The following is a 72,089-nucleotide window of genomic DNA, read 5'->3' on the forward strand; positions in this document are numbered from 1 at the left end:
ACTTTAAAATAAAATCTATGTAGATAATAATATTTTAAATGAGTCAACGGATTTATATTTTAAAAAAATAAAATATATAAATTTATTTTATGTAGATAATAATCTCAAGTCATGAAATTTATCAATAAATGTGTCATTTTATAATAATAATTATAATATACCACTGATATTTTATTTACATGAGTTTTTTCGAAGTTTAAAAGATATTTAAAATGGTTTGATATTTTTTATTTTTTAATTAGATAGACTTACTTAAAATACTTAAGGGGAAAAGACTAATTTGTGTGAGTGTGCAAGTTAAGTTATTAAGTGTGTGTTTATAAACATAACTCAAGCTGATAATTTATAAGATAAATAAAATCTTATAAACTAGAAACTAATTAAGATTTGGTAAAAAGAAAACTAATTGAGTACTAAAAGCTTCATAAACCAACTAATTGAATTGAAAAGATTTCGTGAGATTAATTAATAAGTTAGTTAATAAACATAAAAGAACATATATGGTTATTCGATATATATATATATATATTAATATTAATATTTGAAATTATTCCAATAATTTTTCATCTTTAAAATATACGCAAATTATTTTATTGGATAAACATTAGCCATGCAGTTTCCTAATGCAAATTTGCTTATAGACAATGAAAGATGAGAAAAAAAATCAAAACGGATATGTGAAAATTATGATTATTTATTTATTCATAAAAATAAAAAATAATATCATTCAGTTTACAATAATTTGGACACTCTGCCCAAGGGTCAGCGAATTTGATTCTTCTGCGCATTGGTAATTGGCAATAAGCATTAAGCTATAGTCAATATTCTCATGCTTATTTGTCCCATTGTGGGCTTATCCCCTTCTCTTCGGCACAGTGAATTTTCTTGTGCCCTTTCCGTCCATCATCATTCCTCTTCAAAATCATTTTGAGGTGCCTTTTGTTTTTTGTATGGTGTACATGAGGCACATAGCCCTTGCAAAATAAAATAAAAAAGACCCTTCTATTCATATCCCAAATTTTCGCACCATTCATTCACCACCAAATTGCAAATTATAATCCTTGCAAAATCCTAATGAAAAATCTCTCTGTCTCTATTTTTTCTTTCTCTTTCTTTTCCCTTCATATCATCGTGTATTTAGAATATGAAGAAATTTTGGCTTCTAGTTAACCTCGTAGGGACGCTGCTCCGTTTGCTTTGCTTTGGACACTTTCTCGTCCACCCTTGGTTTCTTTGGTCATTACGCTGAGATTCTTGATGATTTTGGGTCCATCTTAGGTATTGTACATCATCACTATAAGTATAGAAAATATGCTCGGGATACAATAGAGAAGCTAGGCTGGGGTTCATGTGATTTGTGCACAAATTTTAAAATAAACCACCGTAGTTTTCTTTTAACAATGAACACTTGCACCTAATTAATACTTGTGGTATTTAGCTAGTGAAATTTCATATAAAAACTAAGCAAGCACTATTTCCAACATAGATTAGCTCATCGTTTAATATGCCAAATTTGTTATGAAAATACGCTAAAAAAATGTTTATATAAATTCAAGTATCCTCACTTTTCCACCCATATATTCCTTGAGTTGTTTACCCTTTTTTGAAACCAAGAGACTTACTTTATTAATTTCTTTCATAATCTGTTTGATTTTGTTTATTTATACATTGTAAACATCACGAAATTTGCAAAATGAAATTCCTTTCTCTGCCTCACAGCTAGCTGACTAGCTCGCATGTCTTTTCTTTCCTTTGTTTTCAAAACACGTGACACGTCACATCCTTCATTATTTGTAATGTAAAGTAAATACCTCTTATTTAATATATCTGATTTATTTTGTAAAACTAATACTGCATAAACAAAAATTAAAACGATTAGCCCTTGAATTTAGCTTTGTCACAAAATATGGAAGAAAGAGCTTGTCCCATCCTTTTCACTGTATGCTAACACCAAAAATGGAACAGAGTCACATACGTGGTTGGAGTCTTAGAATTAGTTAATTTGTTTAATAATGAGCTGTAAACCCCTATCCCAACATGAAAGGCCATTGTATTTCACACAATTCCACTAAAAATTGCCTAAATTGCCTAAACATTACTATGTGACTGCTACAGGTATGTCAAACTATAAAGGTAAGTCAATCGCCCTACTACCTAATAGGTCTGCTTGTACCCCCAAATTTCAATACATCCTTTTATGCATTTAGAGGTAAATGGAAACAAAGATCCATGCAGATTCTCAAATTCTCCTTTTACATCTTTCTCTATATTTATACTTCCCTACTTTTTGTTCTATTATGATAGGTAATTTGGTTAGAGAAGAATTTGCATAAAAAATGGAAACTATTTTTATTTATAGTAAGTTTGAGTTTATATACACATTCATAAATGTATTGTGCTAATCATGATTAACTAACTGGTTAATATAAAACCTAATTGTAATGAGGTTAACTTACCTAAAAGATTTTTTTGTTTACAAAAACTTACCTAGATAGAGTGCAAAAATATGGTTAAAATATATCAAATGAGCTCAAACAATGAGTCAGAGAGTCATCAAGTTTCACACTGGACAAATAAAGACAAACACACTTCATTTTTATAAAACAAAAAAGGAAACATGCGTATATCTAATGCAAAATTAAACATACGCTTCATTTCTGTAAAAATAAAAATAAAAAAACACACCCTTCATTTCATGACAACTTTTATTAAATAATTATTTATTGATAAATCAAATAAATGATAGTTAGGAGTAAGTTGGTGGCTAATTGACCTAATGGGATTTCCTTTACAAACAATTTTTTAAAATGGGTTTGTTCTGAAACAATTGTCGGGGAGGGTCTCTTTTTTAACGCGTTTCGCCATGCATGTTGGCGACACAGCAGACATGGAGCATATTTCGCCATTGGCACTGACGAAACATGTGAAGTAGGCGTTTTGCCATTGGCGCTGGTGAGATGGAGGCTGACGTGGCGCGCATGCAGGGATAAATTAGGGATGATTGATTTTAACGGAAAAAAATTAAACGGAAAAAATTAAATATGATTGTAGTTAAATTAGAGATGGTTGATTTTAACAGAAAAAAATTAAATACGATTGTAATTGATTGTAGTTAAATTAGGGATGGTTGATTTTAACGGAAAAAATTAAATACGATTGTAATTGATTGTAGTTAAATTAGGAATGATAGATTTTAACAGAAAAAAATTAGACATGGTTGATTTTAATGGAAAAAAATTATACGGAAAAAATTAAATACAATTGTAATTGATTGTAGTTAAATTAGGGATGATTATTTTAACAAAATAGGGGTAAGTAAACAATTAGATTTCACGTAATTAAATATTATTTCCCGTTATAACAAATCATATCAATTAAAAAAAAAACAATCAAAATAAAGTTAAAAATATATTATATCAATAATCAATTACAATTATATTTAATTTGTTTTCGTTAAAATCAATCATCCCTAATTTAACTATAATTTTTTCTGTTTAATTTTTTTCCGTTAAAATCAATCATGCCTAATTTTTTCTCGTCAAAATCAATCATCCCTAATTTAACTACAATAAATTACAATCATATTTAACTTTTTCCGTCTAATTTTTTTCCGTTAAAATCAACCATCCATAATTTAACTACAATCAATTAAAATCTTATTTAATTTTTTTCGTTAAAATCAATAATCCCTAATCTACCCTGCAATGCGCGCCACGCGTTAACCATCCCTAATTTACCAACATGCATGACGTAACGCATTTAAAAAGAGACCCTCCCCAGTCATTATTTCAGAACAGACCCGTTTTAAGAAATTGTTTGTAAAGAAAACCTCATTAGGTCAATTAGCCTAAATTGGTCTACATTAAAGGCCTAAGGTTAGTGCATTTAAAGTTTGACTTAACTTGACTCCTTTAATAAATCCATTAGATTGACTAAAGCTTTTCTAAAAGTCTTTATAGTTAAACATGTAAGGTCATTAGTCTTAGAAAAGCCTATTAAATCTAACAACATGACCTATTTAACAACAATATATTTTAATAAAACATTATTATTAATATCACATAATATTATAATGTTTTCATGAAAATATAAAATTATTTTAGTGATTTGGCAATTTTAATAGTTTTAATATTTGGAGTAAATTAATTCCCATAAACATAAATGATAAACATGATTATAAACTCTTTTTTTTGGGAGGCTTAAAAAATTTGATAATCTATCATAAGTAATGTTTATAAGTAAATTTTGATCACATATAATAGTTTTAAATTGTCTTATTATATTTAATGAAAATCTTTAACTTAGTTAAAGAAAAAAAACCTAACAAAAATGCAACATATTTAATTTTAGGCAACATATGAATAATTTTATTATTATACAATATATTTTATACAAATTTTAAAAAGACTAACAGACTAAATTAAACTTATATATAGGTCAAATCTAAGCCTAAAATTAAACTATTGATGAATAATTAGTACAAGCTTAAATAAAAAATATAAAGTAGCTCATCAAACTAGACTTAAATAAGACACCAGCTTACCCAACCCATTTCCACACCGACATGGGAGGAAAAACTTTAAAAAAAAAATAAAACGTTCAGTCTCTCGTATCTTCTATTACATATACTGATACTGATTAGGTTACACATGAAGTTGTTTTGATCAATAATTCCTTTCTCATCATTCTTTTACGCTGTTTCCGAGATTATCATTATTTTGTTCAAATGAGATAATTATTAGTCTATGTTTGTTTGAGTATATTTTACTTCAAACATTTAAAACTTTGAGGGTTTACTATTTTCTTAACAACTATTTTTTTAATTTAGTGATATTTATATATTCACTTAAATTAATATAATATGCATAAAATATATAGGTTATATTAAATAACTTACATAGATAATATCACCCCAGCAACACAAAACAAAATACAAATAAAATTTAAATATATTTTTAATTCTTATAAGTATATATTTTTTTATTTCTTAAAAAATTTTTTTTTTTTCGATCTTTAAATTTTTAATTTTTTGAGACAATTCTTATTATCACTTAGCGATGATCGATATGAGATACATTTAATTATGTCATATTAATATTATATTATTCCAAATGTGATATAACATGAACAACTCAATATATAATATATTATATATGATTAAGTGATGAAAAAGTATATATTCAAAATTTAGTATTTATAAAATAAAATTACTATATTTTAAAGTATTAAAATTACACTAAATTATATTCGTAGGAATAAAAATATATTTTATTCTGAAAATAAAATAACATAAATATTTTATAGATTGGATTCATTTCTTGAGAACCTTTGTGGATATGAATCTTTTTTTTTTTCTCGTTCCCCACAAAATTATTTTACCCTACAGTTAGGTGAAATAACAAATATCAAAAGTAACAAAGGAACCACGTAAAGACGCGCGTACGCGTGTCTCCAACTGGAGCTCCATCTTTCTATGCCTTTTACCTGTTTGTTTATTTGTCACACACAAAATGAAAGATAGAGCAGTGACCAAACCAACCATCTACAATACCATTTTCATTGCCACCTGTTGCTTGGTATACACATGGCTCTTTTTTTATTAATCAGAAGGCTTAGTAAAAATTTCCAATCCATCATGAGAACCTATCCTACGTGACCACATAACCTAAGGTTGGATATTCTATGATATTAGTTGTTTAAAAGATTCATAATTAGTGATAATATTGAATGATCAAAGGATATAAAAATAAAAGTATTCACAACCGCTCAAGAAAGTTAAGTGTCTCAATTCGCAAAAGATACTTTATGCATTAATATAATGAAAAAGCTTGGGACAATGACTGGGATGTCAGCCAACCAGAGTCACACATGACCAAAAAAAATAAATTGCACTAGGGTCTGTTACCGAAAAAAAAAACCAAAGTACTGGGGACAGGAAAAGAATAAAACCCTGAACCATAGTTAAAACTAGATAGACGTACATTTTTATTTTGATTATCTTGAATTTGATATTTTTTTTAAGAATAAAGAAGTGTGTTTCTTCTTATGGGTTCGATTCTATATATAACAAAAAGTTATTCATCAACAGAGGAAATGTATTTTACTTTTTTTCTTCTTATTGTTATCCTATGCTTTGAATTCTTCAGTCCCAGGATAGGTCCATAGGTGCATCATGCACGTACATGATTACAGGCAGAAGAAAGCACACAATATAACAAATATAGTAAACATGGTTTTTTTTTTTTTTGAAAAAATGTAAATTATATTAAACCCAAAATGATACAACAATAAATGAGACATACCCGCAGTTAGAGGAAATTAAAAGCTTCTCTAATATAAGAAGACCTATATCAAGATGCTAAAAGAAATGCAATAGGTGCGCTTGTCTATACATAAGAAACTTAATCTTGCTAATAATCTCTATTACAGAAAATTGATAATATTCAAAAATCAGCTTGTTTCTAGACAGTCAGATGTAGTAGACTCTAATTGTTATAGCCAGACAACGTAATTTTCCTTGAACACCGGATATGGATCTGCTCCTAATTAAAGAGTCAGTAATGCGCTGTAAAAAAGTGAAACGTCTGTAGAAAGGAGCCAAATCACGAATGTGAGCCCAAACTTGGAGAGATTTCCTGTAAGAAAAGAACAAATGAGCATTTGACTCGGCTTCATCTGAACATAAAGGGCAAAGGAAACCCTTGTTTAAAAAAACAACTTTGTCAAGAGTAAGCAGGCGGTTCCTCTTAGCAAGCCACAGAATAAAAAAACATCTTGGGGGGATTGCTGGGTTCCATATAACAGAACACCAACTAACAGTAGGTTTGACATCTTTAATGTATTCATAGACTTTGCCAACAAGCAATTGCTCATTGGTGCTCCAAGATTGAATCCTATTTTTGGTCTCTTCCGTACTTAGCTCTTTTGAGATAATAAAGTCCCTTATTTGAATGATTTTTTTTATCAAAACTGAATCTGATGAAGAAGTATTGTAATTCCACACATTGCTCCCTCCGAAATAGTAATGGTGAATCCACCGAATCCATAGTACTAAGAATAGTTATTACCGTGAGGATTAAAATAAGTACATGGGAGTATGTTCTTAAAAAAAAAAAAAGTTGAGATACCGAGACAGTTGTGATTCCGAAATCGAGAGAGAATGGTAATTTTTTTAACACAGAAAGACCATGACACTGTCAAGTACCGACTGTTAGGATAACGATATAGGCATCAAAACATTCTCATGTAAATATTAGGGTAAGTTTCTAGATATGATATTAGAAGTGCTTTCAAAATCTCCTGTTGAAATTCTAGAAATATATATTCTTGAAATAAATAAAGATAAACGAGGAGATGAGGAGAGAAATTCTGGGGGACCTCGGCGCAAACTGAAAGCGACATACACTTTAAGGTACGAAAAATAATCTTAAGATGTTCAACTCACTTTACTTTTTAAAAATAAATCTTAAGATGTTAATATATATTAACATTGGTAAAGATTAAGAAACCATACATAAACAAGTCTTTTTTAAGATTCCCCCTTCCTATATACTTTTCAATATCACTTGTAATTAATTTTGTATATCCTGATTATGTTGGGACTTTAAAGTTTGAAAAAAAAATATTTTGAATATACTCATAGTTGTTTTAGAAATTTATAAAAAATATTTTATTATTGAAGTTTCAAAGTTAATAGTAAAATTTAAATCTATTATTAATAATACTGACAGTAACTAGAAACAAAAAAATATCCCTAAAAGGTCCATTTAAGTTAAAATAAGTTAAAGTTTGACATATATTAATTACTCACTAAAAAGGATTAAAATTTTCTTTTTGACGTAAGTATTCAAATATGTAGAATAAGACAGAATTGTAACCTTAACTTACACTTTTATCGTATTTATAAGATTTAAATTTAAAATAATGTTTATTTTTTTTTATAAAATTCAATCTATGATATTTTTTATATTAATTATTTTTAAACTAAAAATATTCCTTATTAAAAAAAGTAAAAATATATATTAACAAATCATTAAGAGGAAACATACTGGTTTAAATTAACTATAAGTTAAAGTTTGACATATATTAATCACTCACGAAAAAGGATTGAAATTTTCTTTTTTGATATAAGGATTAGAATTTGTAGAATAAGACAAAATTGTAACCTTAATATATATTTTCTTTGTTTGTATTTATAAGACTTAAATTTAAAATAATATTTTTTTAAATATTTCTTACATTAATTATTTTTAAATTATAAATACTCCTTATTAAAAAAGGTAAGAGAATGTATCAACAAATCATTAAAAGAGAAAAGACTCATTTAATTTAAATTAAAGTTTGATATATATTAATTACTCATGAAAAAGGATTATAATTTTCTTTTTGATGTAAGGATTAGAGTTTGTAGAATAAGATATATAGAATTGTAGCCTTTAACATATACTTTCTTTCTTTGTATTCATAATATTTAAATTTAAAATGATGTTTATATTTTATAAGATTCAATCTATAATGTTTGTTGTATTAATTATTTTTAAATTATAAATATTTTTTATTAAAAAATAAGAAAATATATTAACAAATCATTAGAAGAGAAGTAATATTAATAACAAAAATAATTTTTAAAAAAATTATAAATTTAAGATAAATTTATTATTATAAATTAAATTAATCATTTTTTTAAAATTTTAATAAATTAAGTAATTGAGTATTGCTCTATTGAGTTGAGTAAGGGTCGGTGTTTGCAAAAATGTGGAGCCGACGGGGTCAAGTACCAGTAGTGAGAATGGCAATGGGGGAGCTGGACACTGCTGAACCGGAAGAGATTATATACTGTAACAGATAATTAAGTATTAGTCTCATCTGGATATTTCTGATATAGTGAACTTAATTTATCTTTACATACAAGCTGTCACCTTTTGAACTATTAATTGCAGGCAACATAGGTGGGAAATTCTGGCTGCTTGTCGAGTTTGGTTCTTTTCTAGATTCAGGTCACACTGTTGTCCAATTCAAATCCCATCAAATTGGCCTTTCTTTCCAATATGATTGGTGAAAAAATGTTCAAATAATATTATTTACTAGTTTACCTACGACTAATAATGTGTTTATAACAGTTTAGTTTGAAGAATTTTTTCTAGTAAAAAAAAAGTTTGAAGAATTTTTAATTATATTTAAAAAGTATCCTAGCTATAAGACGTTTTGGCTGGAGCATAAATAATACCAACACAGGGTTTGTTTTTTGCTTTCATTTTTCTTTTGTGTTTTAGGAGTGGTCCTTGATTGTTACGCTTCATGATGATGATGGTGGTCTTCATCTATCTATACAACTCAGGCCAACTTAACTTTCAAGTTGACCCAAGAGACATCTGTAATTAGACAAGTTTTATTCTTCCCCCTTTCAGCTAAAATGTGAGCATCCAAAGGATGTGGACTTAATTGTTTTTGTTTGAAATAAAATGTACACACATCAGTGTCAAGCCGGCTACCTTTTCATTATTTTAATTTCTCTTTAATTTTTGAAATTATCATGTCAATTAAATTTCAATCATAAAGTTCTTTTTGCTAGGTTAGTTGATTAGTACAACCAGATGAAACATTAATTACCACATATCGATTATGACTTCAGTAAAAAGGGAATGCAGAGTCAAGGAAAAAAAATCAAATATTCACGATAGTGATTTTGATGAATACTAACATTCAGTTTATAAAATATTCAATATAAACAGATAATATTAAAATAATTCTACATGCAATGCAAGTGATTCCACGAGATGGATTTCAAAATGAAATTAATACTTCGAATTAAATTAAAATAATTTCATGTTAATTGGATCAATAAAAAATTAGTTTAGTTGCTAAAAAAAGAACTCATATTAAAAAAATGTTAATTTTATTAGTGTAAGAATCTTATTAGTAGATAATTTAGAAGTATGGAAGCGCTCATTCAGTTTTGAAATTTTCCTTAACCATGACAAATTCTTAGAATCAAACTCACCCACATTTTTAGTTATAAAAAAATCTGTAGAAAAATGTTAAAATATTCTACCTTTTTTGAGTTGAAGATTAAATTTAAGAAGAAAAGAAATCTTAGTCTAAGACAAATGGCATCTTAATCCAAAATAAAAAAATTTCAGACTCAAAAAATGTTTATGAAAATACATATATTTATCTTAAGAGATAATGAGATGAGGTATTGAGGGATTTAAGATTAGCCCAACATTAGTTTGTTCGGTTGGGGCAGCGCGAGGAGCTCTTTTTCACATCTCAATCATCAATCATGTCCAATGAGTATTCAAGTTCTCCACAAACAGTGTACTCCTCCCAAAAAACTCAACGAAACCAAACCATATAGTACCCATGGTTGTAAATTGTAATGTACTGTAACGTAATTTCACAAAATGTTATTGACGTAACCATGATGTCAACCCGCACTAGTCCATGAATCATGTCCACTACTCTCTCCCCAAGTCCCAACCCTACACTGCCACAGTTTCACACCCTCTTTCGCTCTCTGACTCAGCAAACAAAACAACACACATTTCTCTATCTCTCTCTCTAGACTCTATCTGTATCTGACTCCCGACACTGTTTCAGAACCCGACAAAAGCAAAGCAACCTGCTCCCTTCTTCTCAGTTCTCAGTTCTCACTCTCAACCCAGTGGCTCTACCCGTAATATAACCCAAAAGTTTTCCTCTTTCTGAAAGCACACCACACAATACATCCACCACTTCCATTTATTTTTCTCACAAATGGAAAGCCTCAAGAGAGAATGATATCACAGTTCCGCAGGTTCACTTCAGCTTGAACACGACCTCACCTTAAGCCCACCTATTTCCTTTTTCCTTCAAGCGATTCCAAACACACCCCACTATCACTCTCTCTCAAATGGAGAAGATGATGGTTCTCTACAAGCTCGAAGCTCGTGGCATAATCTAGACACTTTTCTCTCTCTCTTTTTTTTTATCTCTAGAGTACTTTCCCTTTTTCTTTCTTTCTTTCTCTCTTTACAACTTCCTCTGCCGGAGGAGGATGGCATGCCGGAAATTTGTCACCGGGAACTTGGATCCGCAGAGAAAGAGAAGTGGGGGGTTGAGAACGAAACAGGCGGGGAGAGGATCGTGCCGTGGTAGTCAAGACTCGGAATTCAAACTCGCCGGAAAATGCTTCTTCTCCGGCTGTGAAACATACCCTTTTGTGTTTTTCTGTTAGTGCATGCTCTTGTTCTTCCATTGGGTCGTAGAAAAGGAAAAAAAAGTGAGAAAATTCTCGCGTGGTTTTGAGATGGGGTTTCTGTTGAAAGAAGCTTTGAGGACTCTCTGCGGTCGGAATCAGTGGTCTTATGCTGTGTTCTGGAAGATCGGTTGCCACAATTCCAAGTAAATTGGCTTTTTTTTTTTTTTTTTTATATAAAAAAAAACAGTTTTTACTTTCTGCATGCACCAAACTTTGGTTTTGGTTCTAGGAATTTCCGAGAAAGGTGAATACTATGTTTTTGTTTGTTACATCTTGTTTGTGTTGTGTTTTGCTGTTTTTTTGTGTGTGTACCATGTGTGTTTTATCTTCGTGGTTACATGAGCTTGATCGAAAAGCAAGTAACGTGGGATGGAGTGAAAAATGTGTATAAAAAATTATGTTTTTTCGAGTTTCCGAATCAACTTTGGTTAAGTATTTGTTGTTATATGTTTGCTTTTCGTGTTTGTACAGATGTACTTTCTCAGGACCACGTATGCGGGGATCTCATATGAAATTCATGTTCATATTAGATTCTGTTTCTGGGGTTGATTTGCTTCCAAGATATGATGGACATGCTGGGGTCTTAATTATGGGTCACTGCTTCCTTTTATTTGATTCGTATTCGTGTTCTGCAATATACTCTTTTCTACTTTGGAACTTTGTGCCTGGATTGCTTCTGTTTTGTCTTCAAGAATCTTAGTTTTTATATATAAAATATTTATTTATAAAAGAAGTTTGTTTGCCATTGGATTGCCAGGCGCACTATCTATTGGATTTATGGTCTGTGATTCTCTAAACGAATCTGCTAATTCTGAATTTGTCTTTGTTTTCATTCTGTTTGGCCTTACTTATTTTTCCCCTGATAAGAAAAAAAGATTTTTATTTTTTATTAGCTAATGAGCGGTTTATCTGCCGATCAATCTTTGTCATGCAAACAACTTATGAGTTAGATTAAAAGAATCCACTCTATTTCTTTGTTTTGGTCTTCTCAGCCTTTTCTTTTCTTTTTAGACTAAATATTGTAAAGGATCTTTGTTGCTTGCTCATTAATCTCAGCTGCCAAAGTGGAGTTTGAATTATTAAGCTTTTGACTTTATGATGATTAAATGTCTTTGTTTGAGTTAGTTGAGTGTGGTTTGATTTGGCAGGCTATTAATCTGGGAAGAATGCTATTATGAACCTTTGCCGTGGCCTCCACACATGTTTGGGATGCCTGATTTGCCTTACCAGAATGGGGAAGGATGCTGGTTTTCTTCAGAGTCTCTGTCATCTCAGCTTGGGATTCAAGAGGAGGTCCGAGTCTCTTCTTTGATTAAAAAAATGACTGTAAACAATTCAGTTATTATTGCAGGTGAAGGGTGGGTGTTTTCTGTTTTCATCGATCTGCATGTTTAATTCAGGTTTCTTACAAAAATTTAAAGTGATTTTTTTGTTGCTCCCGACTCAATTGCTGTTTTTTCTGTTATTCAGCATAATTGGACGGGCTGCATTTACAGGCAGCCATCAGTGGATTCTTTTGAACAATTTCACTGAAGATGCATATCCTCCACAGGTATGAAGTTGATTATCAGCTTCTAGTCGTAGCTTAAATATGCAGATTTTTCCTAGAAAAGTTTAGAGACTCGTATATATGCTTGTGAACTTCATTTTGATTTCTTTGTTCTCTCTTTTTAGGTATATGCTGAAGTGCATCACCAATTTTCAGCTGGAATACAGGTTTGGGATTTTCATTATGCTGTGTTTTGTTATAAAAAAAACTTTTTATTGATGTTTCATGATACCATATCATATTGTTTTTGCAGACAGTAGCTGTTATTCCTGTGCTTCCTCATGGGGTTGTTCAACTTGGTTCTTTCTTGCCTGTAAGTCATTTTCTTTTGTCTGCAATTCTGAAGAGATATAATGTACATAAGATCTCCAATGATTTCATCATGCTAGAGCACAGAATTATGGTGAGAGGTCAGAATATCTCACATTGTACTCAAGAGTGAAGTTCCTGGTTAACTTAAGAACTAAAAAGTTGCATAGCACTGAAGGATCACAAGAATATATCCATTGCATAAATTTAGGATATCTAGCCTTGAAAGTTGACACGTTGGCAAGTGAGTTCTTTCAATCACGTAAATCCCCGTTGTCATAGAATTCACTCTCTTGATCTGAGAGTTCTACATGGCCTGAGTGATATCATTCCATGATTCCTTGATCTGAGAGTTCTGTTTCCTCATTGAGTTTTACAGACGAAGCATTGCTAGTTTAGTGATTGTGTTGTGTATTGTAGTGATTGTGTTGTGCCATTATTTGAGAAGCTTTCCTGTCTGCTGTTCCAATGTCCCTCAACTAATGCACCAATACTTGATGATACAGATAATTGAGAATATGGGATTTGTGAATGATGTGAAGAGCTTGATCTTTCAATTGGGATGTGTTCCTGGCGCCCTTCTATCTGAAGACTATTCACCTCCCATTGCTGGTGTGCCTGTGTCTGTTGATCCACCAGTCATTGCCTCAAACTGCCCTCCATCCGTAACTAGTGGCTCCAATCAGCAAAATAATTCATCGCATGCTTCAATGTCCTTTAGTGTTCAAACACCATGTCCTCTAAAGGCAGAGACAAATACTTGCCAGGGTTCTGCATTGACACCCCAAACCCATAAGCTGAACCAGATATCCAATAACCCTTGCCAACCAAAGGTTATTCCAACGAGTAAAACAAACTTTGCTAGCCAACGAGAGAATAGAGCTGTGGAAGCTGAAGTAATACCCTCAGATCTAGATTCATGCCTGCAGCAGCATTCTGTTTCATGCAATGCAAGATCTGCTTTCAATAACTTGATTGGTTCTGGGTCTTTTGGTCAATCTGGTATAAGTGCTGATAATCTTACATTAATGGAGCAGCAAATCATATCAGCCATTGGGAATCGAGATAATGTTAATCCTTGTGTAAATGCCTCGAGTTCGTTGAACAAGTCTCAACTAAGAACAGATGGAGGCCATCTACTTGGCCACAATATGAGTTCTGGCAGTACTTCAATACTAGGAGGAATCCCAATACATGGTGGGATGAGTACTCTTTTGAGGTCAAATCTGATTACCAGTTCTGGTTCAAAATCTTCCCAAGCATCCACAGTTGATTTTTCTGGAGTAGGAGTTGGAATTGGACCTCAAAATTGTGATTCTTCAACTAAAGCTTTGGCAAATTTGACTAGTCAATCAGTAACCTTTCCCATACATGTAGAAGGTTCTAATCAGAAGATTCTTGTTTTAGATTTAAAGTGTGCTTCATCAAATCAAAAGATAGACTATGATTTGCTTCAGGCCCCTAACCCCCCCACTTTTCATGTTGAGGAACAAGTGCCCTTTAGTGGTCAAATCCCTGGTTTTACCCACGATTGCCTTCATAAAGATGGTAGTAGTCAATCTATGATGACAAAGGATCCTAAAGACAAACTAGATTATGCTAAACCTCCATCAGGTGATGACCTGTTTGATGTTTTAGGGGTGGATTTGAAAAACCAATTGCTGAATGGAAACTGGGATAATCTCTTTACTTATGAATCAGATGCTAATGCAGAAAATATGGAAAAAAAGATAGCACCTATGAACAAGGAGGGTGTAACAATAAATCCTGATATTTATTCAGTTAAAGAAACAATATCAGACAGTGACATTTTTTCTGGGATGGGAACAGACAACCTCTTGGATGCCGTGGTCTCAAAAGCCAAATCTATTGTGAAACTGGATTCTGATGACATGTCTTGCAGGACAACATTGACAAGGAATAGTACTGCCTCTGTTCCTTCTCCTGCCTGCAGGCCGGTAATGTCGGGTCATTTCCAGGGGGGATTGTTTGATTTTCCTAAGAATTGGGGTAAAACAGGTGCCATAGAAACTAGTTTGCTTAGGTCCGGATGTAACAAGGATGATGCTGGAAACTGTTCTCAAACTAGTTCTGTTTATGGCTCTCAACTTAGTTCATGGGTTGAGAATAGTGGGAGTGTGAAACATGAGAATATTGTTTCAACTGGATACTCAAAGCAGGCAGATGAGAGTTGCAAACCAAATCGTAAGAGGCTTAAACCAGGAGAGAATCCCCGGCCTCGACCGAAAGATCGTCAAATGATTCAAGATCGAGTGAAAGAGTTACGAGAAATTGTGCCAAACGGAGCAAAAGTATTTCCTTGCTTATTATTTCATCCCTTATTTTTTGGTAATTTAAATATCTTGTTCAGTCACTGAGTTGTTTTTTTTTCTTTGATCTCTTTTTATGACTTAATAGTGTAGCATAGATGCACTTTTGGAACGGACCATTAAGCACATGCTTTTCTTACAAAGTGTGACAAAGCATGCTGACAAGCTGAAACAAACAGGGGAGTCTAAGGTATGGGACAGTATTCACTCCCACGGCTTCTACCTTAGGCAGTTGATCTTGTATATATGGTAATATTTTATTTTCGTGGGGAACAATAAATAGAGAAAACATATATTTGTTAACATTGAAAAGTTTTCTTGCCTATTTATTTGGTAGCTCAAATCAAATATCAACTAAACCCTTTTTACAATAAAAAATTGTTCTTCATCATTTATACTATGAGGGACTATAAAGAAGAAATTGTAGTAGATAATTTTTTTATTTGAGGAATTATTTATAATGAAAAAAAATGATCCCTTCATTAAATATGCAGATTATTAATAAGGAAGGTGGGCTGCTTTTGAAAGACAACTTTGAGGGTGGGGCTACGTGGGCATATGAAGTTGGCTCACTATCAATGGTTTGCCCCATTGTAGTCGAGGATCTGATTCCACCTCGTCAGATGCTAGTGGAGGTAGTGGATGGTTTTTAAAGTTCTTTTGGTCCTCATATATTGCTTTATCTGCTTTATCACCTGTATAATCTGTTTGTTTGGTTATTCTGACAGATGCTTTGTGAGGAACGAGGTTGCTTTTTGGAAATAGCCGACTTAATCAGAGGATTAGGCTTAACCATCTTAAAGGGGGTAATGGAAGCTCACAATGACAAAATCTGGGCACGCTTTGCTGTTGAGGTAGTAATACTCCAGACAGGGACATATCTTATCATAACTTAATACATAGGGAATGAATTACTCAAGTTATAAGTCTCAGTATCTGACTTATGTTGCCTTCAACACCTAAGCATTTTCTTGGCACAGAGAGAAATTGTGACTATAGCCTATAAAGTCCTGTACCTGAAGTTGTCTCTGCATTGGGTAGATATAGTGATGTGTGTCCTGCAGGCAAATTAGTGTGTAGGAATTTTTTTTCACTGGTATAGGAATGTAGGATAACTGAAGTCATAGGTCTCCACATTCTCGGTATACATATTCAGTGTTTGTTTGGTTCAGTTTACTTCGAGGAAATGATCATTTATTTTTGGCAGCTTCTTAAGAGAGCTATTGAAAGTAAGATTATTTCTTTTGGAGAAATAAGATATTCCAAAAGCAAGCATTTAAGATTCTGTTTTCAGTACTTAAAACAAGTTTTATTTTATTTTTTATAAATGCTGACCAAGAATGTATCAAATATTAGAGACAAATCATTGTGACAAACCAAACATCGTTGCCCCAAAGTATCAATACTATGTAGTGACTGAGTTCATGAAACGAAGCCGAGAAGGTCTCCATATTAAAAAAGAACTACTACTGCAGGTTGCCTTGCCGATGTTTATGCTATTTGAGACTTGGCTTAAAAAAAAGCCTTACTTAAAGGATAATAATATTTGGCTCTTCATCTTCATCCTGTTAACCGTTTTAAAATTAAATTACAGCATGAGACATTTCATGCTTTCTTTTCTGTTTTTTGATTTTGATGTTATCTGCATTTTAAAAGCAAAAGTTTGATGCATGATGTTAAGGAATCCAATGTAGTTATTAATTTAATATGCAGGCAAACAGGGATATAACAAGGATGGAAATATTTATGTCACTTGTTTGTCTTTTGGAGCAAACGGTGAAGGGCAACACATCTTCATCCAATGCAATTGATAACATGGTGTATCACTCTTTCCCACAGGCTACGCAGACAACAGAAAGGTCTAGTAGTTTGCAGTGAACCCACCTGTTACATGTTTTCTTATTAGGATGTGTTGAGAGCAAGTCCGGTATGCGCTTGCGATGACTGACATCAAATCCAATCTAAGATTTCAGGTGGTCTTGACTTTGTCTAACTGTTTTACATCTCATATCTGAACTCATTTTGAAAGAGTGTGTAAGAGGTACTAGGTAGTGGAAATCATGTCAAGATAAATATGGATTCCTGCGTTGTAATTTTGAATGTTTCCTTCTGTGCCGGTCAACATAATGTATACTGTGTTGGCATTTTCTACTGATATCATATTACTGAACTCTTAGATGACTTGCTTCCATTTTTTATAATTGTGAGTTATTACCAAAGCAGTTGGTCTTGTGATTCAGATCAGATGTATAGATATTGTAGGATATGGAAAGAATGGTCTCATGTGCTCATTAGCTTGCTACACACTTTCTTCTGTGCCCTTTTACTCCAGGCTTTAGAAAGTTTGTACCAAATATGTTTATATATTATGTGAACTTGAAAGTTTTGTACCATGTTATGTAAGTTCTACTCAACACAACAAATATTATATTATATTTATCTGAAAAACCGATAAAATAATCAATAACTGTTATTCAAATTCCTCTTATTTGGTTCAACCTAAGTAACTTACTATTTAATGGTAAAAACCTCCCAACATTCTGCTCCAGTGTCAACTTTGTGTTTACTGATAATATAATTCATAACCTTCCAACACTTAACTCCATTCAATTAGCGAGATAATAAATATTATTCTCAGAAGGAAATGATAAATTGATAAGAACTAGAAACTATTGCGGCTGTCCTTTTAAATTATTAAACTTAACTCTTAAGCACATATATCCGTTGCTTTATTGTTAATGTGCTTCCATTAGTTTTTGTCCACCAACAATTAAGCACATCAAACTTGGTAGTTGTTTCTGTCTAAGGAAAAGGGAGATGTCTTGGAGGTGCGCGATGACTAAATAGAAAAGAATAAAAGTAGAAACTCTAGTTCTTTCAAATCCTAAATTACTAAGGCCTAAAAATTCGATGGCTTCTTATTCATTGATGTTGATGGTTGGGTTTGGTTGCAAGGTGGTGAGTGGTGGTGGTTTAGCCTAGTGAACTTGGGTTGTTGATGGGGAACTCAGTGATTTTTGCACTGGAACCAATGTAGAATAACGTTTTTCTACATCGTAATAATAACCTATCTAAAAAAGTTAAAAATCATTAGCATCACATAGGCTCAAATTAGGTTTGGATTATCCTGAGTCTAGCTCCAAAAAAAAAAATAATATATTTCAATTTTAAGAAAATAAAAAATATACCCAAAAATTTTACAGACAAATATTGTATATTTTAATATTTTTAAAAACAAAAAAAAAATTTTAGTATGATAGTAATATGTCCCGTGAGTTTTAAAGTACAACTAAGTCAAATTAGCAAAAGAATAAATTAATAAACAAATAAAAATAAGGTGTGTCTTAATCAAATCTATCTATCAAACTTATAGATTTTGTAGTTGTTTGGCATAAGTGGGAGGTGGCATATTAGTGCATGTCCTGATCATCAAAGTTTATACAACAAAATCAGTGCTTTGGTCAAACACAAAGCATCACCGCTTATTATTTTTGTTTAGATATGCTGATGGTGGCTATGAGAGGACCTAGATGACAGCCTAGTTAGTGATTCTGAAGAGACTGCAAATGTTGATGTTGGTAATTAATTGTAACAAATCCAGGTGCTAAAGAATTAGCAGATAGACCTTCCTTTTTACTACATTGAAACGTCGTAATAATCTTCCTTCCGAACATGGAATTCTCCATTCTTTAGTAGTATAAAGTATAATACATATCTCTTGAGTTGTTGAAAATGCGGTGTCCTCCATTATTCATCCAGCAACCTTTTTTTTCCCTATCTCTTTAGCTCATGAAACATGCGTGGCTCCTTATTTTGTAACAATAAGCTAGTTTGTTACCATGAAACATGCGTGGCTCCTTTGCACGTAGGCGGCAATACTCTATATATATGAACCCATGCAGAATTACAATTACCTTGTCAAGCGTTGATTCTTTGTGCATTTCAACTCATTTACTTAATCCCCTCAAATTGAGGGATAAAAAAAATGTGCTTTGCCAACAGGTGCCGAACACGCCACCACACCCATACATGGAAAATACTATTCCATTCCATAAATCACAAGCTAAGTTACTCCTTTAAGGTGGGAGTGACACTAGTTTTGATCTCTATTTTGTAATATTTTCTCCTTCCTTTTAAGTTTTTGGTGACAATATAACGTGGGGGTTCTCACGATCTTCTTGACTTAGAATTTTTTGTGGGTGAGTAATCATATCATTAATATTGTACACGTATGTTGACAAAGCTATATATAGATGTTGATTTACTAATTATGTTCTTGTAACATTTTTCAGGTGCAACGCTAGGAAAAGGTCTAAACAGGGTGTTGCCAATGGGGTTAGGCTTTCGGTGTTGCAATCCGTGTAATAGCTCTAGTCTTTTTCACAGGTAATTAGTAATTTATTAATTAACAATTCATAAATTAACAACCTATTAATTAATGTACCAAAAGGAATGTTGTTAATTCATTGAATTCTATAATATGCAGCACTGGAACATTGACATTTAGGAGATTTTTACCACGACTGAAGGCGACATACGATTATCTTTGTGTCTCTTAATAACCTCTCGTGCAACTTCTAATAGTTCTCCGAAAGAGACACAAAGATGATCATATCTCGTCACCTTTAGCCGAAAATCTCATAAATGTCACTTTTCCAGCTGCATATTATAGAATTCAATGAATTAACAACATTCTTTTTGGTACATTAATTAAGAGTAGGTTGTTAATTTATGAATTGTTAATTAATACATTACTAATTACATGTGAAAAAGACAGATATTGAGAAGAAAATCAGTAGTCTTTCTTTATCCTAAAAAAACCAACTATTATACGGACTGCAACATGGCGCCGGCTAACCCACCCTGTTTAGACCTTTTCCGAGTGTTTCCTTAAGAATGCAGGTCTAGCGGTGCAATGTTAGGAAGAAGATGCAGCTGGATCACAATGTTAGGAGGGAGAAAAATATTGCGCAGCTGGATCACAATTTATCACTCACCAGTTTTTAAAAAAACTGGAGTTGGAGGGAACGCCAATTGACACACACAAAGGACTATGAGACTACGTACATAAAGGAGTAAAAGACATGGTGTCTATCCCGGACCACTTCTTGCTGCTGGGACTACACACGGTCTAGTGGTGCAATGTTAGGAAGAAGATGCAGCTGGAAGAAGATTAGCAGTGGGGCACCATTGGAAGAAGATGCATGCACTACCATACACTGCCATAGAATCAGTGAGTTAGTTACAACCATATTAGGGTTGTTAGAAGCTGTTGTAAAGTTAGTTACTGATTTTTTTTAAAAGCTGTTATAAAGGTAATATATATATAGGATATTGAATGCATGAATAAAAGCAAAGAAACATTTCGAGTCAAACCTTAGCTTAGTTCAGGAGTGACCTTGCCATCGAACCAAGGCAGTTATCTTCTTCCTCTCGCTCATAACATGCAATCAGCTTTAGATTCTGGCTGCAAGATGGTTGTAATTATAGATATTGATGTTCATTATGGAAATGGCACAGCAGAGGGATTTTATAGATCAGATAAGGTTCGGGTCCATCTCATCCGCAAAGTGGATCGGTTGATGAGCTAGGTGAAGGAGAAGGTTATGGCTTTAACTTGAACATATCTTGGAAATACATCGACCAAAATAGAAACTTCAACCTCTTTCTTAATCTGCTTCCAAGAGTCCAAAGCAAGCATCAAAGCTTAACTATCAAGCGAAATCAACAACAAGACCATTTGGCAGAAGTTCAAACCATTAATCCATGAAACTATCAAAACTTAACAATCAAGCAAAAACTATACCTTAAAGTTTAACCTATGATAATCCCCAGAGAATATATCATATTTCAGTAAGTGGTCAATAACTTTTTAGGTTCTCTTTGTTTTAAAAAAGGATTACATTTGGGTTTCTTCATGATTTATTTAACAAATCATAGCTCTATATTATGTGAGGGTGATCCGACTGATTATATGAAAAAGACGAGTACTGGTGTTTAGCTTTTTTCTTTAACAGTTTTGAACATTTTGACCAGGGTAAGCTTTTTTCTTTAACAGTTTTGAACATTTTGACCAGGGTATCCTCACTCTCATTGCGCTGTGAGACTAATCCCTTGGATCCATATTTTTACCTGCCACTGCCGACTATAATGTAATGTTTACAAATTCATCAACAGTCTAATTTTCATGATCCACATTCTTTGCTGCATTGGATTAATCACCTCTCTTATTTAGTGTATCAAGGTTACTCTATTAAAAAAAACTGATTTTTCCTTTACTTATATTGTATCCTCATGTGCCTCAGTTTGATCCCAATGGAAGGCAATGCCTAACAATGGAGGGCTATAGAGAAATTGGGTCTTGCGAAAAGGCACAGTGAAGGACGCCTTCTAATTGTCCAGGAAGGTAGCTATCATGTCACATATTCTGCATATTGTTTACATGCAACACTTGAGGAGATTCTCAACCTACCAATGCCTCTAGTACCAGATCCTATCGCTTATTACCTAGAGGACGAGACATTTTCTATCAAAGTTATAGAAGCCATTAAGAATTATCAAAAAGATAAAGTGCCCTTGTGGAGAAACTCATGAGACACTTCGTCCAACATCTTTATGCCATGTTTGTCTGTGTGAAGCAAATCTAGATTATATAAGATTTGCTGATTTAGATTAAAAAGAATGTTTGAGATAAGAAGGGTTAATATTTATCATTCTATTGAGGGATTTTCAAGGTTGTTTTAGATAAAGTTTACACTCTTACATTATATAATCTATAATTAAATAATAATATAAAAAACATTTCATTTATGATTATATTCTTAAGATTCACACCCATTCTTTTTCACTAGATACAATTTAAATTTAGCACTTCTCTTATTATTGTTTTGGTATTAAAAAAATGTTTCATTGGCATCATTCTTTCTTTTCTTTTTTACACCTTATCTTTTGTTACTTCTATCTAGTTTAAAAGATCACATCATTAATGGATATTGGACTAATTTGTTTAAAACTTATTTATTAGAAAAATACTTATTTTAATAAAATAAACAATTTTTTTTAATGTTTATCTAAATACTTTTGCTTAAAAAATATTTTTTTTTATTTTAATAAATAAATCCTATCCGTTTATTGAATAAGTATTTTTTTTAAATCACATTTAAAAATTATTTATTTTAAATTTAAACAAACTCATCGATAGGATGTAATTATAAAGATGTAATGGGATAGTTTTGCGCCACGGCATTAATTGAGTCTATAGCCTAGACACCATTATGCAGATTGATTTGGCGGGACCGTATAAAAGGTCTAGAAAACAATTGAATTCCTTGATTGCACGCCAATCTGGTATGAATGCGAATTGTGGAATGAGTACAGTTTGCGTTGACATGCCGTGAATAATTTTGCTTTAACAAAACATGATTGCATCAATTAAGATGGTCTTAAAGCAGAAACATAGGCATTACAGGTTTTGAATGACTAACAAAAAAGGTTTCTCTTTACCTGCCAAGACTATGAACAGCAATCAACTAACTGGGTTCACTGATGTTGTAACTAATTGGCGCCGCCAGCAGTGGAATTAAAATTGGAATGGACTTTATTGAGTAATTTTACTTGAAAAAAATAAGATTATCTACGGACCGACATTAGTGGAGAACTTTCCTAAATTGACCCGCCACGCCTTCTAACGAACTTTCCTTAACAGAGGGACCTACCGTTTGTTTTCGCCTCCGGTCTTGCATGCGGACCACAGTGCACAGTTGCAGCAACATTATCACTGGGCCAATTCCTCAGAATATTGGAACTCTTACTTCCTTGCAGGAACTCAATCTCAATAGTTATCAACTTGTTGGCTTGATTCCAGTGTCCCTAGCACATATGGAACTTGAGATCCTAGTGTTAAATAATAACATGCTAATGTGTCCAATACCAGAATTTAAGGCTGCCAATGTTTCTTATGATAACAACTTATTTTGTCCACCTGAACCTGGGCTTCAATGTTCCCCTCAAGTTGCTGTACTACTTGATTTTCTGGACAAACTGAATTACCCTTCGTTTCTCATATCTGATTGGGTTGGTGATGAACCATGCACACGCAGCACAGGGTTATGGTTTGGATTGAGCTGCAATTCCAACTCAGAGGTATCTATTATCAATCTATCTAGACACAAGCTAAACGGTACTCTTGAGTCCTTCACTTGCCAAGTTAGATTCACTCCTTGAAATTAGGCTTGTAGGAAACAATATAACCGGTTCAGTTCCCAATAATTTTACCGACTTAAAATCTTTGAGGTTGTTGGACTTAAGTGATAAGAACCTTGAGCCTCCATTACCAAAATTTCATAATGATCTGAAGTTTGTTACTGTGGATAACCTTCTTCTTCCTTATCAAATCAGAGGCAGTCCTAGTCTTATGCCTATTAACAGTTCACCTTCACCACAGAATCCATCACATCCTCCATCTTCTCATGAGTCTCCTGTTCCAGATCAGAGTTCAAGATCAAATCAATCCAAACCAAATGACTTGAAAATATTCAAAACAGTAGGAATAGTGGCTGGAGTTGCTGTATTTGCAGTTGTAGCTCTTTTGGTTGTTTATCCCTTCCTATGTTGGAGGAAGAACAAAAAAGCCTCCTTGGATGCTCCAAGTTCCATCATGGTTCACCCCCGCGATCCATCTTTTTCAGATAACATGGTTAAAATTGCGGTTTCAAATGCCACTGTAAGTTTGTCAACAAAGACTGGAACAAGTTCTCTGAGTAACATTAGTGGTGAAACTCAAAGCTCTCACATAATTGAGGATGGAAACCTTGTCATTTCTATATAAGTACCACGCAAGGTTACCAATGATTTTGCTTCAGAAAATGAACAAGGCTATGGAGGGTTTGGAACTGTTTACAAGGGAGAACTAGGAGATGGGACAAAAATAGTAGTCAAGAGAATGGAGCATGGGGCTATTAACAGTAAGGCATTGGAGGAGTTTCAAGCTGAAATAGCTGTTCTTTCCAAGGTCCGGCACCGACATCTGGTAGCCCTGTTGGGGTATTCCATTGAAGGCAATGAAAGACTTTTGGTTTATGAATATATGTCTCTTGGAGCTCTAAGCCAACATCTTTTTCATTGGAAAAGCTTGAAGTTGGAGCCTTTGTCTTGGTCACAGAGGCTTGCAATAGCACTAGATGTTGCTAGAGGGATAGAGTACCTTCACAGTCTTGCCCGTCAGACCTTTATTCATCGATCTTAAATCTTCTAATATCTTGTTGGGTGTTGATTTTCGGGCTAAAGTTTCAGACTTTGGTTTGGTGAAGCATGCCCCAGATAGTGAGAAGTCTGTAGCAACCAAGCTGCTGGGACATTTGGATACCTTACCCCTGAATATGCAGGTATGATTTACTTAAAATCACCTCTTCTGACCATGATGTAATTGTAGAAATTGAGCATTCTCTGCATAATGCAATCATTGTACTCTCTTTATATACCAGCATGTAGTTTCTGTTGATTTATATTTAGGTATATTGTTTTTACAATGAAAACACCTTAGTAGTGTGCAAAAGGTTTCTCTTTCTGTGTGCATTTTAAAAACCAAAAGTTAACAAGAAAATGATATCTAATTACATGTCATAATGTTTCAAAATTCGTAAGCAATACGATCCTTGTATCCCTTATCTAATAGTTGAGTTCAGACCATTGCAAATATATGATATCTTATCATCTCAATATTCTCAGTTTGATGCGCTTAGATTTGCATACTAAATTAAGTTTCCGTGTGTTTCAGTGATGGGGAAAATCACCACAAAAGTTGTGTTCAGCTACGGAGTGGTGTTGATGGAACTTCTGACCGGACTTGTGAGAGTCGGCCAGAGGAAAGCCGGTGCTTGACCAAATGGTTTTGGCGAATTAAATTGAGCAAGGAGAAGCTGATGGCTGCTATTGATCCAATTCTGGAAGCATCTGAAGAAACTTTTTGAGAGGATAGGCATTGTAGCTGAACTTGCTGGACACTGCACTGCAAGGGAAGCACATCATAGGCCAGATATGGGTCACGCAGTCAATGTCTTGGCAGCATTGGTGGAAAAATGGAAACCAGTTGATGATGAATTAGATTGCTACTCTGGCATTGACTACACAAGACCACTTCCTCAAATGTTGAAGATTTGGAAGGAAGCAGAAAGTGAAGAGTTTAGCTATGCTTATAGTCTTGCAAACAGCAGAAGCAGTATTGCAGCCAGGTCTTCTGGGTTTGCAGACTCTTTTACTTCTGCTGATGCAAGATGACTTAGTGCAATGTTGTGGGTCATGTTGCTGTGTCCTTTTTAAATTTACTTGGATTCACCATGTCTGTGTCTGCAGCCAAGAGGCAAAAATTTTATGTCTTTGGTCTTTGTACTGATTTTGGACACTAAAATACTTCAAAATACCATACAAAGATGTAGATAACATAATTTCTTTTTCTTTTTATATGGCCCTGTAATGAGTCTGCGTGACAAGTTATATTCATCTATGTTATCCTATCCATGCTGTCATAGGAGGTTTGATTATTTTGTTAAAGCTTAGCAAAATATTTTTTTTATCTATCCGAAGAGTTGCCTGTTATTTTCTACCTGGATGGATAAATTAAATATGGTGTCTCAATACGTTTTTAGGTACTTCAAGTCTTAGAAGCATCTCAAGTGTTTTTTGTTCTAATTGAATCCTCCTGAGAACTACTGGAATATCATGCTACTTGATTGTTGGGTAAAATTTATATTACCCCAAACTTCCATGATCTTATTTTACGATACTTTCCCATCTTCAACAAAACTTTGATGGCATTTCAAGGGAAGAGATTGGAACTAAGATTATTGATCATGTGGGGATCTACATGGAATTTGCATTGTACGCAGATACTTCAGAAATAAATCTGTCATGTTTAAGCATATTCTCATTATCTCATAGTAGTAAAAAAAGTTATTCTCACTGTCTCATACGCTACGTTTGCACTGCTTTCTTTTAATTAGTAGAATGGAATGAAAAATTTGGAAATAGGGTTAAAAGGCCCGGGAAGAAATGGAAGAAAATTATCTTACTCCTTATTCGGATTTTGGAGTATTGAATGAAGACAATGAAACAGGACTTTATTATTTTATTTTGAATATTAAATTATTAACGATAACATTTATAGTTTTGTTTCCTAACAGTATACTCTAATTTTAAAAAATAAAAAATGTTTATTATTTCACATTTACACCGTGTATAATTAATCTCAGATTATTTCTTAAGCATCCATGTTCTAGCTGAAGTATTGCTGATATAAGAATTATTCAAAAAATAATACAAATGAAAACATTCCTTTCTAGAATCGCTATTCATGATAACAAAAATATAGAAGCGTAATCCAAGAGAGGGGATTTTTTATTTGCGAGAAGAATGATCCTTCCTGCGTGCAATGCTACACCAACTCAGCTTCCTCACCCTCCAAAATCACCTTCATCAAATTCACTTCCAAATCAAACTCATTCCACTTTTTCTAATACTAACACCAACACCAACCAAGGCCTCTCCCTGAGACACACCACAAAATATAACGACCCCATTGTATCATGGACAACGTCCATAGCTGACTATTGCAAAAGTGGTCACTTGGTAAAAGCTGCTTCCAAATTCGTGCAAATGAGAGAAGCTGCTATTGAACCCAATCACATCACTTTCATCACGTTACTCTCTGCTTGTGCTCACTATCCCTCACGTAGTAGTATCTCCTTCGGAACTGCCATACATGCACATGTTCGCAAACTGGGCTTGGACATCAACGATGTCATGGTGGGCACTGCACTGATTGACATGTACGCTAAATGCGGTCGTGTGGAGTCCGCTAGGTTGGCATTCGACCAAATGGGTGTCAGAAATTTGGTGTCTTGGAACACGATGATTGATGGGTACATGAGGAATGGGAAATTCGAAGATGCCCTCCAAGTGTTCGATGGATTGCCCGTGAAGAATGCTATTTCTTGGACTGCGCTAATTGGTGGGTTTGTGAAGAAAGATTACCACGAGGAAGCTCTAGAGTGCTTTCGAGAAATGCAGCTTTCTGGTGTGGCACCTGATTATGTGACTGTTATTGCCGTCATTGCTGCGTGTGCCAACTTGGGCACACTCGGTCTTGGCTTGTGGGTGCACCGACTTGTGATGACACAAGATTTCAGGAACAATGTTAAAGTTTCCAACTCTTTGATAGACATGTATTCTCGTTGTGGATGCATAGACCTTGCTCGTCAAGTGTTTGATAGAATGCCCCAGAGAACCTTAGTGTCATGGAACTCGATCATTGTGGGTTTTGCTGTTAATGGGCTTGCGGATGAGGCTCTGAGTTACTTCAATTCGATGCAGGAAGAAGGGTTCAAACCAGATGGGGTCAGCTACACAGGTGCTCTAATGGCGTGTAGTCATGCTGGACTAATTGGTGAGGGACTTAGAATCTTTGAACACATGAAGAGAGTTCGTAGAATTTTGCCTAGAATCGAGCATTATGGTTGCCTAGTGGATCTCTATAGTAGAGCAGGTAGGTTAGAGGAGGCATTGAATGTGTTGAAGAATATGCCCATGAAGCCAAATGAAGTGATTTTGGGGTCATTGCTCGCAGCTTGTAGGACTCAGGGGAACATTGGTTTGGCTGAAAACGTGATGAATTATCTTATTGAATTGGACTCTGGGGGAGATTCCAATTATGTGCTTCTTTCTAACATATATGCTGCGGTTGGAAAGTGGGATGGTGCAAACAAGGTTAGGAGGAGAATGAAGGAGCGTGGTATACAAAAGAAACCAGGCTTTAGTTCCATTGAGATTGACTCCAGCATTCACAAATTTGTTTCCGGTGATAAATCTCATGAGGAAAAAGACCATATTTACGCAGCATTGGAGTTTCTGTCCTTCGAGCTGCAATTATGTGGCTATATTCCAGATTTCTCTGGAAAAGAATCTTATGAGGATGGTTAAATTTTGTAATTGAGTTGCACACTCACAGTTAGGTAACAGACCTATTAATTCAGTTCAAAAAAGTAATTGATTATACAAATGCACTCTTTTTACAAGCACACCAATCTACAAACTAGTACTATTTTTTATAACCATATGTACCAGTCTAAATTGCTTATCATTAACTGGGAAATAAATTTGAAAGATTCGATCAAAACTGGTTATATAATAATGAATACAAAGTTAAAACTATGGCCAAGCAAGATACATGTGCATGCTTAATTATCCTTAAGTTGTACGCTTTCTCTCATCAGCAAATACCACGTACAATAAAGTCAAACAATAAAGTCAAACCGACGATGCAAAACTCAATTCCCTTCCATAAACCCTCTCTTCTACTCTCTCAGTCACCTCAAGCTTCCCATGAGTTTTACATGCTCCTAACAAGGCACCCCACAAAGCTTCATCGGGCTTAACCTCCATTCTCAAAATTAACTTCTCTGCTTCCTCCACCTGTCCAACCCTCCCCAACATATCCACCATGCACGTATAATGATGCAATCCAGGTTTAACCCCAAACCTCACCTCCATCATCTTAAGATATTCCCTCCCCTTATCTATAAACCCCCCATGACTGCATGCACTCAAAACTGCAGTAAAAGTCACACCATCTGGCCTCTCCCCCGCCTCCACCATTTTATCAAACAGCTCAAACACCTCCCCACACTTCCCATGCATTCCATAACCCGCCATCATAGTTGAAAACGTAATCTCATTCCTTTGCCACATTCTATCAAACAGCTTGCGTGCATATACCAAATGTCCGCACTTACTATACATGTTTATCAAAGCATTCGAATTTGCCAAATCTAAGCCAAACCCATTAACCAAAACTGCTCCATGGACTTGTTGCCCGAGCCGCAGAGCCGATAAGCCGGCACAAGATTTGAGCACCACGGGTAAGGTGTGACGATCAAAGGGTTTCCGAGCAAGCACCATTTGGCGAAAGATGCAGAGGGATTGGGAGAACAAGTTGAGAGAGGAATAAGCTCTGATGAGAGAGTTAAAGAGGAAAGTGGGTTGGCGAATGGTGAAAGAAAAGAGGATATTGGCTTCGTGCAATTGGGCACAGCAAGCGTAGGAAGACACAAGCTTGCTTCGAATGAAGTCATTGCGTGAAATGCCTAAGGTAATGGTTAGCGCGTGGATTCGTTTTAGATTTTTCAAGTGCTTCGAGGAAGAACAAGCGTCGAGAAGTGTAGCGTAGAAAGGCACGAGTTTGTGAGGCTTAGCCATCATCATATGCACAACAGTGACTCTTTTCGACTTTATGAAAGAGAGATATAAAAAAAAATGATCCTGTAAACAAATATTGTATGAGTAATAGTATTTTTTATTAATATGGGCAGAGAATATTTTACCAGATTTGGTTACGGGTTTCGGGGTACTTTTTGCTCCCATCATTGGGTTTGTTCAATTTGTTATATTGCGTTGGATATTTGGGTACTTTTTTGAAAGTGAAAATGATTCGCTAGCGTCACCTTCGTGACATTGCTGTCATATCTGGCTGGCCCGCGTCAGCAGGGGCATAGATAACAGATATAAGTATATGAATAGAAGCTCTAGGTTAGTTATTGCAGAGAAGGATATCTGCAGATGCATATTTTTGTAGTATTCGGGTGAAAGGAGCAGAACAGATCATGTCACTGTTGTTTCCTGTCCAATCAATGAATCAGCTGTGCGGATAATATTTTAGCACATAAAAAATGCCATCACAATTGTCAAATAGCACTTGCTTCTTCCTTTTCTCTCCTTTACCATATTTCGCTGGTTTTAGTTAACTTAAATTTAAATTTGCATTTGCATAACGACATTGATTCCAGCCTTAAAAAAGTGCATGCGTTAAATACTGCTTAATTAACGTAAAATGAGTACAGGAATTAACTAGATGATGACATCTATTCTACTACAATTCAAGACTAAAGCACTAATTAAGTTCAACACTCATAATAAACATACACCTGAAAAAGGGGTGGAAATACAAAGAAAAGAGGAAAATAGGTAAAACAAGAGATGAGAAGGAAGATGAGTGCATGTTTATATTTTTCAATAAACTTATGCCAAAAGCTTGTAGATGTTCACACACTGATAACTAACACTAGGCCAAGAGCAAAAAGCAGGTTCCATAGGTGAGCTTAAGGGGTTTGAGGATTTTTGGGGTTCACACCGTTATGATGCAGCGGATCTGGACCTGAAGGAACCTTCCTTAACTCCCAATTCAGTGGCTTTTCACCATACTTGTTGCTTGATGATCCTCGCAGACTAGCCTTCAGAGCACTAGTTTTCTTATCCTTCAAAACAGGCAGCACCTGCATACACCAGAAGATAAAGTTATAGAAATGTACCCCAGAAACTATGCACCAAAGAAAGATCTTTCTCACGTTATGATCATACAAAAATCACGTGATGAGAAAATAAAAAAGAGAAAACCCCTTTGAAGTTTGAATCACATATATATAGAGTGACAGACCTTCCTGTTTGGAATGTCCGTAAGACCAGCTGCATTAGCACCAAAGCATTCATATGCAGAACCACAACCTGCAAGTGAACAACAATTATAAGAATGCTATAACACACTCTTATTCCAATATTTGTCACTCAAATCACTATGGTAATTAATAGCAAGAAAAAAGAACATTGACAAACCAGAAGGGTCCCTCATAAGAAGCAAGCACAAAAGCATAACTAAAACCACCGTGGTAAAGATAAACTTTGATGCCATTGGAAAAAGGTCTTAGAGAATCAAACTAGGTAGGGGTGGAAGTTGCAAGGATAGCCAGGTGGTGAACAAGTGCTGTGTTGTGAAGAAGAGTATGGGGTTATGCACGTATTTATAGTGGGGTGATTCAAGGATTTGAATGATGGCTCATGCAGCCATTTTTAAATGAAATGATTAAAGAAAAAAATTCGGAAGATTTTTATTATTGCAAAACACATTTGATGCCACTGCTCCCTCTGTGACAGCGCCGTCTTGTGTGGTTGTCGAGCCACCTGAAAATCACCTGGCAGCTGGTGCCAACGCAAATGTCCATCTTATGTATATATGATGATGCCAAAATAATCTGAAAAGAGAATCTTCTTTGTATTTTGATTCAGGAAAAAATTAGAATTTTGAAGTGAACGTAGAAAATTTTGATTGCTTTTTTAACTGTATATCTCTTTATGTTTGAAATGGTGTAAGAAATTGTTATGTTTATATGTAGAGAATTATTTATGGGTTCACTTTACAAATAAAATTAATCTTTAATATAATAGAATGAGAGTCATTCATTATCCCTTTTCCGGAAAAAAAAAAAACTGTATCTTTTATGTTTGAGATTAATTTATCTTCTTTTACTAAATAATAATATTGCTGATGAATTAAAAAGTAATAGGAGAGCACTCCTAATACTGCACAGGTTTGCTACCCATTTATAAGCGTCATGAGATCAACTTCATCTTTAAAATAAGCCATTAGAATAAATCATCAATTTTATATTTAAAGTATTTCTTTCTCTTTCAACTAGTGTTTTAAGTAAAATGAAAAGAAACTTCGTCAAAAAAAAGTAAAATAAAACTACTCAAATAGTCTTAATATTAAAAATCATGTAAAACAATCTTTCAAATATTAAAAAACTCTTCAAACTAAGCCTGCTCATGAACTTTGTTAAAATACATAAACCAATTAAAATAATAAATATTCATCAATACTTAAAAAATTACTTAAATAATTTAATTTTGTAACAACTAGTTAGAGATAAAATTGTTGATTTATTCAATAATTATATTATTTTGAATATAGGCCGCGACATCATGTTTCCCTTATGATTGATTCTCTTCAACTCTTTTTCCAGATGTGGATTGGGGCTATCCCGTATCTGATTTTTCCTGCTGTATATTTTTTGAACAAAATGTCTAGCACACTTATTTATTTATATATGTTGGAAAAACAATTCAATTCCTAATTTCTTTAAATCGGTCTTATGATATTGGTCAGATAGAGATAAGATATCATTTCTTATGATCATTTAATTAAATTTATGATTATATGAGTTTAGTTTTAAAGATTAATGTGTAAGCTGTATAAAATAGGTCTTTGTGAAGAGAAGATACGTCAAGTGAGAGAGGAGTCATTTAATGGGGGTATGGGGGTGTGTGTGTCCAATATCGATATCCTTTGATCATTATTGTTATGCATGAAGGGATTTTTTTTTTCAACATTGGTATGTGAAGCATTGGTATGTGAAGCTGATGATAAACTTATGTAAGATCCTTGTCGAAAGTTTTATTTGCGTTCATGAGTGGTAGCAACCTTATCATTTAGAGTGTGTTTGGATGAAGAAATTTTAAATTTTAAGAATTTTAAATATTCAATTGAAATTTTTTTATTTTCAAAATTTTGTGTTTGGATAAAAAAAAATTAAATTAAAATTTTTTTAATACTTTAAGAATTTTGGGAACTTTCAAGTAGAAGAGAGAATGAAGTTAGTAAGGAAATACGCCAATATTTCATAAGATACTTTTGTATAAAGAGAATTTCAATTTCTCACTTCTTAGAAAAAAAATTAAAATTTCACATTTTTAGTTGTTTAAAATTCTGTTTTAAAATTCTAAAAATTTAAATTTTTTAAAAAAATATCCAAATAATAAATTTTAGATTACATAAATTTAAATTATCTTGATAAATTATTTTCTTTAGTTAAAATTTTCTATCCAAATACACTCTTAAATTTATAATGTTATTAGTTTGATATTAAATATTAGGATGCAATGTGTATAAATGGGGTCACTTTGAAAGAGAGAGGATATATCTCAAGTGAACTGAGAGATGGGGTCATCTAATGAGGAGAATTTTCTTGAGTTGTCTATTAAAAATGTAATATTATTTGAGATAATAGATAAAAAATACTTAAAATTAATAAAATTAATTTATATCAACTTATTTTTTTAATTAGTGTAAAATTAATTATTTTTCTTTTATATAAGTTCAAAGAGCGAGTATGTGTTTGTCTCATATATTTTTATCTTCATTAATGTGTGTGTAAAGAGATTTATTTTGCCTAACACTATAGTATTACGTGTTTAAATTAATTTATTGAGTATTTTAATTATTTTTGTTAAAAATATTTATATTTTGAATTATATAAAATAATTACGAAGTGCATATTTTAGTTTTTAAGTAAAAAAAGATTTATATTCCAAAGCTATACAAAATAAACATAATAAACTGAACATGGTATAAAATTTAAATTCAACTTGCTTATATCCATTAAGAGAACTAATTAAAGTAAAACTAAAAATGTTATCCAAATATTTTACAAAAAGTGGGTAATAAATTAATGAGATTATTTCAGTCAAAAATAAAATTATGAGATTCAAATTCTATTTAATATAATACTATATGATCTTGTTGGAAATAAAAGAATTCTATATATATATATATATATATATATTACTGTATGATAATTGGTTTTAAATTTTATTCGTTATATCTTTTAAAAATTGTATCGTCCTCTCTTTAACAAAATAAGAATATAATAATGTTATTCAAAGGGTAGAAGATTATCAAATCAAACTTATTAATGTGTTAACTTTTATTTTTATTTTATAAAATTACCTTTTATTTTTCTACTACCGAGTTCTCGTATTGTCTGTTATTGGATCCACATGTACAATGCACAAAAATCTAATGATTCATATAGGAAAAACTAATGACTTGCATAGATTCTTGAACACATTGCAAGGTACGTCTCTCTTTTGTTATCGAATCACTCTAGCCTAGTTTACTAGCTCAGTACACTAAGGGGGTGTATTGAATTAAGATTTCAAAGGATTTTAAAAGACTTTTTTATGATTAAAAAGTCTTGTGGTATTCAATCAAGACTTTTATAAAATATAAACAAATCTTGTGGTATTCAATTAAGACAATAAAGATTTTTTTTTCAGGGCAACAAAATCTGTTGGTATTCAATTGAGATTTCTTACCACTTTTAAAATGTCTTTTGGTATTCAAAAGTAAATAGATTTTGATGGATTCTTTTGTGGAATGAATTTTGAGAGACTTTTTAGTTAGAAATACACATAAAATACTCCTCCAACAATCTCACCCAAACCCTTGAGACTTTTCATAATCTTCCAAAGACTTTTTCTTCTCCTGTCGAACAAGACACAAACCACTACCAGGTTCATTCTCTTACAACTTTTCAATCAATTTTACCTATTTTTTTAATGGCAATCGATAGTCAATATTGTTCATACTATATGTATATTACGCAAATCAAAAGAAAAGAGTGTTGTATATGCTTCAAGATTTCGTATTCATATTGTTTTCAACGTCCAGGCAATGAATATGCATCAAAAGAATGGCAATTGATATGCATCAAGATTTCATATTGCTTTTTTTTTTAGTACTGTATATGCAAATCAAAATAAAAAACTTTTTTTTTCTGTTTCTTCAACTTGTTTTTTTACAACGTCCATTATTATTATTATTATTTTCTTGTGTTATTATTAAAATGTTAATTATTAATGTGTTATTATTATTTTTTTGACAGCGTGTTATTATTATTATTATTGTGTTAATAATTTTTTAATTGTTATTGTGTTATTATTATTGTTATTTTGTTAATAGTTTTTTTTTAAATGATTTTATGATATATGAGTATTATTTTTATGGAAAATGCTAACATGTGCCCTTAAGACACTTGTTAGTGTATTATGTATAGAAATTTTGTATTGAAAGTTGTGCAATTTACTTTTTTAAAAGTAAAAAATTGTTGTTTTTAAGACATAGTTACTATTGGAAGTATCCTTAACATGTGCCCTAAGTGCGCATGTTAGCATGACCCTTATTTTATTATTAGGTAGTTTTTTATTGGTTTTTTTATTGAATTGTATATTATTCAGGATATAGTCACTATACCTTTGCTAATATATGGAGGACTAATATAGGTTCAGATATGTGGAGAAATGCTAATAATTAGGCGAACATGAAGTGAGAATCACTTTGTTATTATGTTTTTAGGCAATAATGACTTTGTTATTAAAAGGTTTAAAATTTCTATCGTTTTTATTTTCTTTATTCAAACATTATAATTTATTTATCATCTTTTTCATTCACTTTTGTAACTTCCGTTATTTTTTTGTTTAAAATGTATTAATCTTTCAAAATCTTAAAAATCCATAAAGTACTTTGAAATCTTAAAAATCTGTGTTAGAAATCCATTAAAATCTTGGGTTAAGAATCCTGATTGTAAAAAGTCTTTTAAAAAAAATCTTTTAAAATCCCACAAAATCAATACAATCCCACATAATCTTTTAAAATCTTCAAGATTGTTTTTGTCAAAATATTCTCTCAAAATTCCAATCCAATACACCCCTCTAATTAAACTATGCAAATTAAGCAGCAATAACACTAGTACAATAATTTAACTGTGCAAATTAAGCTGTACTATTTTTTGCTCTCGCCGAATGTAAAATCACTTTTTCCTTAATTAGCCAAAAAATGGTGAGAAAAATAAAACACGCTTCTCAAAACAAGCTCACGGTTTGGAACGACGAAGAATTGAAGAGAGAAAAAAAAAGTAAGATTTAGGTAAGATTTTAGAAGAGATAGATGCAGTCAGAGTAGTCAGTAGTCAATGTAATTAATTAAATGTTTTATAATTTTAATTTTTTAAATTTATGTAGTCAAAGTAATTTCAAAGACCACCAACTACTTGGGAAGTGATGGAGAAAATTAAGAAATTGAAGTAAGGAGAATGGGTCAATGACAAGTCCAGAGAATTTGTTTTGTAAGTTGTTCTTTCTAATCCTATCACTTTATTTGATATATAGTGGTTGATATTATAAATGAACTCTTACCTTTAGTTAATATCTCTTGAACCTATTTACACATCTTCATTTTCTTTTCTTTAGCTAGTGTTAAATATTTTGTGATTGACTAGTATAAACTTTGAAGCCTACTATAGTAGATTAAAGTCAATTTTTTTTCAGTATCAGTAGTGATTTTCTTGAATATTAATCCTTATATGTCTACACATTTAATAATTTATCTTCATACCTCACTTTATATTGAAGGAGAAATATCAGCATCGTCAAAATGAAATCTTATAATATTCGACAGAGGAAGACACATCTACACAGGATTCTCCTAATACTGCTACTTCTGTTAATGATAATGAAATATATTTGAATGTTGTTGGAGGTCTAAATTACAAGGAGAACGTGTACGTGCTAGGCACTTTAAGCAAAAGATTTAGTTGTTCAAAATCAGCTCCATCTACTTCTATTGCTCATGTGGAAGACAAAATAGAGGGAATGTGTGAGACAATTAATAAATTGAATGTTAAGTTTTTGGCAAAGGAAAATAAGGAGAAGACACTTGAGGAAAAAATGTTGCAGCTGATGGAGAATCATGACCACCAAAGTCAGGAGATGCGACAATAGATGCAAGAATAAAATGAGCAAATTCATCAACAAAATGAGCAAATGCAGCGCATACTACAACACTTGCATATTCAGTCTATCATGCCAGCTCCTAGTCTATCGCCTACCATAGCAGATGGAACTGAGCACCATGTTAATGATGCTCAGGTTGATCGTCCTCATGACATGGGAAATGATCATTGACTCTTGCTTATTGTTTATTTTAGTTTAATTATGCCACGTTAGTTGTGAATTTGAACTTTATTAAATTTTTACATTGCATTTGATTAAACTTTGAAAACTTTGAATTTGCACTTTATCAATCTTTAAAATATAACTTTGTTATTAGATATATTTACTCATTATGAATGTCCATTTTTATTTATAAGTTTGATTATACAATTTAATTAAAATTTATGTTTATAGTCGATAATTATAAAGCAGGTCAAAATGTAACAATGGAAAAACAAAACATACATCATATTTTTATATATCGACCAAATTTTCAACGGAAATGCATTTTAAATTTATTTTACATTTAAAATAAAATAGCAACCGAATGCATTTGTATTTTGATATTAATTGTTTATTAGTGACCGAATTAGTGATTGAAATATATTTTGATATATTTTATTTTAAACTTAGCCACCGAATTAGAGACCAAAGTTTATTTTTAATATTTTATTTTAAAATTAATTATTCAATAGCGACCGAAATAACTACTGAACACGCCTTAATTTATTTGACATTTAAAATTAATTATTCTATAGCGACCGAATATCATTGGTTTGTATTTTATATTTAAAATTTAATTATTTATTAGCGACCGAATTAGTAACTGACTATTTCATTGCAGAATTGGTCCTGAATGAAATAGCAACCAACTACTCAGTGACCGAATTTATCATTTTGGTGCGTGACTATTTCGGTCGCTAATTAGAGACCGATGATAACTTCGGTTACAAAGTATTTAACAACTAGGATTTTTGTGACGTTATTTTGCCAGTCGCTATTTTGGTGACTTAAATTTTTAGCGATCAAATTTAATGATTTAACGATTGAATTTGTTGGTTGCTAAATCACGGTTTTTTTTAATGTAAATACTTATTTATAATTTTTTAACATGCATATAATCACATCATATCACGTTACATACTACCTTGAAATCCTTGTTGCCATTAGATGTTTAGAAATATGTCATATTATACCACCAAGTGATATAAAATATAATATTTGAATCATTTTACTTTTGGTCTTTTTAAATTTGAAGTTATTTTTTTTAGGTTCTTTTTACTTCCTATACAGTATGAGTTAAATAGAAAAAAATATTCATAATTCGTGATAAAATTTAACGGTGAGAATTTGATTTTTTATTTTATTTTAAATATATTTTTTTATGACTAAATACCACCAAAATCATATCATTAAAAAATTAAAAAAGTCATTAATTATTTTAAAAGTCATTTTAATTTTTTTCTGATTTGATTTTGATAATTTTAAACTGTCAGAAATTATATTTTAAAATTTAAAATAGAAAATCAACTTTTAACTATCAATAGTCAGTACAAATTGTGAATATTTTGTTTTCCTGTTAACTCACATGGTAACGGGAGTAAAAAGAAAATTATACAATTAAAAAATAATTTTAAAATTAAAATATTAAAAAAATAAATTTAAAAAATAAAATATATATTTAAGTCTATAAATTATTTTGAAAAAAATAAATTTTGTGAAAACTTAAATGAAAGTCGTGAATTGAATTCGTGAGCTTTGAATATCTATTTGTGTGTTTAGACTTTTTCTCTTGTTACTGCAAGGTGTGGCAGTAGTATAGTTTAAGGTAAAAGTAGTGATGATTGATTGTACCATTGGGAGTAAGGCAACTAGGTAGAAACAGGGTGGCAAGGAAACATTTCACTATCATTTTTTGTTTTGAATTATTCATTATCCTCTCTATCCAATGACAGCATGAAGTCGTGGTAAAGAGAAAGAAAAAATATTGAAAAGATGAAATGACTGATTGATTTGGTTTGCGGCATCTTTATTGGCACTAAAGTGAGATTTTCGTGGGGCTGAAGATGCGTTTGCAGTAAGATAGAGATTATCCCTGTCTTTGGACGATAAAGATACAAAATTAATGAGTAGAAAATTTTTATGATTTATTTTATGAGTTATGACGATGGCAAACCAATGTAGAGAGCATTCCCAACATCACCTTCTTTATCGGGCCATCTTCAAAGTCTGTGGCTAGTTATGCTTCCATATGGCGGCAGGCCTGCAGGTTTCATTACAAAATTATCCTAACATTTTTTAAATATTACGCTTTTAATTAGAAGAAATTATTGTATTATTCTTGACTATTAATTATGCATTTACAGATGAAAAAAAAAAAAAAGAGAAACACATACATTATGGGTAGTTTCTACATGATATTTACTCATAGATTGATCGAGATTATTATAATACTAGAACTATATAACAATTTCCCTTTATTTTGTTGTGTGCTAAGAAAAGGCAATTGATTAAATAACCAAAATCTATAGCACACAAGAATCAATTGTATTCGTGAGATTGTGAAGAACTACACACAGAAGTGTAGAATCAATAACAGCCACCAGAATCAATTTGTTTTCATCGTGAGATTGCGTAGAAGCAAATGAGAATAGAATCATGACAAAGGTCGGAACAAATATTTATTCTTCAATCTTGCGTTGCGAGACAGAGAATTAAAGACCAAGAATATTCTGGAGCCTGATATCTAGGTTAATATATAATCTATAATTTATAGTTGAATTGCATGTGACCAAGGTTTATCCAGTTAAAATTACGTGACCGAAGGTAGCCCCCATGGAATAATATATAGTTGTTTTTTTGTGTGAATGTGTTTCCATATTTTCCAGGTGGCTTTTCAAATTTTATGTTCTTTTTTCTTTGTGGATTTGAAAGTAAAGAGGGACAGATAGGAGGCAAAGGAGTGTTTTCAGTTAGTTGATTAAAAAAAACTGTTTCAGTTTCAACTTTATTTCAAGTTATTATCAGAATTACAGTTTATTTTATAATGCAAATCCTGACACTATCTTACATTTTGATTGAGATATCGATGTGTTTGTGTTGAAGCAGGAATTATGTCATGCAATGAATACCTCAAACTAACATTATGGGAAATTGACTTTCAAGGGTTTGGCGCATTTAATTACGTTAAAAAGGATTTAGTATTATTTATAAGAATGACAGCCATTTGTAATTCAATGAGTGCAATCGTCTCATGAATTTTTACTGGTCACACTTCCAGAAACACTTTGCTTAAACTTCAAAATTGAATTTTGCAAAGGTGGCTGGGAAGTTACATAGCAAGGGCTGAACGAGCATCCCCAAACCAAAAGACGGTAAAAAAAAAATGCCCTTCTTCCATGCCAAAAAAATTTCTGCAGTGCCATACAAATTTTATACAAATTAATAAAAGGAAGTTTATTTGAATTTATCTTTTATAAATTATTTTTTAATTCATTTGAATAAGTTTCTTGTTCTTGAATGAAAGTTTTGCCTTCCAAAAAAAAAAGTTTCTTGTTAAAATTTAGCATACTAAATTATTTTTAACTTGTTTAATTTTATGATCAAATTTATATATAACATAGATTCTTGTGTAATAAAAACTTCTAAACGCGCGTGCTTAATCAGGTTATTTATCTATACACATCTAAATTATACAATACTCGACTTATTATCTTCAAATGTTATATGAATCTATTTACCACACACTTGTAGTAGATAACGATGTATCATATATTAGTTGGCTTTGAATATACATCTTGAGTGCACTCTACGTATAATTAATAAACATTTCCCCATGCATATAACGCGTTACGCGTGAAGTAAAAGTTGACGTCAAAAACCAACTAGAATTGAAATTGTAACCAATAATCTCATATGGATTGAAAGTGCCAAATAAAAGAAAAAACTGGGCGTTGGTAAGTTGGTACCATATCAGGATCGGAATTTAAATATTATGCTTAAGTACAACCAAACAAATTAAGGAAAGGTACACGTCTGCAGTATTTTATTGATAAGCCTGCGTTGCATATTGTTCCATATGCTTGAACTAAACAATCCTATACACCTATATATTCACATCTCCCATATCAGGAGAGTAAGAATATTCAGTACTCATGAGAACTCACATTTTACAAAGATTTGATTGCACTTAAATGTCATTATTGTGATTCAATTCCCCCACAGTCCAGTTCTATGAACAGAGAGCACTTAACAGAGTATTTATGTCTACATACTTTTCATTTACAGATATTCTATATTTCTATGTGATTCAATTAACCCACAGTCTAGTTCTATGGACAGAGCACTTACAGAGTCTTTAGGTATAGGTACTTTCATTTACAGCTATTCTACTAAACGTTTACTTGGACATTAAAGTGACTTTGTAGTTTGTACAACCACCACTGTTGCTCTAGAGTCTAGACTAACAATTTAGCAAATCTTGAAGGCTTTAAAGATACCTGAAGGATTGAACATATGTAATTTGGTAATCTTTACAAATTACAACTAAGTGGAGTTTTTTATTTATTTAAACATGAGCTTAGAAATTTATAACTCATTAAATTTTACAGCTAATGTAAAAAATGACCATTTGATATATTGCTTTTATTTATTTCATATTACCAAATAAATAAAAAAGAAATAAGGTCTGGTTAGTTGGAAAAATATTATATATTTGGATTTTCTGTTATTATTAAAAATTATAAAAAAAATAACATATTTTATTTCTTTTTTTTAATATTTATATAAGAAATGGTGAAAAATATTCTAAAACAAAAATTCAACTAAACAGGATTCCAGCATTTTTTTTTCCTGTCAAAGCCAATTTATCGACACATATACATTACATATGAATATGACTGTGTAACTTACTACTTCCCCTCACAAACTCGTTTATCACTAAATATTAACTCCTCAGATTAATTAAGGAAATCTATTTATGCAAGAACAAGATGTGTGATAGAATTATTGTACGAAGACTATAGAAAATAGATAGCTTAGAAAAAAGAGAAATTATAAGTGAGAATATATTTTTGGTGTGAGATGTCTCTGTTAATCTATGGTATGACTGCTGCTATGAGTGATGGGGGATCTCTACTGCAATTACTCAGAATTGTGCAGATTTATTTTTGTTTCACAAGAGTTTTCGGTAATAAGGAGTAGGTAAAGCTTGGGCAACAATTTATTATACAATTTGTGTGTCTAGTTGTTTTACTCAAAGAGTTATTATATGATTTGGACTCGCTACTTATCTATTGTCTAAACTAATTTTCATATGACAAGTGATAGTGTCAGACCATATAACATTTTTTTTCTTCTAAAAATAGGGATTTATTGATAATCTTTTGCATAAAGTCTTACATGTGATTGGTTTTCTTCAGCAAATTTCTTATCAAATGCTATCTTCCAGGATTGGTGCAATAATCATGTTCCAAGTTTGATTTTGTAGTTTGTGAGGCAGCTTAATTAATTTAGAGATCCAAGTTTTGTTTAGTCTATTCTAGGTATGTTTAACGGTTAAAATATCAAGTTGTTCTAAAATAATTTTTTTTAGATGGTAAAAAAGACATGCTAGAGTTAAAATTTGGGGAAAAAATATATATTTTTTTAAAAATCAGATGTATTTTTTTTTTATTGAAGATCATCATATTGGACTACCTAATTTTTTATTTTTTTTACGAAGACTACCTAATATTTAAGTATTTAAACTCTAACTCTATTTTTAACTTTATATTAAAATATTATGTATTCCATATATTCTGGGTCTTCTTGTGATCATACGGTCGATTCCATCATAGTAACCATTAACAATTAATCATTTGTCTTTATTAGTCAAATCACACTTCAATGTCTAATCAAGCAACATTTACAAATAAATATCTCATGTGTGACATAAACACCCACTACACCTCTGGAAGATCCTCATGTAAGGTCAGTAAAAAAAACCCTAATTTGTCACTTATAATTAATTACTCTGTTAAAGTCTTAATTAGGCATGCAAAATACATACTTTTTAGTTGTTATTTCACTATATTCTAACTTTAGCATTGAAGTTTATGTTAGAATTTTTCTATAAAATCTTTTGGACCGCAATCATTGTGACCTAGCTTTCATTTTAAAAAAATAATATGTGTATATATATATTAAGTATTCATTTGATGATACCTAAATCCACTGATTAATTTCTAATGGACTTTGAACACCTAATATTGATATGTGTAAGATAGACAATGTAACCCTAATCACTAGTTTCATAATGGAGTTGTCTCGTTGAAAACTTTGAATTTTAAAGTGTATGATCAACCAAAGAAAAACTTAGTTTCTCTTATTTTAGGAGTCTTTAACATAAACAATTCTCATTACTCTTGAGGATGTCTTTAATAAGTAAGTAAATATTATAAATATGTTCTAAATTAATATAAACTATGTCATTTGTGACAGTTTTTCTTATCGTCTATGCAAGTATATAGGAAACTTTTGAAGAAATTGTAAGTTGTTTGCCTGTGAACAATACTATAGAGTACATTATTTATAGAGTCTTTATACAATCGATTAACAAGAGATATAATTATAAAATATAAGATCATCTTAATCTAATCTAAGTTGTAAGTCTATAACAATTTGACTCAATTTAAATCATCTTTAATGAAAAATATATGTGATATATACCTAACAATTTAAGATGTAACAACGAGATAAAAGATAAGATGTCGGGTGATCAAAATTAAATTACACTAATTAGATAACATCTCTATTTAAATAATAAGGTTAACTAAAAATTAACATCATCATTTACAACTTTTAAATTCAACTTTTAACTTTTATCAGTTGATTCATAATAAGCATGCCCCCTCCTCAAGACGAGAGTGGTCATGCAACTTTCCTTCTTAGCGTTCAAGAGCTATCATAGACAAGCTCACAATCATTGCAAGACAATTGTTTCTCATCATTAGAACATAGAACATATGAAATGAAAAGTTTAAGAGTTTCAATCCAACTTATTTAGCTTCATTTTTAATTAGCGTGACCCTATGGATTAGATGTCAAATTTTGGAATTAATAGTTAGGTGTGGCTGTTTGGTGTATATGTTGTATTTTATTTTTTCTCCTTCCATTTTATTTTATTAAAAAAAGCATACTTATATATATATATATATATATATATATCTCGCGCGTTAGAGACAGAGTACTCCATTAAATGTCTGGTGTGTGATACACATGGTACGGATAGGCCCAATTAATCACATTTGTATTTTTTTTTTTGGTGAAATAACATTTGTATTTTAGTTCGGTACGAACTTGATTAATTATAGTTTTTTTGATACATTGATTAATTATAGTTTAGTTGATCTAAAACAAGCCTCTAACCATCTATCAGAACCTAACAACTTCGATTAATCACTTGAGCAGTTGAGCTGTTTAGGACATGGCGGTGCCTTGTGAAACACGAATTTACTTAACAGAGCATAGAAGACAATTTTGACCTTAATTAGAGTAGGAGGAGTTTCGTCGACAAATTACTATTCCCATGCATCATTTTTTTGAAAAACAACAAATTACTATTTTTCCTTAAATGTAAGTCTGAAGTTTGTTCAATGGAAAAACAAATCTACACTATATATACTTATACTTTAAACAGTTTATGAATTTAGACCTTGTTTGGATTTAACAATTGCAAAGGTTACAACTTTACAACTAAAAGCAAATTCTAACATACCTCTTGTTGAATCATATATCTGATTTGCTCCTCCAAACACTTGAGACTAAAACATGTTGAAGCATCACAAATAATACTGAAAAAAATAAAGCAGAAGAGAAAGGATGGAAAGAATTGCTAGAAATTGAGAAAATGTTTTTGCATATTTCAGAACTCAAACTTTTAATCCCTATATTAAAGGACAATAAAGCTTTTAATTACAATTTTGTAACGTCAAATATGTGAATGGTAACAAATCAATTAATAGCCTTTAAAGTGGCAATGTATGAAATTTTTAAAGTCGATAACATATACAGTACTTATTAAACTATTTTTTTAACCAAAAGAACTCTAATGTTTTTAGTTAATAAATGCTTTTTTATTTATAAAAATATCTTTTTTCGATAACTTTTATAAAATAAATTCACATGATCAATCAATTAAAAATCACTATAAGAATGAATTTGTTTAAAATAATTATCATGAAAGTTAACCATTTTACTTATCAAAATTTACAATCGGATAACAATTATAAAAATACCTTACAATGCCAATATATTTAAATTATATATTTTGAAAAAACACATCAAATTAAAAAATTAAATATTTAGAAAAAGCAAAACACAATTAAAATCATATAACTGAAACGAATTAAAACAATTTTGGTCATCCCATCTTTTAATGTAGGCTAAATTGAAATGTTGCTCCTAATTTTCTAAATTTATGATTTTGGTTATTTAATTATTAATTATAACATTTTGTTCGTTAGTTTTATAAATTTAGGATTTTGATTCCTTTCATAAATTATTAACTAATAATTGTTATTATTAGAGATATTAAATTATTTATAAATTAAATAAAATTATTAATCATTATAAAACTTTAATAATTGTGATTAATAATTTGTTATTTAATTTTTAATAGTTAATAGCTTTAATTAATTTAATAAATCAATTAATGAAAATTATTTGTAAATAATTTATAAAGATGATAAAATCATCCATTTATAAAATTAGAAAAATTAAATATTATAATTAAAATTGAAAAGGATTAAAATCATGAATGTAAGAAATTAAGTAAAAAAAAAAAAGAAGTCATAATTTAGGCTTTAATTTACTTGATATGTCATTTCTAGTAAGGATTTTTGTTTTTTCTGGCGACAAATATTTGATTCGTTAAGTGCACTAAAAAATTTCCTTTCAGTACGGTTGCAAAGTTGCAATTCCAGTTTCTGACTGCCACTACTCCATTCTACACACAATTGACGTCTTCTGTTTTGGTAATTAACAATGGATAACTGGTATTTCTCCCACGATGGCGACACACGTACCCCATCATAATCGTCATTAATGGATGCTGAATTTTGAAGTTAACGGAACCTGAAAGTGAAATTAATCTACTAATTCTTAAGTAAGCAAGCCTTTTAGCTTAATTTTTAGAAAATTAAGAACAATTACTTCATCAATCATCAGTTCATCTCCTAATAAGTACGCAAATAATACATTATTATATGCATATAAATAAAGACCAAAAATCGACGGGTGAGAAGCCGGTGTGGTAGACCAGCTGTGACTGTCGGCGTATGCTCTCTCTCTAGACTCCTCAGCTTAGAGAGAGAAAGAGAAAGCGTAGCTGCTTCTTCTTCATCATCTTCGCCATACAAAAAAGTAACCTCATCATTGCAATTTCTGCGCAAGATAACTACGCTGCGTGATTTCACATTATTGCTATCATCACGGCGCTTCGAGAGTGTGTGTGAGAGAGAATTGAGTGTAGCCGAAGCACTACTACATTGATTGCGGAGACACGTCAGTGATGAGAAAACTCAGAAAACGTTAACCTCGCACGTGATTCTGCTGCGGAAGCAATGTAGAACGCGCGAACTGCGTTTGGAAATGGTTTCGGTGCTGTCGCCGGAGTTCGGAGAGTGAAATTCATTCGGTGCGAAATCGGTTTGTTGCAATTGGATCGAGAGCTCGATGGAGTCGCGGATGGATCACTACGAGATCATGGAGCAGATCGGCCGCGGCGCGTTTGGCGCTGCGATTCTCGTAAACCACAAAGCCGAGAAGATGAAGTGCGTTTGCGTCTCGATTGTTTGCGTTTGGCTGAGTCGGTAATTGGATTGTGTTTCGTTTGAATTTTGAGAACTAACGGTTCGTTTGGTTCGTGGATTGCAGGTACGTGTTGAAGAAAATCAGGCTCGCGCGGCAGACTGAGCGATGCAGAAGATCTGCTCATCAAGAGGTAGGTTTTAGGTTTCTTCAATTTCTTGCTTGTTCATTTGCTTCGTGCTCTGTGATTTGACCGTTGTGGACTGTTTCGGGAATTGTAGATGGCTCTTATTGCTCGAATTCAGCATCCTTACATTGTGGAATTTAAAGAGGCTTGGGTTGAGAAGGTGAGCCAAAGCATTGCGTTTCGATTGTTATTTTGCAGTATGCAGTGTTGTACGTTCTCCTGTAAACTTGAATTAGTTGTATTGTAATGGTTTTATTTATTTATTACTTAAGTATGTTTTTGGTTGTATTGTAGGGTTGTTATGTTTGCATTGTTACTGGATACTGTGAAGGTGGAGACATGTGAGTGTATTTGATAATACTTGTCAAGTGTGAACTCCGACTGCATGTGAAGTTCATGCGTTGTGTAAGTCCAATTACTTACTAATTTTTCATGTTTGTTTTCTCTTTAATTACTTAATAGGGCTGCATTGATGAAGAAATCAAACGGGATTTACTTTCCTGAGGAGGTATTTTTGCCCAGATATATTTGATTTTCTTAATTCTTATATTTTTGTTTGAATATTTTGGTTGCTCATGTTGGGTGCGTTTGACGTTGGGAAGAAACTCTGCAAGTGGTTTACTCAAATACTCTTGGCAGTGGAATACCTGCATTCAAATTTTGTTTTACATCGTGATCTAAAGGTATTACTTGGACGAAACAAACTGTATGGTAATATGGCTTTTTTGTTTTTCTCCTTAATCTTCCATGTGAAAATATGTTAAATTATTTTGTCCACTCTGCTGGCAGTGTTCCAATATCTTTCTTACCAAGGATCATGATGTTCGCCTTGGTGAGTTCATATATCATATTTGACTACTTTAGGTATAGATTATGATGATTTCATCCTGAATTTTGTCTGTAATTTCCTGACATTTATATAGGTGATTTTGGGCTTGCTAAGACACTAAAAGCGGATGATTTGGCTTCTTCGGTATGTGAGAGATGGGAACTTGCTGCTTTCTTTTTCTTCTTTAAATCCTTTTTTTTTTGTTTTAATGATGTTAGGATTCATGCTCAGCATTATTCTGTCTAGTTTCTACAGCATTGATGAATCCTACATGTTAGCATCATATGCTGAGAAGCACTAAAACCAAGTTAGAGCTTAGGGTTTTTCATCGTCACATCATTCCCCTTGCTTGCTCCTCAGTTGGACATATTTAGTTATACTTACACTCTGAAAATACCTCTTCATATTTACATATAGTCATGCAATTTTTGTAGTGTCTCCCTACCAAACTCAGGACCCTAGAGGCTAGAGTATCTGTCCATGAGAACAGAAAGCTTCACTTTGTTACTATGTTTTGTTTATTGTTGAGTCTATTAGGTATGCCATTAGACATGAGCTAATAATGATCTTCACAATTATGTTTAATTAAAATTTCTCTCATTGTCCAGTTGATTTATTCCTTCACACCTTACTCCCGATTCTTTTGCTATTACTATGATGTTAAATCTAAACTAACCAAAATACTTATTTTAAACCAAATTTATGCCATGGCTGCTAGATAGAATTTTGCTTAATCAATTATTTTTTTCACATAAAAGAATTAGTTTTTTACTTTTTTTTGTTTCATATATAACATATCTACTTTAGCCAAGGCAAGCATTGATGTAAAACCTTGATAAATAGACGTGCAAGCTTATTTGTTGTTGGTGAAAGAAAAAAAAACTGTATATATAGGGTTGGATTTTAAATTATATTGAGATATTTTTAATGCTTCCAATTCTTCCATTATTTTAAAATTTTCCTTGTAATACTAATTACTATAAATATTTTTCTTCTGTTTTGTGGACCACAATGGTACTTAAACTATGCCTCTTGTTATTGGGGTGCCAACCTATTTGGGATTCCTCTTGTTATTGTCATTCATTTGCATGCCTTTTTATATAAAAAAATGATACTTAAACCTATGCATATGTGATGACCTATAAGGTGTCAGTAGTGATGAAGAATATTCTATAATAGGCTAAGGTGACATTCCCCTGGAGGCAGAGCCATATAGCAATCTTCAGCTGCATACCCTTCGCTTTCTCTCCATTGCTGATAGTCAGCAAGCTTTTCTTATTTTCTTCTTTTAATACTACATTTCTGAAAATAAAAAATGTGGAGAGTAATTGAATGTTGTTTGAGTGGATTAAATTAATTTCCTTGCTTCAGATTTGATAAATAAGACCAAAGGTTATTACTGTTGGTTATAAGATTATAGTTTCTACTTGAATCTGATTCAGCTGGAAGACTGTTGTACTGATCTTCATATTTATAAGCTCTCATGTTTTGGAAGGATGGAATCCATGTTTTAATAGTTTTCAATTACTATAGGTTTATAATATGACATTGGTACCATATCATTACCATTGCATTTATTTCATAAATGTGCAGTTACTGGTTGTGGAAGTTAATTGATTTAAATATTTGTGTGCAGGTGGTAGGAACTCCCAACTATATGTGTCCTGAACTGCTTGCTGATATTCCTTATGGATTCAAATCTGATATTTGGTCACTAGGTATATGTCTTATGCGATGAATATCTGATAGTTGTTCTGCTATGGCTAAAATGTATTTTTGTTGTTCAGGTTGTTGTATATATGAGATGGCTGCTCATCGCCCAGCTTTTAAAGCTTTTGTAAGTTTTCCTCTGTTTTTTTTTACTTACAGTAATTATAGATATGCTATAATCAGTTGTCTCATTTAATGAACTGTCATTAAGTCATATGAATGTAATATCTCATTTGTGCATTGAAGATACTAAAGTTGCATTTTTGTGCAACAGAAAGGATAAGGTACTGATTTGCATACTGGTCCAGAAGGATTGAAATTAAATAACAAAATTTTGATTGCAAGTTCCTATATTTTTTCTTGTTATTTTTGAAGAATTTATAGATATGCTATAATCTTTTTTTGTGAATTCCTGTAATATGTTATCCTCAAGTTTGATCTGAACAAAATATCCTTTTTCTGGACCCAAGTTAACAAATATATGATTTTGTGCAACAAAATAAAGTTCATGTAAATGTTCTAGAAGGGATAAAACTATAAAAACCAAGGCATAATCGAAGAACTACCCCTACCAGAATCCTCATCACGACCTATGTTATGGTTGTTGCTATTCTGATATCAGTGATGAAGTTCTAACTTCTAAGTTTAAGCTTGTTGTGGCCCCTATCTTGCCTGATATATTTATGTATGTGAATGTGAAGGCAATTTTTCATCATCTTTTTTCCTTGATAAGTGTCGTATATCTTGTTTCAGGATATGGCAGGGTTGATAAGCAAGATAAACCGTTCCTCTATTGGCCCTTTGCCTCCCTGTTATTCCCCATCTTTGTAAGTTTCATTTGCTTTTGTTAAGGCTAGTATCATTATGTTAGTAGAAAGTGAGTGATTACTCAGGATTTCTTGGTGAAATCACATTCATTTGGCAGAAAAATGTAGTTACTATAGTAGGGGTGTAAATGAGCTAAATTGTTTGAGTTTGGGTTGTTGATTGCTCAATCATGCTCATGTGTTTAGCTAAACAAAGGAACAAATTCAAACTTGAAGTTAGGGTCAATTGCTTAAATGAGCTAAGCTTAAATTCCATAGACTTGACATTAATAGCTCGCATATGTAAGTATTACCTAGAGATTTGTAATTCTATTTATTACGTTTACTTGGAGAATTGTTATTTTAGTTATTATTTAATTACCACTTAGCTAATTTCATTTTTCAAGAATCATATTTTGAATGAGTGCCAAACATGTTTTTCCAAAAAAAAAAAATCATTACCTTCATCAAAGATTTCAATTCTCGCTTCTCAATCTTGAACTTTGGTTCATACCTACAGGAAAACATTGATAAAGGGCATGCTGAGAAAAAATCCCGAGCATCGTCCAACAGTAAGCCTCTATTTGAGAGTGATCTTATTTCAAATGTTACACTGATTTTCTATTGTTGCTAATCCTGAACACTTTCATTATACATTTTTTACAGGCATCTGAAATCTTAAAGCACCCTTATTTGCTGCCTTATGTTGATCAATATCGTTCATCTTTCTGTACTCCAACAGCTGGTTCTCCTGAAAAGCCAATTTCTGCTGTCCATCATGCTCTAAAAAATAAGCCAGGAAGTCAAAACAGAAGTAGTTCGAGTACCGAGAAAGATAGTTTGATGTCAAATGAGAAAAACAATGCAAAAGCATTGCACAAATGTGATTGCAAAATCACTGAAATAGACCTGACATCAATTGAGGATGACAGCTCTGAGCAACTCCTGCCTGGGGAAGAAGGAAATGGTTCCAGCAAAGTCAATGCCAAGACAAATGAGAAAGAGCTGACGAAGCACTCTAATAATGAACAGCATTCTAATGTTGTATCTAAGCAACCAAAAGCAATTAAGACTGTAGTGACAGCTTTAAAAGATGGAAAACTTAAAGAGACAAGTTCTCCAATAAGAAGCAATCGCATAAAGGTTGGTGGTGTGTTGACACATAAAATAAATACAGAGACAGTATCCAATTTGCCCAAACCCAATTTTGGTGCTTACGATTTGAAGCCTAATTTGGAGGTGCCAACTACTGCACCTTCTAAAACAACTCCTGATTCCGCAAAAAGAATGCAAGGGTCAAACACTTCAAAGCATCAGGTACATTACCATTATAAATGCTATAGTGTACTATTAGTTACTTTTGAAGATTTCCTCATAACATTGAAATTTTTTTCTGATATATTGCTACATGCTGGCAGTTACCAATGATAGAATCCACACCAAAAACTAAACCTAGACATAATGTGATTCCACCTTCTGGTCCAGTCAAACAAGTAGATGGACGTGAAGTTCCTTCCAAGACAAGGCAAAAGACTCCTCCAAGCTTACTTAAACCACCTTCTTTTCCAGGACATGTGAGGCAGGCTGGGTTTGATGTTCTAAATGCAGCAAATAATACTGGAAAGACAAGTCCAAAGAAAATGGTTCGAGAGCCTAAGATGAGCCATCATCAGTTGACCAACAGTCATCTACCACATGTTTCTAGAGAGATTACTAGAGAGCCTTTGAAGACTTTTGAAAGCAGTTCCAAAGGAATGCAAACAGACAGCAGCAATTCTGTCTCATCTTCGCTCTCTATTCAAGGATTTGAACTTTCTGATTTTGCAACCACTTTTATTGACTTAAGTGAACCAACACTTCCTGATCATGAGAATTTAAACCACACTGAAAACAAGGAATCACGTCCAGATAGCAGTTCACCTGCATCCTATTTGCATTTTGACATGTCTGAACAATTGTCTGGGGAAACCCCTGTGGTTACACCACGTTTTCAGAATATAACTTCTAGTAATGAGAAAGTAAGTCCCGGTTTAACTCTTGATCACTCAAGCCAAAATGCTGAGGTAATGCTTTCTTCTGATGATAGTTTTTCCATAAATCAAAGGACTTCATCTGCTGGCTCCAGGTGTGATGATAGATCAGTAGATCCCTCTGCTGAAATCACAGAAGAAGATATTTCAAAGGAAATGACTTCGACCAAGTCTCTCCAACAGCCGCTCCCCATTTTTGGAGAAAAGTCTGTTTGTGAAGAATTTGGTCCAGCAAGCAAGCCAAATAATAGGTTTGATAAAGTTAGCCCGCCAAAACTCATGTGCATCTCAACTGGTGATGACCAATTCATGGTGAGGGGAAGACTGTCATCAGTGGATGAAACTGCTCCTTTGATTATTTCTACTAATATTTCAAGCCAGAAAGTTTTGCAAGAAGAGAAAGCAACAGTTTTACAGAATCCAGCACCAGAAAGGCCAGCTGTTGGGCATCTTCCTCCAGCTTTTGATGATGTCATTCATGTCATACGCCATAGCAGTTATCGCGTGGGGAGTGAGCAGCCAGTGAAGGAATCTCTGGAGATGGGAGTTCAAAGTGTAGATGTTGGTAAGTTTATCAACATTGTAAGGGATGATTTAGAAATGAGAAATGTGAGCACTCCTTTGACTCTGAAATCTTCAAATTGCTCTGAAGCTATTGGCTTGAAGTCAAATATTTCTGATAATATGGAAATCAGAAACTTAAGTAATCCTCCTAACTTAAAATCTTCAAGTTGCACCGACTTGATGAACATCAAATCAAGTTTTTCTGATCATCCTGTTGTTAGGCAACAAGATGTGGAAAACACTGATTCTCTTGTTTCAAAATCTGATTCCTCCGAGTATACCAAACATAAGACTCCTACAGCTGCAGAGGGAACACCCCCAAAGGAAATTTTGGATGTTAAATCTTCCAGGCAGAGAGCTGAAGCACTTGAAGGACTGCTAGAATTATCTGCAGATTTGCTGCAGCAAAATAGATTGGAGGAACTTGCAGTTGTTCTGAAGCCCTTTGGAAAAGATAAAGTTTCCCCAAGGGAGACGGCCATTTGGTTAGCCAAGAGTCTAAAAGGATTGATGATTGAGGAAAGTGGGGGACGCAGTTAATGGGTGTTTTTTTTAATCCATGGTAAGTTTGCTACTTTGCTTCTATTTGATATTTTCTATTACTTTTTCCACTTCATTGCTTCTCAAGTGCCACTTGAATTGAGAGAACAAACAGGCTTTATCGTTTCTTCTTTCATTTTTTGTAATTCTTTTTATGCTGATGTAAATAGTAACCATACGAATGAATACCATCAACTTACGATCAATTGTGTGGACATGCTCTTGCCAGGCCTTATTAAGAATTGTGGAATTGATATGCTTCTCCAGTGTTCTACCTAGATGGTCTGCTCCAATTATGCCGTAATGAAGCAAATAGGAAACATTTATGCATAAAAAAAGAAAACAATTGAGCTAATGCTATATTCTACCACACTTTATATATGGGTGTAGTAGTTAAAGAAACAAAATAAAAATATTTAAAATAAATTATTTATTATATTAAATACATAAAAATTGATGTACTCCTTGTGTAATTGGAAGTATTGAAATAAAAATTATTATATTTTCCTTAATTATTGTTCAAAGACTCATTTTATGAAAAATTAATTGAGATTTTTAAAAGTAAAAATAAAATAAAATAAATTGTAATTAGATAAAAATAAATCAATAAGAAAATAAAATGGTAATTTAGATGTGGAGGGAGATGAGTAGTTTTAAAAACAAATAATTTGAATGTATAAATGATTGAAATTTGAGATGAAAAAATTATAATTTTTTTAGAAAAAATAAAAGTGACTTAAGTACAAAAAATATTTAATAATTACTTTATTTAATATTTGAGTAAATTGTTAAAATGAACTAGTTAGAGAATTTAGAATGATTAAGAAAAAGTTTAATACTGATCAATAACACAAACTTCAATGAACTGGTAGAAGGCTAATTATTTTATCAGTAATGAATTTATTTCAAATAAGTAGGTTAAGGAAACACAAAATTTAGTTTCGGCATAGTTTGAGTGGAAAAATGTTTTTTATTTTTTTAATTACAAAAGTGTCACACTATTTTATGTTTTCATTTCAAAAATTGTATAAGGAATAATAAAAATAGAAAAATTCGCCTTTTCTTATACATACATTAAAAAAATTACTGAAAATAAGATAATATTTTTAATTAAAAAAAAAATAGTAAACACTCAAATCAAATTCCTTTAAAAGGTGGCACAGATATATTCGCACAAACACAATTATTAAAGAAAAGCTATAAAGTTGTAAAATTATTTTGTACGATAAAAAGAGAAGAAAATGAATAAATAATATAATGAAAAATAATATTATAAAAAATCTATTATGTAAAGAATATAATTAGTTCTTTAACTACTATATAAAAAATATAATTTTTAACAAGCTTCCTCTTTATTTGCAGAGCCGACCATCTCTTCACTTATGTGGATATGATCAGTTAATTTATGTCTATACGTGTGTAAGTTACCGTCATGCTTGTTTTTCCAGGAAGCTTCGTGGAACCTAGGGCCAAACGTATTCTGAATTAGTACTATTTTCTTCTTCAAAACTACTACCACTACCTCATGGTTATTGCATATATATATATATATATAAACCATGCTTTTTTTATATATATATAAATATATACCATGCTATATATAATAGCCGTCCATCGTATTCAACCCATTCTTTTATATCCAATTTTCTTTCAATAGTGCATCACCTTCCTTTACAAGATTGTCTGTTGCTATTAAGAGACAATAATTACTCTAGGCAAGCTTAACTCGTAAGAAATACTGCTTCCAGAATTTACATTGTTCGGGTTCTGAATTGGACACTCTTTTTCTGAGTTTAACACTAAGCATTATTGGCTTGTCATCATGGACCTCATGAACCGGGTTCCCAATCAGCTCATTTTCTGTGTCCAACTTCTCAGATCGAACTGAGCATAACAAACAAACCTAAATAAGAAAAAGACAACATTAACCAAACAAAAGATCAATTAAACTTGTAGATACTAAAAATTTTATTCATGTCAAAATATATGTTTTATTGATTTTATCTGTTTGTAGTATTTAATTTTTTTATAGTATTATGTATATATGTTTATGTATCAATAGAATATGATAATATTATCTCATGTCTTATCCTATGTTTTTTTTTTGGTGAATCATTTTTTATCCTATCATGTTAGTTGGCGGTATAGTGTAATCTTTATTGAAAGGAGAGAGCCGGAGTTGGAAATAACAAGATAGGATAAAAATAATAGTTTAAATTTTAATCCTTATAACATGGTTTTATTTGGAAATAAAAAACGATCTTTAGAATGAACGAATTAAAAGGTAGCAATGAATCGTAACCTCTCCTTTTCTCCAACGCGTAAAAAAATAATAATAAAAAAATTCCAAAACCCATTTTATAAAAAGCCAAAATTAAAGAGCCTAAAAAAGCGAGAGGCATAAATGATAAATCCCACCAAAGCTATGCCCGTTTCACACTCTTTCCTTTCTCTGGCTGATTCCACAGACACACACCGCTTTACTATTATGCAAGACCCTTCTCGCCCCGCCCCTCCTCCCTTCTACCACCAAAACGGCGGCCAGCCTCCTCCCCCCGCCGCCTCCGCCGCCATCGCCACCGGCTACCCCTACGCTGCCCAACAACAATACTACAACACCACTTACCCTCCTCCTCGCTCCTACGCCTCCCGCTCCTTCTTCCGCGCTTTCTTCGCCACCATGATCTGCCTCGCCGTCGTCTTCGGCGTCGTCCTCATCATCACCTGGCTCGTCCTCCGCCCCTCCCTCCCCCACTTCACCCTCCACTCCCTCTCCGTTTCCAACCTCTCCAGCACCTCCCAATCCCTCTCCGCCACGTGGCACCTCTCCTTCCTCGTCCGCAACGGCAACAAGAAGATGACCGTCTCCTACAACGCCCTCCGCTCTTCCATCTTCTACCGCCAAAACTACATCTCCGAGTCTCAGCTCGCTCCCTTCAGGCAGGACACCAGGTCCCAGACCACACTCAATGCCACCCTCACCGCCGCCGGCACCTACCTCGAGCCCAAACTGATCGACAATCTCAACGCCGAGAGGAACGCCAGCTCGGTCCTCTTCGACGTTCAGGTCGTCGCCGCCACCTCTTTCCGCTCCGGCTCGTGGAGGTTCAGGACGAGGGTTCTCAAGGTTCTGTGCCGCAAAGTACCCGTCGGCGTCTCGTCCAAGTCCAGCTCCGGTGATTTGGTCGGCGGAGATCGGGAATGTCAGGTGTGGACGTGAATTTTCTGAGGGTGATGTTTTTCAAAACCCTAGGTTTGGTAATGGGGGGAAATTTAATTTTCTGATTTTATTATATATAGTTAATTGATGCTTTCGACGGTTTATATTTATGCGATTTGGTTTAGGTTTCAATGGAATTTTGTTGGTAGTTTATATGATTGTATATAGTTATCAGCAACCTTATATTGTTTGCTTGCCTTTCTAGAGCACTCAGTGGAGATTTGAAACTCTTTGTTAGTGGAAAATTTGCAATTGTATGTTAATTGGAGATGGAGACAAAAAAGGAGGCAGATATTAATATTTATTTGGATATCATTGACTTACTGGTTGACTGGTCTTTATTCTACTGATTGTTTGGGTAGTATGCACTGTGCATAGATATTAATTTAAAAATTAGTCTGAAAAATAATAGTTCTGAAAACTCTGGTCTTTAACCGAGCTGGTGTTATGATGTGATACATGGAGTTGATCTCATCTACTGGGAAAAGGCTTTATCCTATTGTCGCTGTTTGTATTTTCTCAAAATAATCAGAAAAGAAATGAATGGGGTTTTTTTTTAAACATAGGAGAAAGATAGAACTACCTATACTACCCGATGCTTTTGTTTATGGTTTTTATAGTTGGCGAGATTTATTCAAATTGTGACAAACCATTCGTTGGCTTTCTTACTCAACCAGTCATTTACAAACCCTTAGTCAACTCCATACTTATGAAGATACTGATTTCATGTAAATTATTTTGTGTAACCATCAATTGTCTTGCTGTCGCATACATCTTAAATTGTTTCATTTTAATAGTTGAAAATTTCCAACTATTAATGAAGCTTTTTCAACAGATAATCTTTGGTCACCGATAACAAAAAGCTAATCAGTTTCATTAATCTTCGAGCAGTCAAACTTTGTTAAGCTGTTCAATCGAAAACATGACTGTCATCTAGTATTCTTTGAATTGATGGCTGTATTGGGTCTTTGCCTGTTTGGGTTGAGGTGTCTATTGCTACAGATTCACAGAATGCTTAACAGCTTGTCTGTCTGGTCACACTCATAAATAACCAGCAAAATAAATTTGTTGTTCATTAGTTCTGGTTTTTGGCCGTTCCTTGATATTCTTTCTGAGATGGTGGTTGATGAAATTATGACAAATGCAGTTTATCATAGTAATGTATTCTGAAAGAAACAAGGTTTTTGGCTCCTGTTTTTCTTTTTCTGTTGCACATTTATACGTAGAATTGATCCAAAACTTTGGCATTTATACCTTTTAAATCTTAAAGAAATATGTTGCACTAGGGGAGGTCCTGTCTTTGGAAGTATTTCTGAGTATCCAATGTCTAAACCGACGGCCTTTTCTCTATTGAGTACTTATTTAAGAAATTTATTATGACTCTAAATGGGGCAAATTTGCTGTTTCCCTGCCACCTGTATTCTTGTTAATAAATTAATACAGTAAAAACAGATAATATTCATATAAAATCGTATTGAAGCATTGGTGATGACGAAAATTGTTCCAAGTTACATGCTAGCTATTGGCAGGGCTGGTATGACTTGGGTTGTCCTTTCACTCTGCTGGATGATAGTGGTACAGGTTGGTGCCCATGGGGGTGTCAATGGAGTATGTTTGGGATCTGTTTTGGGTTTGAATAGCACTATAGGATGGATTTGACACTTATCAAATGGGATGACTGTCACTTGTGTATGTTTGCTTATATTGGTTGAGTACTAGTGGCTTGCTGTTAATCTAAACCTTGTAGGAGTCTTGATTGTTGTAAAATCTGAAATGCTGTCATTGGATTTGACCATATGGCAACAGCCGGCAGTGCTTGGTGCATGGTCATTGGTTTGGAATATAAATTTATTGTGTATTTTTTGTGAAAATGAAGTCATACTTTAACTTTGTTCAAAGATTCTTCTAACATTTCGTGTATACCACTGAGGCAAGCGTTGAGGTGAATGAGAAAAATCTTGCTGGAACTTTTCATGTTTATTTTTTCTTCACGCATATAGCACTTGATAGCTAATTTGAAAATATATGAAGGTGAATCTGAGATTAATCTGTGGTCTGATACAGAGTCTAAAAAAGGGAAATCAATCCCCTGACTGTCAAATTTAATTTGTACTGTGAAACAAACTAAGATACGTATTGATTAAATATAAAATATAATTGTTACAGAAATATAACTACACTGCCATGGACGATAATTGCGTGCTGCATCAATTATATTTATAATTTGCAATTTGCTCCTTGTCGTGCTGCATCAGTAGTCCTACCCTGCCTTCTTGTGGTAATGAGGCCTTGGCAGTAGCTAATTTGATATTGTATTTATGTCTTATTTTGAAAGAGGAGAAAGATATGCTATTTGAATTTTGATTATTATATTATTCACTATAGATGTTACTTATGATCAACAGTTGCATTGTCATTCTTCAATCTTTGTTCATTTAGTTTTACTGCCGGATTGCAGTTAGTTGACTTGGTTTGGTAGATGCCATTTTTTTTTAATAAAAACATCTGGACTCTACACTCATGAATATTCTGTCCACCGTTGTGTACAATGTATGAAACACTAAAAAAAGAAACACAAATGTTTGTGGGTTACTTGTTTTTTATTTTATTTTTTTATCGGCTTGTGGGTTAGTGTGTTACTTGTTTTTCGTTTTATTTTTTATCGGCTTGTGGGTTAGTGGGTTACTTACTAGGAAGTGGAGATTAAGTGTGTTTGAAGATATTGGTAAAATTGATTTTGAATGTAATTAATTTTGCAAAATTGATTGGGGTTAAAATTGATTTTGAAGTGATGTGATTTATATTTGAATGTTTTTAGTATAAAATTAAGTTAGGAGTAAAATTCAGTATAAAATTTTGAATATAATGCAGAAATTATTTAAAATTGTTTTAATCCAAAATTAATTCTGGATTTATAATAAATTTTAAATTTTTTTCTGATATAAAATCAAATATATGAAAATATATTAAAAATCAATTATGGATTCATAAATAATTTTTTAATTTGAAATCAAATACGTATTAAAAAAAACTGCAAAATGCAAATGATGAAGTAAATTGCTAAACCAGCCAATTGGTGGTTTTTCCTTTCATTGTTTAAAAAAAATATTTTTTAAGGTTAGCCGGTTGTTTGAAAATTGTCTCATGTGCATGCAATTATTGGATGTCTGATTGGGGCGTTTGACGCATTTATTAATATAAAAGAATGCTTACTACACATGCATGTATGGCCACATTAATAGGTAAAGTAAGCTGGAATAGTACAAATTGGGTTGGGCTTTAATTCATTATGTCCTAGCCATGTATACGCACGCTAGTTTTGGTTGTTTCTAAGGTACTTGTTATGGATTGAAGTTTCGTACCTTCTCTGTCATCTGCTTTTCCTCCATTTTATTGTAGGCAATTGGAATCTTTCGACTTTCATCCATAAAGTGATATCTTGTGATTGCCACACTTCAAAAAAAAAAGTTATCATGTGATTGCCTTTACTTTATTCCCGAATAGCTTCCCACATTTTGTTCGTTCCGAATGATTTTGGTTCATTTTTTCTAGTATTGTTTCCATAATAGTATATCTCAAGGACTTAGGACATGAGATTCTTACTTGGGGCAATCCAAGTGAGTATAGTATATGCCTAACCCGTTAGGCTTTGGTGTGACTTTTAAGGAGGTGTAATGTTTGAATGATTGTTATGAGGGTTATCATGGAGAGTTTAATGTCTAGGCCTAGGCCTGAGTGTAACCTGACTCAAATCGTGTTAAATAGGAGTCAGTCAAGATCCACTTCCATTTCTTTTTTCTCTCCTTTTCTTTCATTATTAAAGTTTTGAAAAAAATAAATGAAATGGACACGCTACACATTAAATGGAGAGTACCATTTATTTCAAAACCATAAAAATTAAAGAAATGGAGAGAATCCTTTTCCACTAAATAACACTGAGGTTGGTTCGGGTTTTGGACCAAGAAAGTAACTACTGGTTTTGTTAATGTGGGCCTAAGTAGGATCCGTTTGCAAAGCTTGCAATTTGGATTTGATTTGCACGTTTGTTGATTAACTTATTTATTTGTATTAAAAGATGATATATATTTTGAAGAAAAAAATAGGTAATTTTAAAAGTAAAAACATATCATTTTGGCTTGTTCTTGGGGTAGCACAAAAATCAAGAATTTCTATAAGTAGTGAAAAAAAATAGTAGGCACATGGGCCTTCTGTGAGCAGATCTACATACACTGCTTGTTTAAATGTGGATTTACGTGCAAGTATTTTTTTTTTCTGCACTTCCAGAATTACTTCCTTCACTCCCTATATTGCTTTGGGAATAATCATTCCCGAAGCAATTTGGAGAGCGCAGGAAGCAATTGCCTTTACATGCATAATGCATTGATCTTCTTCACAACGGGCATAAGCATTCCCCATTACTACCCCCGAATGGGTGGGCTCATAAGTACCTCGGTCCAGGCCTTGATACAGGCCTTTGCTTTGCTACATCTATTTGGGATCTACTAGGGACACCCACTATTTTTGCTGGTACATCCAGCATAACATGTAAAATTCTGATTTTGCCCTATCATAAACCCAATACGGATTGGTAATCTGTAAGCCTAATATGGATTGCTAATGGTCCAAGCATGAATCAAACCTATGACTTTTGCGTTATTAATACAATACTCTAATCAACTGATCTAATAGACTAATTATGTTATAAAATAATTAATGTCGCTATATATAACACTAAAAATTTTAATATATATTTAATGTATATGTAAATTTATATAATAAATTTTGTGATAATTAATTTTTATCTAATAGTTAATTTGTTTACATATATAAATTACAAATAAAAAGTCATAGGTTTAATAAAAATTTACATATGTAAAAAAATACCGAATTTATTTAATTATCAATTGTTGTAATAAACATCTAAATACATCATTCAATTAAATATCATATTGATTTAATTTTCAATCACTGTAATAAACATCTAAATATATTATTTAATTAAATATCAAATTTTTTTAACTATTAATTACTGTAATAAATATTTAAACACAATATTCGATTTAATATCAAATTTGTCTGATTATCAAATTTTGTAAATGAATTAAATGTATAAAAAATTCTAAAAAATTATAATTTTTTTAAAAAATCAAAACATTAATCCGTATGAATCATACGGATTGTCAATCCGTATGTTTTGAAATTTTTTAATATGCACCTCTTCTTCTCCGACATTGAAAAATCACCAAATTTCATTGTATATCCGTAAACAAATGCAGGTACATTATCGACAACAATAATCACTCACAAAAGAACGCCAACAAAAATAAGTTACACTAAAGGAGTATAATTTTAGGAAAAAGTTAATTTGATATTTATAACCGAAAATATCCATAAGGGCATTTTTGATATTTTAGAAAACTGGTGCGCCAAGCCCCAAGCAGTTTCCCATCTATTTTTGTTACATCTTTTTTTTATAATAAATTTCAAAAATACCCTTCTCCCTTCCCTCTCCTTTCTTCTCCATGAACACCTCTTCCATCACTGGTGCACCCCATTGTCTGTCCCTCTCCTTCCTTTGTTTTTTCTGCATTATCTCCCTTCGCTGTCATGTCCTTCACCGGTGCTGTTTTCGCCAATGAATTTCATCTTTTTTTTTCTTCCAAAGGTTGCAAATGTACTGAACTAATTTTCCGAATGTATAACTTGTAAATTAAATTTTGAAAAAAATGTATTTTTGCCAAAAAAAAATTACAAAAATGCGGAAGGAGTACAAACATAAAAGAGAAAATAAAAGGATATAAAGAGTAAAGAGAAAAAAAGGGGATGCTAATAGAACCTTCTCTTGATATATGTAATGGATATGCAAACCGAAGGTCCAAAGTAAATTCTACTGACACTTTTTCACTTTCTTAAGGTTCAATTGAAGATAACATGACAACAAAATCTGGAGGAAATCCTCTAACTTCTTGGGTGCCTATCTCAGGAATAAAAACCCACTTGTTAAAAAGACTATACTTGTGAAAAATAGACACGAAATAGACACTTCGTGTATGGACTAGACTTGAAAGTTAATTGTAGTATTGTTTTTTTTTTTTTATGTAGTGATTTACTTTTTAAAGAATGTAACTGAGAATAAAAATATCCAATAAAATCCAACATTAATTAAAATTATTTCTTTTATAATAGTTATAAATATCTCAGGTAAGAACTAAAATGTTTCATCATGTACTTTTCATGATGTTGTTTTAACCTAATAAAATAATATATTAAATTATTAATCCTTAATGTTATAAAAATGTTTTGTCTTAAAATTAATTACTTCTGATAATTTCATAGCCTAATATGAATTTTCTCAATTTTAAAGATTAAATTGTTTGATATGTATATAATTTCAAAAATTAATTTAACTAATTACTTGATGCACTACCAATGTTGGAAAGGCTGGTGTTTATGTTCGTGTCACATACGGTGGAAGACCAAGATAGTAAACAAATTAAACGTGTTGCATGTTAAACTTCTCAAAATCTTCCTCAAACTATCAGTAATCAATGCAATGCACCTGCGAGGAAAAGGGGAGCTTTGATTGTGATTCGTGATTTCCATCTTAAAATCATGCATAGTCAAGTTAACGACCAATCCACCATAATATCGTCATGAAAATCAAATTACAGCGATTGAGGAAATTAACGAGTCATGGAGAAAGTGGCCATGCATTAGGAGGAGATTATTTGCGTACAAAAATTCCAAAAGGCCTACATGTCTACCTTGAAAGATAAGGCAAATATGGGACTAAGTGGTTGTTTTCCCAAACTTATCTATCACCCACCTCCAACCACCTTCAAATAACAATAAGAAATCTAATCGAAGGACCATCTTATGGTTGTCATGGTCCCACGAGTTCGTTTTTCTGTCTACCTCTATCTGATCAAATTTTGTTAGGGACCAAATTAATTAATAATCTGAGATTACTATATTAGAGTTAGAGTATCCACTAATACATCCTATCTCAAAAAGCAAAACAGTTTGGGGGTTCACGCTTTCATTCATCATGTGTTGGAAAAAGGCCCCCCTTTAAGGCTACAAATTACAATTGCTAGCATCCGTTGAAAAGGTTGCATATCCCTCCAATGGGTGCCCTTCCAAATAGCGGTGACATTGGTCTGGACTTGAATGTGACTGGAAATTTCAATGAACATCCATTGATTTGACTCTCCCCTTAACTCTTTGTTATTTTTTTTTTCCTTTTCCAATGTGAAGGAAATAATGGATATGATATTATATATTAAGATGTTCTATAAAGGGGGTGGGGAAAAAAAAGAGATAGAGGAGCATGCTCTATAATAGTCAATGTGAATATGATGTTATATATTAAGATGATATAACACCATATACATACTCATATCATATCTTTGTTAGTGGAGGAACTTAACCAATGGCTTTACTTGCTGATTACACTTATATGGGCGAAGTAATTTGATGAAAGTTCTTCTTACCAAGTGGTTTCGTAATCCTTTCATATATTTCAAAGATTATTAAGAGTAGGAAAACGAAAAGAAATGGGGAAGTGATTAAATAAGAGATAACCTTATCAAACTTTATGGCTTCTTCGGAAAAGACACCGTGTTAATGGATCGTTAAGGTGTACATAGGAAAAGACCTTGGACACATGATTAGACTTTTCACTTATCTTGAGTATACAAATAGGGGGCGATTTAACATTTTTAATTACATAAACCTATTGGGGGAGTTTTCACTTTATGCATTATCATAAAATTACGCTTCATTTTACTTTCTCTGTTTATAAAAACCTAAGGGGATGAATTTGCATTTAACTTTAGAGAAAATTGTGTATATATAAATAGTGTAATTGATTTTTACACTGTTATATAATTATATATATATATATATATATATATATATATATATAATATTTATGCATTTTAACTCAAATAATTAGTAAAAATATCTTTAATTAAATATATTTTTTTATAAATAAATATAAGTTTTATGAGAATTTTATAAATATATGAGAAATAAAAATAGAAAGGAACGATATTATAAATATATGAATAAAAATATATAGATATGTATAGGCTTGATTTGGATCGATTTCTAAAATTAAATCAAAAATCTGATCCAATCCAATTAAAAATTTATTTTTTCAATTTTTTGATCCATTCCATTTTTAGTTTATTAAGTTTTTGGTTTTTTATCAGTTTTTTCAATCCATATCATATTAGATCTGTTTATGAATATCCTACCTATTTTACTTATGGTGTGTTTGTTTTAGATGATTGGATTCATTTAATATTATTTTAATTTTTTTTTTCAAACACACTCTTAAGGTTCATTATGTAGAGTGAAAAAAAAAAGTAAATTATAATAAAAATTTTAAATTAAAGTAGAGTGCATAAATGTAGATCCCATATTATTGTTTATTTTTTTTTCTTTTTCACTCTAATTCTATACAAAGGAACACACCCTTAGGGAGTGTTTGGATTTCCGGTAGAAGAATCTAAAAATATGTTTCAGAAAAAAATAAATTTGAAATCATGTTTAATCATTCATTAAAAATATATTTGAGACAAAAATTTAGCTTGAAAATTCAATTTCAAAAAGCAACTATTGAAATAATTTTATAAACTTCAATTCGAACATGTCGTTAATATTACTAACTAGTACTAATTAATTAGCCAGACATCTGAACTCCTAACTTACCAATTATACATATGAGGATTTTAATTATGAAGAGGTAAATTATATTAGCTTAATTTCTCATGTCTGGTATTAAATTTATATTTTATAATTTACAGGATTAATTTTTTATATTATTTTGAATTTTAAATTTTGAATATATTATTAATTTGAATTTTAAATTTTAATTAATATATGTTAGTATGTCAAAAAAATATTTAAATATATTTTTATATACACATGTTTCAAAAAATTATTATTATTGATGTATTGTTTAAAGTATAATTTATTTTACTTTGATAACGTCTTACATATTTTCTTTTGATTTTATTTTAAAAAAATTAATTTAGTTTCTTTTTTTATATCCATGTTATTAATACTTAAAACAAAATTGGAAAATCACATAAATTTCATCATTAATCCGTCTAAAAATCTAGCACGTTAAAATCAACACTTTATGTATATTTGTTAATATTTGAAGAATTCAATTATGTAATATTTAGGTAATCAATCAATTATATATTTATAGGCTAATCAATTCGTGAGTATAAAAATTCCGTATAACAAAATGTACTTTTGATTATCAATCGAAAAAATAGAATAACAATAAAATATGAATGTTCTAATTTTTATTATTCTTGTTATTAGATTAACTTAAAATTCAATTAATTTAGTTACACTTAATTATCTAAATAACTCACAAATAAAATAAATATAGTATATAATCATTTTACATTTATATATTTTATAATAGAATAATATGTATTATAATTTATTTAAGGTTCTATTAAAAATAAAATAAATATTATATATATATATATATAAAAGAAATTAAGTTACATTGGTGTAGATTAATCTAAGGTTAATAATAATATGATAGATTCTACCCCAAATAATTCCTCTACAACTTCTTCGTGTTTGTTTGCTTCTTTCTATCCACTACGAATGCAAAGAGTGCTACCTCTCCCACATCAACTTAACTCTGTATGACATCGATTCCGTTTATTGGAAAAAGAACAAAACTTTGCTGCAATCGACGATCGCGCTCGGAGATCGCTGACACTGATGCTTGCTGAAAAACTCATCAACGGTTATCTTTTGGAGATTGGTTCTGATGCGAATCTCAAGCTGTCGAAATTCTACGATCTCGCCATCTCAGTTCCTAATTGAGCAAGACAGTTCCACGACGGGCGCTCTATCGTGCTCTTCTTCGAGCAGCTTCAACTGCGACACGCCATCGCCGGGACGCTGGTAGAAGCGGAGGAACCACTGCGGCCTTCGGTGCTGATGGTGGAGGAAGAAAATGAAACGGAGCAATTTCAATTTCAAAACGTAGATTTGTGGTTAGAACCGGCGTTCTCGTCGATCGTGAATAGGTAGCACCAGACCGGTGGGGATTCCGACTTAGGTTCTGGATGTTGTGCGGCTTGGTTGGTAGCGACTCATGCCAGAGGGGACGAGAATGGCAGAACAAAAGGACCTTCATGACGTGAACGGGAGGAACAAGTTGGGGAAGCAAACAAGGGAGAGACTTATCTTGTATCATTTATACTACTAATAAGAAACTTTTAATACTCTAATATTAAATATCACTCCTTATTAAAAAAAAATCTTAGATTATTATAGAAAATCAGCATAGATATAAGATTATGATCTATTTGATTGATTAAAAAATCATAGAATAAAGAGTTTCTATTATTGAAGAATTGGAATTCCAAGGTCTGAATCATTAGGTAATTATTTATTATTTATAATGATTTATTGTACAAATATTAAAAAATAATTATAAATCCAAAACAATAAAAGAATAAAATATTTGTTGAAGTTATTCAGTGCAATAATATAACATTGTATATATTATATGTTGGATATAATAACTGCACTAAAAAAATTAGAGAACTATAACAAATAGGGATTAAGAGAACGGGGCGTAGAATCACCTAAAAAACATAATATAATATTGCATAATTATAAAATGGATTAAGAGAGTCACGTTTTCAATAAAAAAATTATCATAATTATAAATAACATTGTAAATTTGAATGATTGATTATCATCTTATATAAAATATATCAAAATCTATTTATTTAAGGTTTTATGATTTAATTGACAAATTAAATCAGGACCTACGATTTTTTTTGTAAATATAATATCTTAATAGAATAAAAAAATAAAATATAGTTTGTTTACCTAATAAGAATTAATATTAATTTGATTGAATAGAATAATGTCATTTAATAATTTTGAAAGAAATAAAATCAATTTTTTTTATATATATATAGTATATAGTATATTGCCTATTATATATGTAGTTGTCTACATAAAGTATTGCCTAATAGCAAGAATTTGCCTTCATTTGTTTGTGTAGCCACTCCTTAGATTATTGTTGTGCCAATACATAAGAAACATTCTCCTGAGGGTGAATATATATCCCACTACACACTATATTCTTAGCCATCATGAGCACCAAGGACTGCGGCAACCACGACGAGAAGAACCGTCAGTTCCTCCGCTGCCTATTCGCGGCGATCCTCGGCTCCATCCTCCTCCTCATCTTCCTCATCTGGATCATCCTCCGCCCCACCAAACCCCTCTTCATCCTCCAAGACGCCACCGTCTACGCCTTCAACCTCTCCTCCTCCGGCTCCGGCCCCACCCCTTCCCCCATCAATCCAACCCCCAACACCCTCACCCTCACCTTGCAAGTCACCCTCGCTTCCTTCAACCCCAACCACCGCATCGGAGTCATCTACACCAAACTTGACACCTACTCCGCCTACCGCGGCCAGCAGCTCTCCATCGCCACCTCCCTCCCCGCCACCTACCAGGGCCACCGAGAAACCGCCGTCTGGTCCCCCTACCTCTACGCCTCCGCCGCCCCCGTCTCCTCTTTCACTCTCCAGATCCTCCAGCAGGACAGAACCTCCGGAGGAATTCTGGTTAACGTCAAAGTCAGCGGAAGAGTGAAGTGGAAGGTTGGAACTTGGGTTTCCGGAAATTACCATATTAATGTCAACTGTCCGGCATACCTCAGGGTCGCCAGCGATCGGGACGACGCCGTTGGATTCGCCGGTCCCGCCATCAAGTTTCAGCTTTCACAAAGTTGCATTGTTGATGTCTAGTTTAGTAATTATTCAACCACTAATCATATGTTACCAACCTTTTGTTTTAAAAGTCTGATGAATATCTCTTATTTCTTTTTATTTTTTTCTTTCTATCTTATCATAAATTTTATCAATCATATTTATATTTTGTTTGAGGGCGAGCCTTGGTGCAGCGGTAAAGTTGTGCCTTGGTGATTTGTTGGTCATGGGTTCGAATCCGGAAACAGCCGGGCAATGGGATACGAAGTTTTTATATTTATATTTTGTTTCTTTCCAAATATTGGATAGCATTTGGAATGTGCATCAAACATTTTTCTTGTTCAACATAATATTACCAGCGACATAAAAGTTCTAAAGTCAGAGACAAACTCAAGAAATTTCAATAATCTCTTCCTATGCATGAAGCCTTTAACAGTGAGATGATGAGATGTATGTATGTGTAAGCAAAGTAATTTGCTTGCATTGCTATAGATGTTATAGTTCTTAATATCTTTCTTTCTTTCTCTTAATTGTCCTCAACCACCCTCTTCATAAATAATGCTCTCTCTCTTCTTCTTTTTTCATTTTGTTTTTAATTTCTCTTTTGGGAAGTATTGTGGATAAAGTCTCCTTCAGTTTATATATATGAAAAAGTGTGTTATTTTTGTTTGTCAGATACCGACTCCTTGCATGCTTATTTTAGTTTAATTTTGAACATATGGTTGTTTTCTTAACTCACAAAAAGCAATAAAAATTGTTTTTTTAAGTAATTTAATTTAAATATCTATCCTTTAAAAATAATGGGTTATGTTTTCTTCGATGGGACGAGGCTTTCAGGGAAGATGTAACAGCAAAGATGAAAGGGAAAGCCCCGGAGAATAGTTGAAAATGATAGTTTTTGTTGTTCACATGTTCTAATGATGTGTGCTTTGACGACCCTGTTAAATTTTAGCACGCGATTTTAATTTAAAAAATTCTAAATTGCTAACAGAGAAAGCTGATCTACTTTTCCTTCGATCAATTTGACAATTTATAGTCACAAAAGACGACCTTAATTGACGTGAATTTGAACGTCTACCAACGCTTGCTAATTATACTTGGATGTTATTATTCTAAAATTAAATTAAAAGTAAATTTAAGATAATTTTTTATTTCAATATAAAAGTTACCCAACGTCTTTTAACTTAAATTCAATTTTAGACCCAACATTAGTTTCTAAATATGAAATTAAATATGTAAGTATTTACCTAAAATCATACTACACATACAAAGAACATGCCCACATTTTTTATCTTCTTAAATTAATTCATTTTAAAAAATATTGGTTAAGACATTAATGATAAAAAAAGTCCTAATAAAAATATATTAAAAATTATGGTGAGATATATTAATAATATTTTTAATTTCTTAATTACTATTTTAAAGACAGTAAGTCAATATTATCTTTTTATTTTTTCTCCTTGACACGGGGTTTTGCGCATAGAAGAAGTAAAATGACTCGAATTTGATGGAATGGTGTAGTCCTCCACGTAGTTGACCAAAAATCTCCTTGGGACTCTGTTTCAATAGTGGAGTACAAGGGAAGAACGCAGAATCGGACAATTAGGCGATTTCATTCTACTACTACTACATATTATGCGGTTCCAATCTTTAATTAGAGTTGGCTAACTTATTCTAAATAAAACGAGGTTAAACTCTATCATGAGATTACAGTTTATTACAAGAATGTTCAACTCTTTTTATTAGAAATAATTGTTAAAGAACTTCTTTCAATTAAGAGCGCGTTGTGCTCTAATTTTTTTTATTTTTTTTTTATAAATTACAAGTTGCTTTATGGTTTATTCATGTATTTTCGTCCCGATTGAAAGGACAATGCCTTTTTAACGCAAATTACATTTTATAGGAATATTTTTCGTAAGCGATGAACTAAGTTTATACTTGACCAAATTGGTCTATGAAAAAATAACTATAGTTTAATTTAATTGGAGTATAAAGTAAACTGTCAGTAATAAAAGTTTAGCCCAGAGAAGTAGTATTTGCAGCGTATTAAATAAGTTAAAGTCGCATTTCGTTATTAGTTACTCTATACTCCTAATGAAAACCCATTTTTTGTACAAGTCAATTAATTGTAATATAAGTAATTTAATTGTTACAATTCCTGCATGTATTTTGGATCATGTCCTCCGCTCCCAGAACACTAACAAGTAACAATGCATGATGCATCAGGCATATCATTCGAAAGCTATTTTATTTTTCAGAGAGAGAGAGAGAGAGAAATCCGAGAGTATTTTCCAATAGCTTATTCTGAATTGAACTACTAAAGGGATTAGTTCTTGCCTGAACGCGAGAGTATAATAGGATTATATAATTTCCCCACAAAAATTACATTACATTTTTGTGATTCGATCAAATTGCTAGCTACTTCTTTTTGTGTCTGTTCTAGCTTGTTATCATTGTTACTGTCATTTTACTCTTTCAAAAAGGACACGAACAAAGAAAACTAATGTGTGGCAAGAGTAACTAAATTCTAGGTATATTAGAGTGAATATATTAATATTGTCGCGTTCGGTGTTGGATCATGGGGCTTTAATGCATGTGGACCACATGACACACGGGTATCATAGAGAATAGGTCACTTTTGAAAGATTTTTGAAGTCATTCATCGTGATAGACATAATTAAATGCATATGATTTTGAGTAAGGATAAATATTCGTCGTGGTTTCTTTTACCTGAAGCTTTACAAAAAGTTAGTTCTTCAGATTCTAAAAGGAGAGAGGGATGACTTGTCCCACCAACTTCCACTTACCTTTTGATATGGGGTATATACAAATATGTTGGATAAGTTAGGTCTTTGGTGAGCGGTTGGCTAGTTTATAAGAGAATTACGACTATAAAGTCAATATATAAGTCATCCAAGTTAAAAATTAATTAACTTATTTTTCACCCTCTTAACACATGACTTGCACATAAATTAATATGCTTTGAAACTCAATAGATTCGGAAGTTATATAACTCTCAATATTGGTCCATATTTTCTCCCCTTTGCCTGCTTTGCCTAGATTATATGAGAATTACGACTCTAAAGTTTCAGTATACTTTTTTTTGACAGATGAGACATTCAAGTAAAAATTTCATTAACATATATTCTTTCACACTCTTAACTACGACTTTCGCATAAATTTGATATGGCCTTTATTGAAACTCAAATAAAAGGAGTATGAACTCATGAAAGTGATAAACTTGTGTGATCTCTGAAACTCAAGCTTGAAATAGAAATTTAGGTTAAAGATTAGAAACAATACACAACTGAACCGATCTATTTAATTAAACTTTAAAGTGTTGGAAAATAAAAGGATACGTATGTAAGAGTTATGTGGGATGGATTTAATGTAACTTTAGAATGTCAAAATCAAATATAGATATGTAAACATTTAAAGAAAACACACACTTTATAGTGTTATACAATTTTAAGCTATATTAGTTAAAGTTGCGTTCATAGTATTTGAGGTCACATGCATTTCATTCACAAATGTATTTTTGGAAGGGAATAATAATACCGGTCTTCCAATTTTCTGTAATATTATACTATATTTGCACTTAAGATTTTCTAATCTACATATGTAAATAATAAAATTCAAATAATAATAATATTATTAGCATCTTATTAACTAGTGTTTTCAGAATATTTATTAATAAATTTAAAAACAAAAATTAATGAAATATCATGTCATGTGTTTTGTATTTAGGAATAATTTATTTTAAAACGACTAATTTTTAAAT

General features: G+C 32.2%; 6 protein-coding genes and 1 pseudogene across 9 annotated transcripts; 6 read left to right on the top strand and 1 right to left on the bottom strand.

Moving 5' to 3' along the window:
- The first annotated feature begins 10,516 nt into the window (after positions 1–10,516).
- LOC114377544 (transcription factor LHW-like) lies at positions 10,517–17,820 on the top strand. 4 transcript variants are annotated; one of them, XR_003659102.1, is made up of 10 exons: positions 10,517–11,382; positions 12,388–12,597; positions 12,710–12,791; positions 12,914–12,955; positions 13,042–13,101; positions 13,604–15,409; positions 15,516–15,676; positions 15,922–16,062; positions 16,156–16,281; positions 17,141–17,820. XR_003659102.1 is itself a non-coding variant. In XM_028336099.1 (10 exons), exons 1-10 carry the CDS (start codon positions 11,219–11,221, stop codon positions 17,303–17,305), a joined length of 2,898 nt encoding a protein of 965 aa, XP_028191900.1. In that variant the 5' UTR covers positions 10,526–11,218; the 3' UTR covers positions 17,306–17,820. The 4 variants fall into 4 exon arrangements, 3 of the variants coding, with proteins under 3 accessions (XP_028191900.1, XP_028191901.1, XP_028191902.1); XM_028336099.1 differs by having other exon boundaries at positions 10,526–11,382; positions 15,516–15,617; XM_028336100.1 differs by having other exon boundaries at positions 10,527–11,382; positions 12,388–12,532; positions 15,516–15,617.
- A 5,347-nt stretch (positions 17,821–23,167) lies between these two features.
- Positions 23,168–25,940, top strand: LOC114373377 (annotated as a pseudogene).
- Positions 25,941–26,743: 803 nt separating this feature from the next.
- On the top strand, positions 26,744–28,478 carry LOC114374598 (pentatricopeptide repeat-containing protein At1g05750, chloroplastic). Its single transcript, XM_028332260.1, has one exon. It carries the CDS (start codon positions 26,834–26,836, stop codon positions 28,397–28,399), a length of 1,566 nt encoding a protein of 521 aa, XP_028188061.1. The 5' UTR covers positions 26,744–26,833; the 3' UTR covers positions 28,400–28,478.
- Positions 28,479–28,571: 93 nt separating this feature from the next.
- Positions 28,572–30,085, bottom strand: LOC114374600 (pentatricopeptide repeat-containing protein At4g16470-like). Its single transcript, XM_028332261.1, has one exon. It carries the CDS (start codon positions 29,840–29,842, stop codon positions 28,727–28,729), a length of 1,116 nt encoding a protein of 371 aa, XP_028188062.1. The 5' UTR covers positions 29,843–30,085; the 3' UTR covers positions 28,572–28,726.
- A 16,034-nt stretch (positions 30,086–46,119) lies between these two features.
- LOC114372845 (serine/threonine-protein kinase Nek3-like) lies at positions 46,120–53,589 on the top strand. The gene is made up of 14 exons (XM_028330384.1): positions 46,120–46,668; positions 46,772–46,838; positions 46,927–46,992; positions 47,127–47,173; positions 47,295–47,340; positions 47,435–47,515; positions 47,622–47,664; positions 47,756–47,805; positions 49,298–49,379; positions 49,449–49,498; positions 50,125–50,198; positions 50,698–50,749; positions 50,844–51,494; positions 51,596–53,589. The coding sequence occupies exons 1-14, from the start codon at positions 46,571–46,573 to the stop codon at positions 53,309–53,311; spliced, it is 3,123 nt and encodes a 1,040-aa protein (XP_028186185.1). The 5' UTR covers positions 46,120–46,570; the 3' UTR covers positions 53,312–53,589.
- A 2,092-nt stretch (positions 53,590–55,681) lies between these two features.
- LOC114372846 (NDR1/HIN1-like protein 10) lies at positions 55,682–56,854 on the top strand. The gene has a single exon (XM_028330385.1). It carries the CDS (start codon positions 55,716–55,718, stop codon positions 56,529–56,531), a length of 816 nt encoding a protein of 271 aa, XP_028186186.1. The 5' UTR covers positions 55,682–55,715; the 3' UTR covers positions 56,532–56,854.
- Positions 56,855–67,556: 10,702 nt separating this feature from the next.
- On the top strand, positions 67,557–68,428 carry LOC114375517 (NDR1/HIN1-like protein 1). The gene has a single exon (XM_028333312.1). The coding sequence runs from the start codon at positions 67,685–67,687 to the stop codon at positions 68,345–68,347; it is 663 nt and encodes a 220-aa protein (XP_028189113.1). The 5' UTR covers positions 67,557–67,684; the 3' UTR covers positions 68,348–68,428.
- The last annotated feature ends 3,661 nt before the right edge of the window (positions 68,429–72,089 follow it).

The sequence above is a fragment of the Glycine soja genome, chromosome 11 (assembly GCF_004193775.1).
Source record: "Glycine soja cultivar W05 chromosome 11, ASM419377v2, whole genome shotgun sequence".
Taxonomy (NCBI): Eukaryota; Viridiplantae; Streptophyta; class Magnoliopsida; order Fabales; family Fabaceae; genus Glycine; species Glycine soja.

Coding starts and splice junctions, on each gene's coding strand:
- LOC114377544 (XM_028336099.1), top strand. CDS start 11,219: ATGCTCTTGTTCTTCCATTGGGTCGTAGAAAAGGAAAAAAAAGTGAGA. Junction 13,102..13,603: donor AACTTGGTTCTTTCTTGCCT/GTAAGTCATTTT, acceptor TTGATGATACAG/ATAATTGAGAATATGGGATT. Junction 15,618..15,921: donor AACAAACAGGGGAGTCTAAG/GTATGGGACAGT, acceptor TTAAATATGCAG/ATTATTAATAAGGAAGGTGG.
- LOC114374598 (XM_028332260.1), top strand. CDS start 26,834: ATGATCCTTCCTGCGTGCAATGCTACACCAACTCAGCTTCCTCACCCT.
- LOC114374600 (XM_028332261.1), bottom strand. CDS start 29,842: ATGATGGGAGCAAAAAGTACCCCGAAACCCGTAACCAAATCTGGTAAA.
- LOC114372845 (XM_028330384.1), top strand. CDS start 46,571: ATGGAGTCGCGGATGGATCACTACGAGATCATGGAGCAGATCGGCCGC. Junction 47,665..47,755: donor GGATCATGATGTTCGCCTTG/GTGAGTTCATAT, acceptor ACATTTATATAG/GTGATTTTGGGCTTGCTAAG. Junction 51,495..51,595: donor CAAACACTTCAAAGCATCAG/GTACATTACCAT, acceptor ACATGCTGGCAG/TTACCAATGATAGAATCCAC.
- LOC114372846 (XM_028330385.1), top strand. CDS start 55,716: ATGATAAATCCCACCAAAGCTATGCCCGTTTCACACTCTTTCCTTTCT.
- LOC114375517 (XM_028333312.1), top strand. CDS start 67,685: ATGAGCACCAAGGACTGCGGCAACCACGACGAGAAGAACCGTCAGTTC.